Source organism: Sarcophilus harrisii, chromosome 1 (assembly GCF_902635505.1).
Source record: "Sarcophilus harrisii chromosome 1, mSarHar1.11, whole genome shotgun sequence".
NCBI lineage: Eukaryota > Metazoa > Chordata > Mammalia > Dasyuromorphia > Dasyuridae > Sarcophilus > Sarcophilus harrisii.
The window spans coordinates 101,081,855-101,153,943 of NC_045426.1; the positions used below are offsets into that span (position 1 = coordinate 101,081,855).

The window sequence follows — 72,089 nt, forward strand, 5'->3', positions numbered from 1 at the left end:
CCCAATACCCTTTCGAACTTTCCTGTATCTGTGAAGAAAATAGAATCAAACAGCAGAGTGGAACAGTGGGTAGAATGCCAGGCCTGAATTCAGAAAGATTTATTTTCATGAGTTCAAATCTGATCTCAAACACCTACCACCTGTGTGATCCTAGATAAGTGATTTAACTCTGTTTGCTTCAGCTTCTCATATGCAAAATGAACTAGAGAAGACAAAGGTAAACCAATCTTGTATCTTTGCCAAGAAAGCTCCAAATAGGGTAATGAAGAGTTGGATACAAGTAAACAATAACAATTTTTTATAAGTAAAAAATCCTTCTTAGTCATCCAGGTTCATGATCATGGTATGATTCTGATCTAATGATTTTCATTAATCCTCCATAACTCTTTAGATTATGATTTTTTGAAAACTAGGGCCACTTTTTTTTTACCTTTCTTTCTATCTCCAGGACTTCACTCAGTGCTTGGCACATAGTAAGCACTTAATACAATGCTAATCAACTGCTTGACATTTCCAATCAGTTGGAAAAAATTCATCTTCATAACTTTTCATATATATATATATATATATATATATATATATATATATATATATCCGTGTTTCTTTACTCACATAACCACCACTTTCATAAAGGTCCTCATGTCCTCTGAGCTATTATTACAACAACCTCATAATTGATTTCTCTTTTGCGAGTCTCTCCTCTCTCCAATACATCACTCATAAAGTGATTTTCCTAAAGCTCACATCTGACAATAGCACCCCATATTCCCTACTCTGTTCAATAAACCATAGTGGCTCCTTATTGACTTTTGGATAGAAAAATCATTTTATCATTTATTTCATCTTTTTTCCTTTTTATTTGGGTATAAATTTTATAATATACATAATTATTAGTATAATAGTATATTATATAATTTCAAGTAAGTAAAAATAGGTATTTTGGGAGCATATACTTAAATATTTTTTACTACTCATTCAGAAGAGAGTGAAGGGTCCTATTCCAGACCACATCCCTTCATAGCCAAATTAGTCCACTTGCTATACATCCCATATTCTATCTCTTTTCTTTTTTAAAAATCTACATTCCCAATGTCTAGCAGACTTTGTTTCCTTAGCTCCATCTCCTAGAATTCTTAGCTTCCTTCAAGGCTCAGCTCAAGTACTACTATTTACAAGAGGCTCTTCCTGATCACCACAATTGTCACTGTCCTTCCATCTCCCTGAAATTACTTTTGTATTATTTTTAAAACACATTTTGACATTGTTAAATTTGACATTAGTGTTCCTGTTTTTTTTTTCTCCCAAAGAAGAATCTAAGCTCTTGAGTATACAGACTATTTCCTATCTGTCTTTGTATCCCCAACAACTAGTACAGTGCCCAATAATAGTAGCTGTTAAATAAATACTTCTCACCTGAGCCAAATTAAAAGTCCACTGGTCATTATTATGACATGAAAAAAGAAAAAAATTCAAGGAAAACAAGATCCCTACTGAAATGGCCTTCTTAAGAGTCAAATCCAGGGGTGGCCCAATGCTGATTACAAAGGTATGGCATCTGATGTTCAAAGATAAAGTGTTGTTCTTTGCAAAGTTCAGTTCTAACTTAAGAGCTAGAAAATCTGTTGTCCTGTGAAAGAGATTGTAGGTCAGAGAGGTTGTTTCCTGACCATTAAAGGGCAATATAAATAAGCATTTGGCTAATGCCTCCTCAGCCCATGTAGCTATATGGAAAAGTGGAGAAAATGTTTAGGAAATGTGCTCATTTCATATGATAAAGTAGTGAGAGGAACCCTGTTGCTGAACCATTCAATTGTCATACTTCTGCCTGCCATTTGGAGACTTCTAACTAAAAAGAGTCAGAGCCCCGCTCACAGAGTAAATAAATGATAGCCAGGAAGGCAGAAAATTAGGTCAATTTGGAAGTATAAAAGGATCTTATAGAACTTCAAAATGAGCAAACTATAAATAGATGAAGGATCCTTGAGGAATGATTTCAGCTGAAACTACAAAATGAGGAGAGAAATTGAAGAAAAAGTACAAAGGTGTGATTTAAATGACAGAAACAAAACCACCAATCCCAAATTCCATTGGTTCTACTTATTCCCAAAAAGTAAAATGATACTTTGAAGCAACTGTTTAAAGCTAAGTGGTTGACTAAGGAAAAGTGATTGGAGGAAGAAAGAGGGAAAGTATGAAGAAAATATTGCATATACTCTAAACTTGGTTGTCCATTTCTAAATTTCTTCTGGGACAACACCATATTTGAACCCAGGTTGAAAATATTTATCATGAACTTACCCCCCAACAGCTTATATTAAGGAGAAGATCTTCAGACTCTTTTATAAACCTCTGGAAGGAAGGGGAGGGGGGGTTAACAACAAAAAATAATTAGGATTAATTGCAATCTATAATCTGAAGGGTTTATGGATTGTTTTGTTGTTTTTTGTTTTTTGTTTCTTTTTTGCAACAGACCTGTGTTTTAAATGAGCCCTTTCAGAGCCTTTAATCCCTTCTCTATAAGAGGATCTCCATCCCTTCCCTCCTCTTTGTCCTGCAGAGGTACCCTAAGGATCTCTAAGCCTTATTATCTTCCATGGGGATTCACCTTAAAAATGTCTCGATTTCAGGGCATCTAGATGGTGCGGTGGATGGAGCACTGGCCCTGGTCAGAAGATCTGAGTTCAAAAATGATCTCACTTAACTAGCTGTGTGACCCTGAGCACATCACTTAACTCTAATTGCTTTGTCAAAAAAAAAAAAAAAAAAAAAAAAAAAAAGAATGCTTAGATTTTACTGTCTGTCCTATCCCACCACTCTGTGGTTGAATCCTTTTCTAGGTGTTTCTCCTACTATTGGACTGTGAGTTCCTTAAGACCAGATATTATTGTTTTCTTTATACCCTGTAGTTGAATTCTATCCCATGTGTTTCTCCCACTATTGGACTATGAGCTCCTTAAGACCATATATTGCTTTTTCCTTTTGTGTATCCGGTGCTTAACATCATCTCTGGCACAAAGTAAACTCTTAAATATTTTTCTTTTATTTGTTCTTTTTCCCCCCACTAATTCACTTATTCATCATTATTTTCTGTAAACTTTCATCTTCCTTGCTTATTGATACCTACTTGCCTGTGACATCAGAGCTGGGAAACTAATCAGATACACATTAGTGAGACCTCATTCCTCTCTATAAAACATCTGGCCCTCTCTAAATCTCAAATTAGCCCCATCATATAAAAAAAGAGAAAGAAATTACCTTGTGTGTCTATTGTCAAACTAGAAGAAATAATGACTGTTTCTTATAACTTTAGTCCTCAATCCAGAGGAAATTACTCACATGATCATCAGTTCCCTTCTTCCTTCTTTCCTAGATTTAATTTCCTTGATTTATCTCCCAGAAGACCTATACCTTCTCCCTGGTTAAGTCACAGATATGCCCTGCGCCTCTTTAGGTTCAGTTGTATCTTTGTCTCTTAAGTAACTGGGATCCCTCTGTATATTTAACTCTTCTTCCATTCTCTGTCTCTTTATTAACACTTGGTGTTTCAAATTCAGTGTTTTTCCTCATATTTGGTAAAAAGCACAGACTATTTATTTTCTGGAAATCTCCAGGTCCCTCTAGAAGCAGTTATAGTAGCCTGAATAAGTCATTGAGGTCAAATAGCAAAGCATTATTGGTGTATGAATTTAAAAATACATAGGGAATACTGTTTGAATTTTTCCTACCTGACCCCCCCCTTAATCTGAGAACTGTGCTATGGGAAATGGGTGAAATGGATATAGGAATAGTTTGGGAGAAGACCAAAGTGACATTAATCAGTTGTTTCTCACTAAATCTAAGAACACAAGGTCACAGATAAAAATTATAGAAGATACCAGCCCATAAACAATCCAGGCAGAATGTTCTCTGAACAGAGACTATCAATGCTGCAGGACAAATTACTAATGGCAAAAACAGGAGTTTGCGGTAAATCAGGGATCACAGGGAGCCAGACAACCATTTGAGTAGGGAAGGAAAGAGGATGAACCCATGACAGAGGTTTCTTGGTGAAGTGAAGGTTAAATTGTGTTTTTTTTTTATTTAAAATAAGTATTTCTCCTTGAATCCAGAAGTCATTAATTCAAGGTCCAAATTAGACACCACTTTTTCCTTTCCTCCTTTAAGTAGCCTTTTCTGATCCTTTCCAGGTGAAAGATCCTTCTCCTAGTAACATGGTGATTTGTGTTTCTGTATTCTTTCCTGTTAGTTTTGTGCCATATCTATCTTTGTCTCTCTCTTCTCACCTCCCTAGCATAATATTCTGCACAGAGCAGGGTTTTAATACATGGGCTCATTGTGGTTGTTGTCACAAGGGGTGACCCATTGAGCTTTGGTCAATACCATGGTCACAAGCTGAACTCTCAAACATATACAAAATTCCCTTATATTCCTTTGGGAACTTTCTCACTATTTTGTGTTTCAATCTGAAGACCATTCTCCCCTGGGATTTTGTGTGTGCAAGGAAAGAATTTGCCCTTTTTATGGGTGTTTTTTAAAAATAACTTCAATCCTTGCAATTAAATGACCTTTCTAAATCTAAAGAAGTCTGTGTAATCATCAATGAAGGGCACAACAGTGATGACTCATGAGGAACAGTAGTAGTATCCCAAGGTTTTTAGGGTTACCCCTGAAACATTACAGAAATAATTATTCAATTGTCCTCTGAGGACTTAACCTTCATGTAAGTGGAGTAAAATTTGGGAAAATAGTCCTACAATGGGTGCAATACTTAAGTATATACCTGTTGCCTCTTCTAAAGCAATGAAAGTACCTTGTTGCATTTTTGTTTTTGTATCTCCAATGTTTAGCACAATCTTGGGGCATATTAGATGCTTGTTCATTGATTAATTGCTTAAGACCATGGTTCTATAAGAATAATGATGATGATGATGATGACATATTAATAATATATTTTTATAATTCTTAATCATTTATGAATCATTCTACATACTTTTTTCAATTGAACCTCACAACAGTCCTGTTAGGAAAGTCATGCAAATATTTTACATGGGAGGAAAGTATGTGCCCAATATAGTAAATACATGACTAATGCAATAAAGTATTTTTGAATACATATGTATAATGGGCATAGTGTATCTTGCCTTCTCAATGAGTCAGGAAGAGGATGGGGGAGAGAGAGAACTTGAAAATAAAAATAAAATTTTTAATTTAATTTTTTTAAACAGAGATAAGTGATTGGATCAAAGTCATGTAGGTATCAACAACAGAACTGAAGATTAAATCTAGTTAGGTCTTCTGATTTTATGTCCAACATCTTTTTTAGCAATATCATCTGAAGATGTCTTAGTCATCCTCCTTACAAGTTCACCAGAGCATTTCCCTAATTTCTTGACCACCAACTAAGCTTGCAATGTTAGTATCCACTATCCAAATGCTTTCCAATAAAATTCACTTGTTATAGCCACTATCTGATTATCCACACTAATGCTTCCTTCTTTAAAAGTTAAAATTAAAGAATTAACTATAGGTTATCTTTTATGATTGCAATCTATGTTTCCTGCATCTATTTAATCTAAATAGGGTTATATATTCTATTCTCTTGTTTTTATTTTCCTCTTGAATTATTTCCCAGCTTCTTTTCTAGAAGTAAGAAAAGGTTAAGTGAGTTCAGTGCTCAGAAGGGACCAGCTTCCTGTCACCCTTCCAGTCTAACATTATGTTCCTTCTCAGCTCACTTCCTAGAGTACTCTTCAGCCTTGGCTCCTCATAGCACCCAGCATTTAATCATTCATTTGATTTCCTCTCTCATCTCCCCTCTTTCCCTCTTCTTCCCTGCCCTGAATTCCATCTCTGCTTTCTCAGAGTGCTCTGGAAGGTTTCACCTCCAGAAGTTCCTTTTATATGTTAAATATCAGGCTCCATTTCTGAGCTGGATGAAACTTGGTTAAAAAACAAAAGGTTAAGCAGAGAGCAGCATTATTGATTAAACATCCATTTTCTTCCCTTTTGTTTTTGTAAGAGCCCTTGATGTTACCTCAGATTGACAGCCCCACCTGGGCACCTCTGGCCCTTATCCCCTCAGTAATGTCACTGAGAGATATAAGCATCTCTCCCACTCCACACAAGCTGCATTGCCTTCATGTTTAGCTTTCAAAGGGGAAAAAAAAAGAAAAAAAGCAAGGGGGGGGGGGGGTGGGAAATGTAGCCTCTCTTTCTTTATCTCTCCCTAGTCCTTGGACATATTTTTCTGACATTCCTGGTTGAATGAGGAGAAAGAAAAGAAGGAGAAGAAAGAGAATGCTTTAAGCAATGATCCCTCCCCTTTATTCGAATTTCTCAGGCTCTCAAGCCATTGAATACACTTTAGAGAAGGTGACAACCTTGTTAAATTAGCTTTTCCTTCCAGTGCAAATGACCTAAAGAATTCTTACTGCAGGACTAACTAAATTACACCCATTAAGGAGCTCAGCATGATAGACATCATACACTGGTGACTTTGCCCTGTTGTCTGATCATGATAATGACTACATCTACCGGCTTTGACTCTTCTCCACTCATCTCTACAAGTGTAATACTGGAAATAATAGGGAAAAGAATCACCATTATAGGACAGGATAAGCCTCTCAAGTATGTAAGCCAAATGTCCAGTTACTATTATGTAGCTGACAATAAATGAGGTCGAATAATTCCAGGAATTCACTCCCTTGAAGCTCTATTTACACAAGCAAGCAAAGCAAAATCCTCATTGCACTAGAGGCTGAGTAACGGACAATTGGGCCCAGTCCTTCCAAGAGTGGGCACAACTAGGCGGGTGGAGCAATGAAGAGGCCCTCCATTCATTTGGTGCCAATCTAAGGTTCCTTCTCTGTGTTTGCTTTGTCTGATGGCATGCAAGCAGCAGTGGAGCTTTTTGGGTACCAGGAAGAAATACTCAAACTGGATTATGTCTGGAGGAAGACAACAAGACTCAGGAACTCACTGGGAATTATACTTTTGAGGGTCTATTCAGAGAACTTAGTAATTGGAGACATGATCATTGCCTTCAACTTTCTAAAAATCTGTCCTGTGGGATTTAATTCAAATCAACTGACATTATAAAGGACCTTTGATACAAAGATAGAAATAGTCCTGCTCTCAGGGAGTTGATATTCTATTCAATAGAAGGAATAATCTTGTTCTAAAAAGAAAAAAAAGAGAAAGAGTTGTAATTGTCCAAATAATATCAAAGAAGATCTCAACTCAATTTAAGGAAAAATTAATTATTAAATTAATATTTATTATTATTATAATTATTGAATAATTATTATTAAATTAAATATATTAAATAAATAATTAAATAAATTAATTTAATAAAATTAAAAATAAAATTAACCTCCTGGTTATATAACAAATCCCCTTCATAAAGGTCTTTAGGTAGAGACTGAAGGAATTTTTGTTTGTATTGTTACCAAGGAAATTTCTTCAATGCTTAGGGTCGAGGATGAATTAGATGATAGAGCAACAGGCAATGGATAGAGTATTAGATGTGGGGTCAGAGTCCTCAGATTCAACTTCTGCTTCGTCTCACTTGGTGATTTCTTGGTAAACACTCACTTGGTAAACAATTTTTAAATTTTGTTGTTTCTAGCTTCATATCTCTCATATATAACCACTTTTCTCTATTCACACAGTCACCACAATATTTCTGGCCTTCATCACATTGGCATAACACATAGGGTAGTGGACCTAGATTCAGGAAAAATTGAGTTCAAATGCTGTTTCAAATAATTACTAGCTATATGACCCTAGGCAATTGACTTTATGTCTTCCTCAGCTCCCTCAACTGAAAAATTAAAATAATAATACACCCACATCACAGTATGGTTGTGAGGATCAAATGAGATATGCATAAAGAGTTTAGCAAAGTGCCTGGCACATAATAGGAGCTTAATAAATGCTTGGTATAGCATTTATAGTCATGGCAATAGCTTTTTAATTGGTCTTCCTACCTCATGTCTCTTCCTCCACTTAACTGTCAAAGTGAGTTCCCTAAAGTACAAGTTTGACCACACCACTACTGTATTCAATAAAGAACTGTAGGACCAATTATAAAGTGAATTGGGTTGACTTTAGAATATTGCAAAGCTACATTAAAGAATTAAAGCTATGTCTAAAATAAAGGCCCATCTTTTTAATATTACTATTTAATGATTTTACTGTATGTAAATGAGACATGAAATACAACATTTCCTAATGAACTGAAAATGAATAATAAAATAAAATGAATTAAATGGGCATGACCTATAGCATCATAACCAGTAGGAACCTTTGAAGAAGAAGAGAAGTAAAAGATTCCATCTTAAAAATGTATGTTAGAAGGAGGAATTGTGTTAGTTATGTAAGAACAAATACTGATCCATAAGTAGTCAAGTACTTTCAATTTCAGAATAACAAGAAATCCTCCAACATGTGGAATATAACATATACTATCTCTTTATAATGTATTCTATTCCTTTAAGGAAGCTGGAATATCTTAATGCTGAGACAAAGAAAAAATATTTTTGTATAAAGGAAAATAATTAACCATCTCTCATATTAAGCTATTGTCACTACAATGGATGAACATTTTAACACCAAAAAGGAAAAGTTAATTGTTTTAATATAAATTGTATGTATATACATATATGAAGAAACAAAGGTTTTAGCTCTGATTTGAGCAATTCTTGATGGAAAATGAACAATGATGTAAATAAAAGCTCAAATTGCTTTATGAACAATGTAGAATGATCCCTCATTTGTGTGGTAACAGTTTGATACTTTAAAAAAAACAGAGAAAAGATATTTTGTTTATTAATGAGTAGGGAAATGACTGTATAAGAAACCTGCTTCAAATACATTAAAGAATGAGAGGACCATGTCAAACAGTTTAGAATTGTAGGATATCATGATGCTTCATTTCGTTTGTTGGTAACTCTTCCATAACTAAAGATAAAACTTTAAAAATTAGCAATCATATAAACATTTGGAGATTAAGGTATGATTTGAAAAGAAAATTTTGAGAAGAAAAATGTTGTGAGTTATGTAAGTCTTTAATAGGTATGTCACTGAGAATCAGAAGTTCTCATTTAAGACATTTAAGACTCATTTAAGTGGTGTGATTAGAAATACTTGGTATGGGCATCTGGATAAACTTGCCTTCAGAATCTGAGAAGCCAAATTGATGGCACTGGTTGGAGGAGATGACAAGCCGCTCTATTGGACTTGCGGCATTTAAAAGCAGGCAGCTGACAGAAGGCTTCAGATAAAGCATTTTGGCTTGATGTGAGAGATTTTTGCTCCCTCATTTCATTAGCCAAAGGCTTCAGTAACAGCTATCACCCTTCAGCATCACCAGAATTTAGAAAAATGTGAAACTCTTATAAAAGCCTTTTACTCTATATACTATTAATTCTAAATCAGGAGCCTTTGCAGCTGCTTTGCATTCCAATTTGTTGACCAGCTTTGTTTGCCTCACTTAAAAGGGTCAACCTGAGTGAGCTATGTTGCTGGGATCTCTGATCTGATTGAACAATGCATTATTTGAATAAGTTAATAACTTGCTGGGTTGGTTTGTGTAGGACGGAGAGCACAGTTGGATGAGCTTTTTGCTTTTCTCTGGCTTGAAGGAGAAGAGGGAATGCAAGCTATTATCAAGCACCTACTATGTGCTAGGTACTATGCTAAACACTTCATACATTTTCTCTCATTTGATCTTCATAACAACCTTGGGTAATTATGAGTTCTAGATCTATAACCTTTTAATCCCAGATGAAATTCAGTTCTCTAATCCCAGATAGTCACTTTGGGTCACATAGTACCTAAAACCAATCTTAGGTCCAGGGATAGAAATTTACCATCCTTCTCTTAGTAGAGAAATCTAATGAATTGTAGGTGCTATATAAGGTATACATTACCAAATACGCCAAATATGTTTTTATATTTCATCTAAGAATTTTATTATGAGGGAGGACTCTGTCTGGACTGGGTGTGGTTATTTGGAAGTAGGAGTGATATTAAAAAAACAGACACTAACAAAGCATTTTTTTAAAAAATTTCAGTCACTGTGTTGATGCATTACAATATGTATTAAATTGCTTACAATATGTATTAAAAACAAATTCAAATATGTCATATTTTTAGATTGCAGCTGAAAAAAAAAGTAATATGATTGTCCAATTTTTCAATACAGTATTAAAGGGAATGGCTACTCACATTAAGAGATAACACATTATAAATATCCTTTTTAAAATAGATTGTCATACTATCATCTGGTAGAGAAAAAATGAGGAAACATCCACCTTAAGTGTGTTGAAGACCAACACTCAAGCAATGGGTAGAGAAGCAATTTTATGTAATACAAATGTCGCCAAATATGTTATATCAAAATATGTAATTCAAAATTTTGAGTTATACTTAGCATATGGATATTCCTCCCTAAGTGCTTTCTAATCCACTCCTCCCTACAAATACTAAGTGCTTTGGAGGGAGAGAGTGATCCCAGTTTATAAGTTTATGTATTTTATCATTTATGCAGTAACTTTAATATATTTGTATTTATGATTTTATTATTTCCCTTGCTTGACTTCTGAGTAAATATTTATGATTAAGACCTAAAATTGTCATTATTGTGAGTGGCTGGTAGCACTGGGGAGAGGCACAAAAGTTAAAGTAATAAGTAGGAAAAAGCATATTTCCCCTAAAACACAATTAATTCTAGGACAGTGACAGTGTTTGAATGTAACTGTGACCTGATCTATTTCTGGGTATCTAAATCTGCCTTGGTGAAGGCAGTTTGGAGTAAGTGAGCTTTGGGGAGAATTGTGGATATCACTATGCCCCATGCAGTTATATACTGTATTTCACATAGAAATGAATAGCAATGCACATCACAGCATTCACCCATTACTCATTACATTACTATACCCTGCATACCAGAATTACCATTATTGGTAGCAAACTTAAGATGGGATATCAACTAGGAACTCACCTGAAAGTCACTGAATGGAATATCCATGTCTGTACGATATGTTTGATGTAAATAACAATTCCATTTGAACATATGAATATTCATTTTGTTCTTTAAGATATTTATATACTAATAATAATATAAAAATTTATTGCACTGAGTATTAATGAATTTTTATATGAATGTATATATATCTATGTAGACTAAGGACTAAGTAAATTTATTTTCCAGCATTACTTCACAATTTCAGTGAATCTATAATTTCATCAGATGAGAGCATATTCATACTCCCACTAATGATACAGTTCACAACCCATCCACAACTTCTAAACCAATGTTTTCTGATTCACTTGCTCCCATAAATGCTACACAAAGAATTTATCATAACAGCTAGGGACTGTCATCTAGGTTGTAATGGTGAAACTCCTAGGCTATTCCTCTGTTGACGCTCATTCCCACTTCATGACCAGCCTACCTTCTTTTCTTGTACCATATTTTTATAATACCATAACTTATTTATGATCACCATAATTTTCTTGATTTCCCTTTGTGTATCTTGAACCATAGATGCCATATTATTCTATGATTTTTAATCATATAACACCATCAGAAAATGCTCGTGTTAAAAAGAGAATTTTCAGATTCACTTAGCCAAAACTATCCATTGGGTCAAGCTCTGTCATTCTTTATAAATAATTAGAACATTTTAAACAGTCATACAAAATTATCAAAGGTCCTCAGAACTTCTGACTTTCTCCTTGCCCTCCAGTAACTCAAAGTTCATACTAATTTTAGCTTAAAGAGAGATGTTTCTGCAGAGTCACTTTATGACATCCACAGGCCTACTTGATTCCAGATAACCAACATCTTCAGAGGTACAGGAACAAAAGAAGACTATTCCAACTCAGCTGCATAAGGAGGAAAAGAAAGAAATAAGGAAGCCCAATCATTCACACTCAGGAGACCAATCAACCAAGTAGTTTAAGAGGGACATTGCTTTATTAAGAATTATATCCTTTATTTGTTAATGAAAACCTTTGTAACAATTACCTTAGGTTCCTGTTGCCAATTAGCTTTGTAGAGACAACATAGAATGGTGGGAAAAAAGGATTTGTAATCAGAAAACATGGAGTTTAACTGGGCAAGTCATTCAACTTCTTTGAGCCTCAGATATTTATATATAAAATAAAGGGGCTGGATTACATGATTATTGGTGATCCCTTCTAACTGTATGATTCTTTAATCTTATAAATGTAATTCAAAGTGTTCCCTGACTGGCATTTAAGGTCACTCATGCCGTCCTCTTCCTAGGAGAGACATGGCAGACTACTTGTGTGAAAAAAGGCATACATTGTCATATATGGTTAATTATATTTCTTCATTATAAAGGAGGGTTCTATCTTGACTGGTAGAAGGTTATTGGGAAATAAGATATTTTTAAAAGGCACACTTTTTATGTGCTTTTTAAACAAAGCATTTATTTTTTAACAATTGCATTTGCTATGTTGGTATACATGGATTGTTTACAATATGTGTTGAAAACCAATTGGATTTTGTAATGTGCTTTATTTTCCAGCATATAACCTGGGAAAAAATGAGAGCAAAGTGATTATCCAAATAAAAAAAAACAACAATATCACAAATTATAATATAGACACTTTCTAATAGAACTAATACAACCTTAACTCACCATCATGTCAAGCCTTACAGGTGAACTGAATTAAAATGAGTCCTCTTAGTGACAAAATAAGAAAGTTGTGGGTGATGATAGCATTCCATGTGGCATTTGGATTTCAAGTGACATAAAATGAAACACATGATTAGGAGCACTCTTTAAGTAGGGAAACAGGTCCCTAGTATTCTACAATTTAGAGGGGGAGGTTAGGATTCAGCCCCAAGGCACATGTGGTAGTAATAGGGAAGAAGCAATTTTTCTTGGCCCCCTTTCAAACTCTATTTTGATAATTTGGGCGTATTTTTTCTTACTTTGAAAACTTCTCCCAGGACTGGACTGATTCTAAGATGAGTATGAGTCCTAAACTGTGCCAACAGGAAAAAAAAACCCTGGCTGGGTCTGACATTCATTTCCTTTAGCTGTGTGTGTGTAGCAGTTGCTAAGGACAGATCTGCTCCCTCCCAATCAACTCTTCTTTCTCAGGGAACAAGCTTAGCATTCTACCATGCAGGAGGTTAAATCATTCCTTTGCAGGATGAAGAATCTAAAAAGATCTTTTCAAATGAAATGAGTGATCTTTTGTCAGTGTGCCAAGTAAAATAATGGTAGTGATCTTACCATTTTAATAATCATCTGAATGTGTCTGATGCTTCACACAATGAATGTTAAATAATGTCCATTTCTGCTTTCTAACAATAAATCTGGATACCTTGGTCTCTATGTTCTATTACCATGGGCAGAGTAAATTTAAGGAATTTTTTAAAATCCTGATTAAATCTGCTAAGATGACACCATCACACACTCAAGGATAATTCAGTTGAACCATTTTACTCTGTGCCTTTGGAAAAGTCATTTCCCTATATGCAGTATATATTTCATTCTTTCTGAGAATTCCTAGCCTCCTTCAAGACTAAATTCATAGTCTCATCTCCTACAAAAAGTTTTTCTTGATCTTTGTATTTCTTAAGTGCTTCCTCCTCAATTTATCAAATTCATACCTGTGGGCTTAAATATTCTTCATTGTCCTTCACTATCCCTGAAGAATGAACAGTTTTGCACTGTGTCTCCATATCTGCAGTCCTTGGCACAGTGTCTTATACAAAATAAATATTTATTGAATACTTATTGTCCTATAGTAGTTTGGACTGAATTACAATCAACTGGATTTACAATAGAAGTGGTTGAAAAGGAATATGAAAGAATGCCAAGATAGTAAAGGAAGCACTACAGCCAAGTTCTACCAGCGTTTCCCTCCAAAAGACTTTAAAATAACACCTAAATCAAATTCTGGAGCAGCAGAACCAACAAAAGTTCAGAATAAGACATTCTTCCAAACCAAGGTAATTTAGAAGGTCAGAAGGAAGGATCTGTGACACAGAAATAGAAGATGGCTCATAGCCCACATTGATGTAACACCAAGGGTGGGACTTGGTTGTGGTAACAGCAGCAGCAACAGCAGGAATTTCAGGAGATCAGGAGATTACCAGAGATGGTAAGGAAATTAGATAATTTGTCAGAAAGAGAGTACAGGGGATGCTTGTGATGGTACTGAGTCTCAGACTGGATGCTGTTTGGTGACTCCATTACCAATACCCACTTCTAGGGCACAATTTAAGGTCACAGAGAAGCACTTTTGGTCACAAGGACTCAAGGAATCTGAGATGAGAAAAATCTCACAAACAACACAAAAAAAGAACCTGGTCATAAAAAGCTACTATGGTGACAGGAAAAATCAAAACACAAACTCAGAAAAGGACAATGCTATCAAAACAACTATAAACAGTGTCTCAAAGGGAAAGAAAATGTAGATTGGACACCATTACAACAAGAATTTCTGAAAGAGCTAAAAATGGTTTTCAAAATCAAATAAAAATAATAAAGGAAAATTGGGAAAAGAAATGAGACAGAAGGAAAAAATCATGAAAAGACAATTAATAGTTTGCTAAAAGAAGAATAAAAATGCTAAAGAAAATAACCTAAAAGTGGATATAGATAGAATATGGGATAGTAATTAGTCATTAATTTCTGTTAAAATGAAATCAAGTTTATATTTTTTCTGATTTTATTTTTTGCTTACAACATTTGGGGTGTTTCAACTCCCTTCTTGAAAGCATTTTTGGTATACATGCATGAAATTTTAATGCAATCTTAAAGTCTCTAGCCCCTTTTGTTCCTTGACCCTGAGGCATGTTTTCCAGCATATTTTTTGCCATCCTTCTAAACTCTCATCTTTCCATTTACATTACTACTATGAAAAACTATACCTTGATTTAATATGGATGATTTTGTTCATGTCTTCATAGAATTCTTCTGTTTCCTCACCTTCTGCAACAGACATTGGTAGAAAGTTGTAATTATCTTCGCTGTGGTCTTTTTGCTTGTATTCATCTTCATACTGCAAAACAAGATGACCAAATGTGCCACAAAATAACGTTTCTTACTGTAACTAGAAGCATGAAAAAACCTATTTTAGCAACTCTTCTATTTGCCTTTGCAAGGATATGACCTATCTTTAAAATTTAGCTGAAATTTCCTTATATCTTCTGGTTTCATTTATAGCAAGAATGTTAATACTGCTGTGATTCCATTTCTTCAACAATATGTTATCTCATTGGTTACTGAAAAATGATCTTATAATCACAGTGCCAACACTTAACATTCATGAATGGTCTAGAAACTTAATGACAACTGAAGAATTTGAAGGGGACCACACAGAACTGAGTAGATTCTTTGAATAGTTTGCTAGAATTACAGTGAGGAAAATTTGAATTCAAATCTGAACTCAACTTTTCACTAGCTATGTTTGTTACCTTGGGCAAGATACTTAACTGCTATTTGATTCAATTTCCTCAATTATAAAATAAAGATAATGATAGATCCCACTTTTCAGAGTTATTATAAGGGTCAAAGGAGATGCTATTTATAAATAACTTAACTCAGTGCCTTGTTCAAAATAAGTTTAATAAATGATCATTCCTTCCTTTCCCCCTATTTGTTTCTTGCATTACTGTGACCAAAGAGAGCAATTAATAGTCAATCATAGCAATAACACCTTACATTTTTATAATATTTTATGATGTAAATCACTTTTACATGTATCATCTAATTTAATCTTTGTTCTAACATTCTAATGAGGTCAGATACTCCTATCCCCATTTTACAGATGAGCAAGTTGAGGCTTGATTGCACTGAGAGAAGAAAAGTAAAAGGGATGGCATGTTAGTAAAGGGAGCAGGAGGAAAACAGGGGAAATGGGAAAAATAAACAATTTGGTCAAAGTCACACAGATAATACATGACAAAGCAAGAACTAAAATCCAAGTTCTTTCCAAATTACCAGTGTAATGATTAAAATTTACTTATTTTCTTATACATTTTCTACACTTATTTTCTTATAAACTTCTTGTCAGTGTTTTTGTAAATCCTTTCATTAAACTTGGATTCAAGAAAATCTTCATTTTAATCTCACTTTAGATACGTATTAGCTGTGTGACCTGGGACAAATAATTTAATCTCTGTATCTCATTTTTCCCATAGATTCAATGTTCTGTAAGTCACATCTAGCTCTAAATCTATAATTCTATGATTCTATGGTTCCTTGATCTATCCCCAGTGCTCTAGGCTTTCTCATGATTTTTTTAACATGTGACACCAAGATAATACATTGGGTTGCCCATTAATTGTGTCTCATTTTACCCTTTTTTTCTACCACTTTTCAACGATGTTTTTTATACTACCTTGTTCTCAAAAGGCATCACTGGTGCTATTATGCAACTTCTTTACACTCCTAATACCCTTTTGTGAGTATAGTAGATGAAATTATTTGGATGTGACTAGACACGAATATCTATAATGAATTAATTTATCAGTATAATAACTGCCTTAAGTTTAGGAAATACTTGGAACAGCAAGACTAGGAGATTCAGTGGATTAATTTTGTATTAATTTCCTCATTACCAAGCCATAGGCAGATAAATTAAACTAAATGTCTGTACCAGCTTTCCTGAACTTAAAAAAAAACCTAGAAAACAAGAAGAGTCTCAAAGGAGACATGAATGAGTCACTTCGCAAGGTAGTTTGTAACATGCCATTTGTTACTTTTCCCTGTCTATACCAACTGAAACTATGTAAAATGGAGTGAGGCAAAAAGCCAACATATATAAAGGACCCTTTGTCTCATAATCTGCACTTTATCATTTGAGATCAGAACAAGCCCTGGAATTCCCTTAGCCAATATCCTCTCAAGGGTATAGGGGATAATTTGGGGGATAAATCAAAGTCTGACCATTTCAATAAAGTAACCCTGATGCTCAGGTGGAATGAGCCCCTCTAATCAAGAGCTGACTAGAATTGATCTAATCTCTCCCAATACTTTGAAGATTAAACCAAGAGTGACTCCAAACCAAAATTAACCCTCTGCTTACTTCAAGATCCAAAGCCCAATGGGTAGGGAATAGAAATTGACCAATCTCCAAGAGCAAGAACATCAGGACACCACAGAGTGAACAACCATCTACCTTATTACATTATCTTCACTGTCAGATTTCCTGCAGATGTCAACCTGAAGATCAAATATTTTTTAGTGTAATATAAATGTTCATGAGAATATCATGATGGAAATTCGATAAGCATGATATAATAGAATTAGGAAAGAGAGTACATATTTTTAAACTTGGTTCTTGTCATATCAGTAACTTTGTAATTTTAGGATAATTATTTATCCTAATTTATCCTATTTATCTTCTCTGAGATACTGTTTCCTTATCAGTAAGAATAGCATAAACCCATGCCCTATTCTGCTTATTTCACTGGACTGCTACCAAAATCCAATCAAATAAGTCAAACAGATATTTATTGAGAACCTCTGTGCCAGATGCTAGGGAAACAAAAGCAAAATAATTCCCACACTCAGTGAGTATGTGATCAGGTGACCAACAAAATTAAATAAAATGTTCATGTATGCAATTTTTTTGTAGAAATGAAAAGTTTTATGATAATGATTCAGAATTAGGTAATTGTCACCCAAAATTACTGATTCTCTTTTAAAGAGCCTTGGTGTATTCATTTGTATATATATATATATATATATATATATATATATATATATACATATATATATATAATAAAGTAGTAGAAACTATGAAACAAAGCCTTGTAGTTTGCAAAAATTTAGCATGTATCAGATACTTAGAAATATATTATGAGATAAGAATACCAATGACCCCTCCATATATAGACATTACAATTTTATTTTTATCTTCCTGATACAATACATTCATAACTTCTCTTTCTTTCTCTCTCTCTTTCACACACACACACACACACACACTTACACTTGTTCAGTTGTGTCCAACTCCTTGTGACCCCATATGGCGTTTTCTTGACAAAGAAACCAGAGTGAGTTACCATTTCCCTCTCCAGTGGATTTAGGTAAACAGGTTAAGCAGCTTTCCTAGAGTCATACAACTAGTGTCTGAGGTCAGATTTTAAATCAGTTCTTTCTACCTCTAGGTCCAATGCAGTATTCACTAAGTCACCTAGCTGCCTCTAATGAATTATTTTTTGTGCTTACACATACATACACACACACACACACACACACACACACACAAAACAAGCAAACAATAAATACAAAATACAAAAAAAAATAAATTGGCTGAGGAGCAAATAATTATGCCAAAATAGTCCTGGGAGAATAATATACAACTCCTAATTGATGTAGACAATTATTGAGCCAATTGTCAGAAAGCACAATAATCTCATACTACCCACACAAGAATTGATTCAGTTCTGTACTCATGGTTTATTATTCACGGCAAATATTTGATTCAGTCAGTCAACAAGAATTTAATAAGCATTTATTATGTGTCAGGCACTATACTGAACACTGGAAAAGAAAGAATATGAAGACAGTTCTTGTCTTCAAGAAGCTTAGTATAAAAACATTAAAGCATGATAGATCTACATGAAAATTTGTCTATTTTTAAAATTCCACCAACATAGTGATGACAAAAGCAATGTATATAAAACATTGCATCTTTGGGAAAGATAATTTGAGCACCTTATTATTCAGTCAAGCCTTAAACCTATGATCAGCTTGGAAGTATGCCTTCCACGTATAAAAAGAAGTAATACTAAAACATCATATTAATAACTTATTATACGCAGATGACATTAAATTATATGACTCCACTGAAAAAAATCCTTATTAGGAATTATTATTATCATCTTTTTAATAATATCAATATGTCATTTGGACTTGATCATTTTGAGATTATAATGCACAATGGGAAAAGAATTAGAGTCCGAACCTTCAGCATAAATTTGGAAATCAAATAGAAAAAGGTTTGAAGTGATACTAACAAGAACTTGGGGGGGGGGAGGTTGATCAAACATGATAAAAATAAAAAAGCTGAGCTCTTTCAACTTTCCCCTCTAACTTTAAAATAATTCATCAAATCAAATTCTGGAATGGCAGAGCCACAAAAGTTCTCAATAAGACTTTCTTCCAGTCCAAAACAACATCAGAGGTCAAAGAGATATATAACATAAGGAAGGAAGCAGACCACGAGTCCATGTACATGAAACACCAGTGGTGGGACTAGACAGAAGCAGCAGCAGCTTCAGGAACTCTCAAATCAAAGATGGTAAGGGTACCCAACAAATAGTTATAAAATATAGTAGCCCTGTACTGGCACTGGAAATATGATTAAACTACTGTTGAATAACTTTTTGAACACAGTTCAAAGGCATAAAGGAGCATTTTTTAATGAAAAGGGAGTGGGAAAAATAAGGGGCAACTATTTGGCAATTCCATTCCCTATATCCACTACTAGGTTATAGTTTAAAGGTGAAAAGGTGCATTTTCAGTCAAGAGGGAGTGGAAGCTCTGAAAAGAAGCAATATTGTTAGCCCCAAGAGATAAGTAACTCTGAAGAAGAATATAATCTCCAGTCCCAAAGGATGAGGGATCTTGAGATGTATTAAATGCAACGTGAAGGGATCAGAGACCTTTGCTGGGTAAGGACCAGAGAGCCATAGTCAAGTTCACACAAGATCTAGTAGCTACCACAATAAAGGGCATGTTATATTATATTCTGGAAGGGAAAAGAGCTGTGATTACAACCAAGAATAGCCAATTCAATAAAACTGATCATCTTCCAAGTGAAAAATGGATATTTGATAAAATAAAGGATTTTCAAGCATTCCCAGTAAACAAAACAGAGCTGAATTAATATTTTGATTTTCCTATTTGAAAGTTGAGAAGACTTGAGTCTTCTATTTAAGACTCAAGAGAAACACAAAAATGTTAACATTATAAAGAAATCATGACTCAATATTAAATTAAATAATATAGCACTCAGAAAGATTCTACATAGAAGAGGATAGAAGAAGGTGTGAAGTGACTCAATTATGTTGGGATAATATTTTAAAAATTTGATAGGTGCAGCAATATGGTACTGATACTTATATTGAGTAGCTAAAAAGAAAAAAATATATAGACCAATTTCCCTTATGAATGAATATTGAAGCAAAATTTTAAAATAAAACAATAGCTAGGAGATTATAACAATATATCATATCTTACAATGATGTGGGGTTTATACCAAGGATGAGGGACTGGTTCAATAATAGGAAAACCATCAGTCTAATTGACTATATCAATACAAAACTATCATAAATTATATAACTATCTCAATAAATAGTGAAAAAGCCTTTGACAAAATACGGTACTCCATCCTATTAAGAACACCAGAGAGCATACAAATAAATAATAAGTAATATTTATCTAAAAACCATAAGCAAACATTATCTGTAATGGAAATTAGCTAGAAGCTTCCTAATAAAATCAGGCATGAAGCAAGAATTTCCATTATTGCCACTATTATTCAATATTGTGTTAGAAATGCTAGCTATAGCAATAAGAGAAGAAAAAGAAATTGAAGGAACTCAAATAGACAGTGAAGAAATAAAACCTACATTCTTTGTGGATGATATGATGATATACATAGGGAATCCTAGAAAATCAAGTAAAAATTAGTTGAAATAAGTAATAACTTTAACAAAGGTTAAATACAATATGCAGGATATAAAATACAACCACACAAATTATCATTATTTCTATATATTAGCAATAAAATCCAGTGGCAAAACCAGCAATTCTATGAACATAATTATAAAACAATTTTGACACAAATAAAGTCAGATCTAAACAATTTGGAAAATATTAACTGCTCATAGATAGGTTGAGTCATTATAATAAAATGACAAATCTACCCAAATTAATCTACTTATTCAGTATCACCCCAATCAAATTACCAAAAAAATAATATTTTATAGAACTACAAAAAATAGTAACAGCAATATTGTAATGATTATCAACTATGAGAAACAACTCCTCTGATCAACAGAATGATTCAAGACAATGCCAATGCCATGCATAATGAAAACTACTATCTACTTCCAGAAAGAGAACTGATAAACTCTGAATACAGAGTGAAGCATACTTTCTTTGTTTTTCTTTTTTTAATTTATTTGTGTTTTCTTTTGTAACACAGCTAATATGGAAATATGTTTTGCATGACTTCACGAGTATAATCAACTTCAAATTGATCCCCTTCTCTAGAAGGGGAAAGGAATGAGAGGGGAAGGAGAGAATCCGGAGCTTCAAATTATATTAAATGATCAACAATTTTTACATATAATTTCAAAATAGTTAAAAAATAAACAAAATCAATAAAGTGATATTAACATATTTCTTGGTCTATTCAAGACAAGACACTTTGAGATTCAAGTTAATAAGGAGAAAGATGCATCCATATTTGGCACGAGATTTTTGTCATTCTGAAATCAAAGCTAAACAAAAAGGAAACATTTAAAACAATTTACCCTTACACAGCACCTTCTTAACATACACTTTAGGAGATATTAAATGGGATATAAATGATTTTGAAAGGATTTTACCAAAAAATCCAATGATATTAAAAAGAAATAAACAGAGCTATAAATCTAACACAATAGAAAAATCAGAGTTTCTTCATCAAAAAGAAGGAAAAGAATGGATAGAAACTTTCAAAATATACTATTAAAACATTATAATTTTACAGAATTACTTTTGGAATGAGTAGAAACACTCCACTAAGCATTAATTAAAATTGACAGTAGTTCTTCAACATTACATAGTTCAAATGTAACCAAAAATTCTTTACCTCTGAATCAGACATATGAAATAGCAAAGATGCTGGAGTGGTGACATCCATATGAACTCAACCAAAAATATCCACCATGAAGTATCAAACAAAAGCCTGAGTCATGCAGATCACTTTATGTGGTCCAAGCATAACTGCAATCAACGTATAACCAACATGACAGTTAACCTCCCTTCTTTCTCACTGCTCTGGCTCACTTATCCATAATGCTGACCTGGAATTTTTCCTAAACCTGGTACTGATGTGGCAGAAGTACAATGTGGTTATGGCCATAAACATCTAACCACTACTCACTTCTCTAATTCTAGGGGTAGTCCTGGTGTAGGGAGAAATACTCCTACTACTAGCCCCTGTGACTCCTAAGTCCTCAGCAGTATGCTTCTGAGTCATAATATCAATGACTCTTAAAGAAAACATATTTTATTACTATTTTGATTTTACATTATGATTGCTATTTTGGTTTTACATCATCTACATTATCTCACTGTACTACATCACTCTTCTCTCAAAAAATCTTACCTTATAACAAAGAATTTCTTTTTTCCAAAAAAAAAAGAATAGGAGAAGAAATATTCAAAACCAATTGATATATTTTATTGACATTTTATTCAATGTTCCATGCAACCTATGCAACTCTACCCCTATAAAGAGATTCAGGGATGCAACTTCTCATGTCTCTTCCTTGGAGCCAACCTTAGTCATTTTAATTTTCTAACATTCAGTTTCTACTTCGTTGTTCTTTTCATTTCCATTATTATAGTCATATACATTTTTCCTAACTCTGCTTTTTAACTTCTTATGATTCATATACATCTTAATTTTTTTCTATATTCACATTCATCATTTTTGCTGCCCAGTAATATTCCATTATATCTATATATCTGTTTGATTATCCCTAATTGGTGAACATCAACTTGGTTTCCAGTCCCCGCTACCACAAAAAAAAATCCTGCCATAAGTATTATGGTTTATATGGAGCTTTATTTTTGTCATTGATCTCTTTTAATTCTACATGCTTGGATATTTTGATTGTCTACACAATATTCATGTCTGCACAGAATCTATCTTGCTAGAATTCTTCCAACATTGACCACTCCCAATTTTGTTATCTTTACCAATTTGCTGAGTTTTTGGTTTTACTTTATAATTTTTAATCATAATTATGATCTTAAGTCATTCTTATTTTGAGAATTTTATTCATATCATTTGACCATTTATCTCTTGGGGATTCGCTCTTGGTCTATATATATATATATATATATATATTAGTTTTATGTATTTCTGTAGGTTTCTTTATATGCATATATATGTGGGTATATGAGATTTTCATGAAACATTTACTGAACAAATATTCAAAAGTAATAATCATACAATTTATAGAACAGATGACAATCAATATTTAGATATATGCATACATGTCTATCTGTTTGTATGTGTGTGTGTGTGTGTGTTTTATGTGTATATATCTGTAGTGGGAAAACCATGTGTCCCCAGCAACTCACAATTCTGGATGGCAGGTGTTGGTTTCTTTAGAGAATAATCTATATCACATGTGGTTAGTGAAAAACCACTGCTCTGCCATTGTCTTCTCTTCTGATGTTCACAACTTTCCTGCTAAGAAAATCATTTTTTGATACTTTTGAGCCACAGAAGCTGTGTCAAGATCTTTTAGCACCCAACTATCTTTGACAGGATATATATGCACCTGCCCTGAGTAAAACAGCTACAAAATCTTTTCCCATCGATGGAAATATTACACCCTTTTAGCAAACAATATATCTAGATAGATAAATAGGTAGATCTCTCTCTTTCTCTTTCTCTCTTTCACACATACATACACACACATTCTCCCTAAAAACATATGAGTCTTTTTGAGTAAAATAGATCTTTTTCCATCTCCTTCCTTTTCTTTTAAGCTATAGGAATCAGAAAAGATCCCTCTTCAACATCACTCCTCCTCTGACAATTCTTGTAAGAGATTTCCCTTCTCTCAGGCTATAAATGGCAATAATAAGCAATAAATCTAGATTGATCTTCATGGGGCAAAAGGCTATTTCTGTGTTCAATTAGATTTCAGAATCTAGAGCATTTTCCTCCAATCAGACATCTTCTCTCATGAGCTGCAGAACCTGCCTGTCAGTTTGTATTCAGCCTTCTCAAGACAGCTTTCTGTCACCTAGAATAGATATGTTCTCCTCCTTATTTCTTCTGACTCCTCTAGCACTCATCTTCTGCCCTTCACCTGTCTTCTTCTGATCATCTCTTGAGCTTCAACTACCTCAAAATCCAGGCATCCTTAGACCTAGTGTCTATTCTGATGGACATGGTTCTTTTTAATAATGAGATGATTCAGGCCAATTTATAATGTGGAAACTCACAAAAACACACCTTTATGTTAGATATGACCCCAGTAGTCCTTTTGTGATCATGCCATAATCCCTAAGCAGTTATCTGACTGATCATTTCCCAGTTTTAACCTGAGTACTATGAAAATAGTCATATGTAATAGGCTTAATGGTCCACAATGAGTTGTAACCATCCTAACCTCAGTCATTGTTCTGCTTTCAAAACGGTCTTCTCAGAATGTTTATCTGAAGAACAGTTTCTCTATCATCCTCAGAACATTCTCTTTTTGTTTTCAAGCATTTTGTTTCCTCCTTAGCTGATTTTATCAATGTTCTTCCAATAATTAAAATGTCCACATTACAAAGGAATATTACTATATATTTATAGAATAAGAATGGTTTATGAAGTCATCTCAGTACAAAATCATTGCCACCAAAAATTAGAGAAATTATCTTTAAGAATCCTTATTTTTAAAATAAATAAACATTTTTCAAAGAAAGTTAAAATTATGCAATATATCACCACAAGAAACAAAAACATTTAGTTAAGTACTGAGTACCTAGGAAGATATGATTAGAGAGCTAAAATTATACATCAGAAGCTATTTATCTTTCAGAAACTAACATATTACAAATCCTCATGCTGCAAACATAAATATTGAAATATCCTTGAGATTCAACAAAGTGTATTAGAATCAGACAATCATACACAAGCACATTTTTAAAAATTTTTATTGACTTTTTTTTTATTTTCAAAACATATACAAGGATAATTTTTCGCCATTGACCCTTGCAAAACCTTGTGTCCAATTTCTTTCCCTACTCCCTACCCCCTCCCATAGATGGTAAATAATCCAATCCATGTTGAACATAGTAAATATATATTTAAATCCAATATATGCATACATATTCATACAATTATCTTGCTGCACAAGAAAAATCAGATCAAAAAGGAAAAAAATAAGAAAGAAAATAAAATTCAAGCAAACAACAAAAGAAGTGAAAATGCTATGTTATGATCTATGCTCAGTTCCCACAATCCTCTCTCTGGGTACAGATGGCTCTCTTCATCACAAGATCATTGGAATTGGCCTGAATCGTCTTATTATTAAGAAGAACCATGTCCATCAGAATTGATCAGCATATAATGTTGCTGTTGCTGTATACACGGAGCATTGTTGCCCCAATCACTCTTAACATAACACTGATCTATAAAACTTTAAGAACATTTCTTAATAGATGTCATTATACCAAATATTGATAATCTCCAAGCCCCAAAGGATGGAAATCTGAATATAAAGAATTAGCAGAAGAAATCAAAATTATGTGGGAAAAGAATAAAGAGCATATCACTCTTGTCTTTCTGTCTGTTATTGGAGGATAGCAACTTCTCCCATAACAATTCCTTTGTAATTTCAGTGAAAAAGATAAAAATGAAAGTAATGATGATAATTACTATTAATATTTATGTAAGGATAGAGATAATAAGGAGAGGCCTATGTACTCCAATCTCTTCAAGTTAATTATAAGATTCATCCATCATTTGATCAGGAGGTCCTCTGATCAACTCCTTTTATAAATGCAACTTTTAGATTGCCAAAGCACTTTATATGCATTATCTCCATAACCCTATAAGGTAGATAATATTATTATCTCTGTTTTTCACACTAGAGAAACAGAGATTCAGAAAGGTAAGTAACTTGCCCTAGTATCACATAAGTAGCAAATGTCAGAGGCAAAATTCAAACTCAGGTCTTTTTGAATTTTTGGTTCTTTTCTTTATCCACTATATCAAGTTAGCTTCATATTAAAAAAGCATCAAGAAAGTTTGCCAGAGGCTAAAAGTAAGGCAATCAGATTTGTTATAAAGGTAAAAAAAATTAAATACAAATAAAATGTTTTTGCTCTAACTATGATAAATAACTTCCTTCCTTATTTCAAAAGACTGAGTTGTAAGACCATTCTATTTGTATTTGCAATGCACTGTATCCAACTGTATCCAGGGTCAGTCAAATGTCCTATTCTCCTATGTGGATGAATGGTGTGTTTATGAGCAGTTAAACCATCCTCATGGTGCTCTTCACAGATGATTGCATTACTGGGAAAGATGGATAAAGCTCTAAATTCCAGTTGGACAGGAAGGAGTCTGAAGAATCAGTTTGTAAAAGCATGTGCTTTCATTTCCAACCTTTTTCTCCTTCAGAGTTCCTTCTCACTTGATTTAGAAATTTATTTGAAATAAAATCAAAAAATTAATTTCTAAAATATTGTAACAGGGAGGGAATTATTAGAATATTCTGTGACATCTCAGAAATAGAATATAGATAGCCCAGTCACTAACATAATAGGAATAAATATAGAAGTCCTTATTCCAAAGAGGAAAACCTTGAAAACATATAAGAATATTTCCAAACATGAATTCAGGCCATGCTCACTCTTGCTTGTGTAAGTATGATTTTTGTAGATACATATATGTTAGGTTTTGTACCCACTCTTATGATAAATCATTGACTGCCTTCCCAGTAGGTTTATAATCTAAAATCCTAGTGAGTTTTTTATTTTTTGTTTTTTTTTGTTTTGTTTTGGTGAGGCATTTGGGGTTAAGTGACTTGACCATGGTCACCCAACTCAAGTGTTAAGTGTCTACGACTGGATTTGAACTCAGGCCCTCCTCCTGACTAGGACCAGTCTATCTAGCTGTGGTTAGTGAGTTCTTTCTGCAGAGCATCCTTCCATTCAAATTTTAAGCTATTTTTTCTTATTATCAAATAACCAGAACTCAATGTAAAATGGGTTCAAATCCTGCAACTACCATTCACTAGTTGTATGATATTAAGCAAATCCCTTTCCTTCCCTAGGCTTTAATTTCATAATCTATAAAATAAATGGTTAAGACTACATACTTCCTTAGATCTTGTTCAATTCTTACATTCCATGTCAGCTTAGGTAGCACAAATTGTCACCTCTGAATAATAATGCCAGAATTTTGAGTGTCAGGCCAGGCCAAAGTTCAAAAAACTGAGACAATCCTCAACACCTTTGCACAGTAGGAAGAAATACAGGCAGGACAAGTATAACCAGGTGCAAGAATTTGTCCTTTTTTTTTTCCTAATCCTTCCTTATTTTTCCTATCTCAGCAGCCTCCTTTGGTTGGAGTAGATATAGCAGTATTCATCACTGAGTTATGAGGAGGGCTATCAAAGAAACATTGGAGCTCAGCTCTTGCTCATTTTGAACACTGGGTCAGGTGAATTACCTCAAATATGTGTGAGTCCCTTCTGTTGCCATGGCAACTGCTCTTGGAACCGTAACAACGTCAATCACAGCAACGGTGAAATCATAACTTGAACCCATATTGCTGACAAAGACATCATGAAAAGTCGCCACTGTTAAATATCAGAGCTCTATCTCCTCTTTGGGTGAATAAAGGATTGTTCTGTCTTTTGCTTCCAATTAGATACGGTTTTATGTTAAATGATGTTTAGATATTGTCCTGCTTCATTGACCCTCCTTATATCCACGCAGAAAGATTTTCCTCATCATATTTTGTTGGTATGCTCGTAACTCATTATCTCAGCTTGCAACTAGGGAAGACACAATTGACTTCCTAAAATCTCTTTTGTTCTGCACAGGTGTTTCCCAATAAGTACCTGAAAGAAAAAAAATATTGATTTTTATGTTTGTGATATTTTAAAATGACTTGTCTTTTTAATTATATTGCACCAGTTATTTTAATTTCTTCCTGCCTTACTTGGAGACAGATAGCTAAAGATGAAATTTTAATCCTGGGGCCATGAGAAAAAGAAGAAAAAACCAGGATCCAGTTGCTTTTGACTGCCCTGAGAAACAGAGGGAGTAGGAAATGACTTAGCTGATAGAATTTTGCAGCAAAATATGGAATACGAAGGCAACACTCACTTCCTTCTTCCCTGTTAATTCAAAGACTATATTCTGGCCTCCAAAATGACCTTCCATCCAAATGGAACTGTACCTTCACAGTGCCTAGAGCCTATATGATAATTTGCACCAACAAGGTACTACAAAAAGATTTGTACCACATTTTTGCCTTTCTTTTTCAAAGTGGAGAGACACAAGGTTTATTTCATTTTTTTTAAATGTAAATTGCAGAAGGACGTTACTAGATAATATTTTTTAATACTCTAAGGAACTTTTAAGCAAGAACACTTTTGTGAGTTTATTAGAATCTTCAGTTTGGGTACTGAATTGTTACAAAACCAATATTTTTTTTTACATTTTTCTTCTTAATAACATTCTTTGACCCAGAGAGAACTGGAAAATAAGCTATTTGATGTCTAAAATTACAGAGATAAACTGACATTGTGTTCTGAAGGTGTCTTTTCATGAGAAAAATAGAATTTTTTAAAAAATGTAATCAAGTTATACACAGCCTCTCACCCCCAGGTCATCAGTTCAAATTTGTCTGAGGTTGGAAGTTACAAAAAGTTTTTTTTCAATCAAGGAGCTTTTTAGTGTCTTCTGGGAAATGAGCTGGTGGTCTCCAGTGAGATTCAGCTTTATTCTGATGAAAATATAAACTGATAGATAGCTCTGATGATGGTCACAGAAAGAAGTTTACACCTCTGGCTTAGAAACCATTTTAGAACCAAAAAATACCTCAAAAATCATTTTGGAAGGAAAAGAGACCATTTTTTAGAATTAAATAAAAGATACTTCAAGATGTGTCAGTTAGATTTCTGATCTTGTTAATGTGGGTTCTTCCTTCAAGAATGGAGATGACAAGCCATCCATGCCTGGTTATTCTGTGTAATATGGAAGAAATTTAAAATGACAATGAATAACGGCAGTACATGATTCATGCTAAGATAGTAGTGGTTATCACAATAATAGTAGTGGGATAGCAATAATAATGATGATGATGATGATTAAGAAAGAGGAGTAAAGTAGAAAAAAAGCATAAAATTGGCAGCAAAGAATGAGAATACTTCTGTACTTTTTGCATCAAATGTAGTAGTTTTCTGAGCAAAAGACTTCTGTTTGTTATGTGATCAAATGTCACTTAATTACTTTTAGATGATTAACCAATTCACTAAAAAAAAAAAAGCATTTAGGTGGCACAATGGTTAGAATACTAATTCTGGAGTCAGGAAGACTCATCTTCCTGAGTTCAAGTCTAGCCTCAAACACTTAACTAAATGTGTAACCCTGGACAACTCACTTAACCTGTTTGTTTCAATTTCCTCACTTACAAAATGAACTGGAGAAGGAAATAGCAAGCCAATGTGGTATTTTTACCAAGAAAATCCTTAATGGGTCACAGAGTCAGACACAACTAAATAACAATTCATTTAAAAAAAAGGTTAATTTTATATATAAGTACAGAAAAAAGTAATGCAACATAATATAAAAATAAATCACATTCTAAAGCAAAAAAAAGTCATTGCAATTGGTTCTTATCTTCTTTCCATCTCTGGTTTTCTTTCCCTTGTGCAAAATACTTCTTATCCTCATAATGGAACAGTACAAGGACTCATGCCTTGATTCATTGAAGAGTGAGATTTATTCCAAGAAATATCACATCACTATAGTGAGGTTGCCTCTCTTTCTCTGGTTACCAAATGACATCTCCACAAACAATACTTCAAGTTTAGAAACAGAAGTCCAGAAAAGGATTTTGGAGTTTGGTTTGGTTTGATTTGGTTATTTTGTTTGTCTTCTATGATGTATCTTCACCCTGTGGTTAATTTGAGTGAATCATTCTGGGGAAAAATGCTTTCATTACATCTTTCAGTTGTGTAGAAAATGCTTATAGAAATTATATCATTAGCCTTTAGCCTGAAAATAGGCCACAAAATAACTGTAATAAAATTAGAAATGCCATACAAGAAAAACTAACAGATGCACCAAGCAACATCTGTGGGACAGCATGAGGATTTCTCTTCAGAGTTTTAGCTTGAAAAAATGAAAATGTTCATTGAAATATCTATAAGTTCCCTTTAAAATGTGAATCTATCATCTACAAACATAGCTAAACTTTTTTGGAAACCATTTTTATTTTCTATCTATACAACTTCTCAAAGTGTATACACATATGCACATATGTGTAGAAATACACACATAAATATGTACTATATATTATAACAATATAGTGTAGTAGTATATAGTATGTATTACTATATTATATAGTATATACATTATGTGTTACATTATAGTATACTGTATTATAAAATATAAGTAACATATACTATACAGCATGTTTATATAATGTAATATACTCTATTACAGTAATACATATGTATTTATATGCATGTGCCTACACATACATAGGTGTGTATTATAGTAATACATAATGCATTTGCTGCAATCAAAATGTTGATATTATCCTTATTGAATTTGGCATCAAGAAATAAAACAATAAGAGGTCAATAACCTTATAACTCCAAAGAATGTCAATATATGCCTTAGAGAATAAAAAGTCTTGGTATTACACTGAAAGGTAGTTATTAACAAAGATCATACTAAAAACTGTAACTAAGACAGAGCAACTTAGGAGATCCTGACAGTACTTTTAGTACTTCAGAGGCAAAGAAACAATTAAGCTTACTACCTAATAAGCAAGAATAATTAGTTAAAATAAAAACTAACCATATAGCACTACTTCTTTCCCAGAAGCTGTTCTTTAGCTTTTCGTAAACCCTATTCCACCATATCCCCCTTACAGTGATTTTGTAGTAGTGTTTTAGGGTCTCTATCACCCTTCCCTCAATTGAACTGGAGATATATTTTATACTGCTTGTCCTGGGCACAAAAATATTTCCATTTACATGTTAGCCATATATATATATATATATATATATATATATATATATATATATATATAAAACTATACCATTTCCTTTTTCAATCATATATATATTGAATGATTTACATTTCTATAGTGAATAGTTTTTGCATATTAGCTTTTTTAAGCTATGAATAGTATATGCTTAGGTAGATAGATGACATTTTAAACTGAATAGTGTGAAATAAGGGTTTATAGTCTGCTTCTCTGGGGAAAGATTGGAGGGAAAGAAGTGAGAAAAGAGAAAAGGACTTAAATCAAACAAAAAGTAGAAAGAAATTATGCAGGCAACTTTAAACTAATCAAATAGGTCAAACAGAAAAAGATAATGATGAATATTGGAGAGGATATGGGAAAACTGGGACACTAATACAACAGATCCAACCATTCTGGAGAGCAATTTGGAATTGTGTTCAAAAAGTTATCAAACTGTACCTACCCTTTGACCCAGCAGTATTTCTACTGGACTGTAGTAACAAGAAACTGAAAATTGAATGGATGCCAATCGATTGGAGAATGGCTTAATAAGTTGTGGTATATGAATGTTAATGGAATATTATTGTTCTGTAAGAAATGAGCAGCAGGATGATTTCAGAGAGGCTTGGAGAGACTTATATGGACTGATGCTGAATGAAATGAGCAGAACCAGGAGATCATTATACACGGCAATAACAAGACTATATGATGATCACTTCTGATAGATGTGGCTCTCTTCAACACTGAGATGATTCAAACCAGTTCCAATTGTTTAGTGATGAAGAGAGCCATCTACACCCAGAGAGAGGATGTGGGAACTCAATGTGGATCACAGCATAGCATTTTCACTCTTTTTTTGTTGTTTGCTTGCATTTTATTTTGCTTCTCTTTTTTCTGGTTTGATTTGATTTTTCTTGTGAGGCAAGATAATTGTATAAATATGTATGTGTCTATTGAATTTAACATATATTTCTACCATGTTTAACATATATTGGATTACTTCCCATCTAGGGGAGGGGATGGAAGAAGGGGGGGAATTGGAATACATGGTTTTGCAAGGGCTAATATTGAAGAATGGTCTATGCATATGGTTTGAAAAATAAAAAGTTTTAATAAAAATAATTAATTAAAAGAAATAGGTCAAAGATTGAATGTCAGAAGGAGAATTCAATGAAATATTAAAGATAATAAGAAAAATAAAGGAAAATAATTTCTGAAGTCAAGATGGCATTTCAGATTGCACTTTCTGATTGAAAAAGACTCAAAATATATACAATTAAGGGAATTATAAAAGGATGAAGAAGAATCTGAAAGGGAAGTATAGTTGTCAAATAAAAGTATGCAATTTAAAACAACTTTTAGGCATCATCCCATACCTATTAGATTGCTAAAATGATAAAAATGTGGAATGATAAATATTGGAGAGAGCATGGAAAATTTGGAACACATACACTGTCAGTGGAATTATAAACTGAACCAACCATTTTGAAGAGCAATGTGGAATTATGCCCAAAGAATTATTAAATTGCAAATATTCTTTAGCCCAAAGATTAGATCTGTTTTCTCTGGGGATCAGGGGGAAAGAGAAGAACATACATGTTAAGAAATATTTATAGAAGCTCTTTTTTAGGCTGCAAAAAAATTGGAAATTGAGTGGTTGACCATTAATTGAAGAATAGCTGAGCAAGTTGTAGTATATGATCATGAAGGAATACTCTGCTATAAGAAATGAAAGGCTGGTTTATTAAAAAAAAAAAAAACATGGAAAGAATTACATGCAATAATGAAGAGTGATATAAACAGAATCAAGAGAACACTGTACACTGTATAAGCAATATTGTTTAAAGAACAACTATGAGTAACTAAATTATATTGAGTATTATAAATGTTCAAATCAACTACAAAAAAACTATGGAGAAAGATGCTATCCACCTCCAAAAAAAGAACTAGTAATAGAAGTATAGTATGGTTTTTACATATATACTTACATAATGTGTCTAATGGTGGCCTTCTCTGCTGTGGGGTGGAAAGTAAGAGAAGGAAAGAAAGTGTACAGCAAAGTACAAAAAAAAAATTTCAGTAGGAAGCACAGAAGAGCAGTATAGCTTTAAAAATGATGTGCAATATTTATTATATTTTTTTCAAAATAAGTAAACTGTGAAATGAAGGTTCATAGTTTCATTTTGAGTCTTGTTTTTGTGCCATGCTATGTACATGGAAATGGTTGGGATTTTTGTCTTTTTGTATTTAAGTTCAAAATTAATTTTAAATTTTTTTAAAGAAAAATAAGAAAAGATTAAACTGAACAATTAGAGTTGATAGGACAGATTGGTCTGTGGGACAAATTTTTGAAACTCAGGAGGTTGGTGTGTAACTGGGGAGTTATTATTTCTACTAAAGGAAGGGAGCATTATCAAATTATTAAGAGCTGATAATTTTCTGTAAATATTTTAACCATTTAGGCTTGAGGTATATATAACACAGCTACAAGTAGTTTAAAGAAAAATAAAAAGGTTGAAAATTGTAAACAATATGGAAAGCAGGGTAAATCCTGCTGTTCTGACTTGCATTTACAGTGTTTGTTAACTATTTCAAGGACAAGGGATTAAAATACAAATGAACAAAACACTCCCTACTTTCAAGTAGTTCATGTTCTAATTATCTAAGAATGCATAAAAGAGCTGGAAGTAGGGGAAAGGGGCACATATATGACTATCCCTGAAGCCCTTTTATCTACCACTGCTGAATCATCTAAACAAGGACAAGGCTTCTAGCAAGATAATAAAATCTATGAGTGAGTTGAGTCGGGTGGTGGGGGAGGAAGAAGAAAAGGACAGCTGTTAATTTTAGCTTAAGAATAGATTTGGGGCTCTTTCTCAGAAGGAAAAAGAAGTTGATTATCTTCCAAAGAATAATATAGTAATAATCTATCATAATAGTACATATAGTTCTTTAATGTTAGCAAAATACATGTATTATTTCAGTTGTTCCCCATCACAAATTTTTGAAGGACAGCTGCTTTTATTATCTCAATTTTACACGCAAAATACGGAGGCTGAGAGATTAAATAACTGAAGGAAATGGCAAACAACTCCAATATCTTTGCCAAGAAAACTCCAAATGGGGAGACACAGGATTATAGGTAACTTTGAACAACAATAGGATTGTAAGTATCTAAGGCTGGATTTGAACTCAGGGTTTCTTTCTTCTAAATCCTATGCTCTATTGACTACTTTACATAATTCTTTCAAATAGTAGAGCCATATAAGAGCAGATAAGAGATCGCTCAGTAATGCTCAAAAGGAAAAAAAGACAGTAGTTTGTGATTTCTTAGTCAAAAACACTAGAACAGCTATTTAGTGATGTAGTTACAGTAGTAATGTCTATTGAATTCCAAGGGCATGTGTTCAAGTCATAATAAATAACTTCCAAAGACTTATCAAAACAGACAACACCTATTTCTGGTGATTCACCAAAAGGAACTTCAAAATATTGTCAATTGTTATAAAGTTTTGCACAAGAAACTGAAGGCCATAAGTGCATAGGTTGTGGTTTTTCTCCCTGTTGTCCTTTGAAATCAAAGGATAAAATGGAGAAAAATTAATTCAGAAAGGGATATTAGTATCTAAGAATGAGGTTAGACTTCTGGGCCAATAAATGAATGAATATCAATGAAGGCATGAGGAAGCATTTCTTTAATGTTTACTATGAGGGTGCCTGGCACTCTGCTAAGATCTGAGGATAAAACCATAAGCAAGTCAAATAATGTCTGTCCTGAAGAAGCTTACACTTTAAAAAGTCAAAACAACATATAAACAAGAGTTAGGAAGTAGAAATAGGGGAGGGATAGATCACACAAATGACTGGAAACTTATGTGGAAGCCTAATTCTAGGCAAGACAATGTGACTCTCACCTATCAGAGTCCCAGACCCAGGACAGTGTCCAGGATGAGATAGGAGGGGCATGAGGAAAATTATCAGAGTCTAGACATCATGGTTAGGAAATGGCTGAAAAGTTCTGTGAAAGCTTGATTCCGAGAAAAATAATGTGATTACCTATCAGAGTTCAGGTTCCTTCAGCAGATTCAAGGAAGGATGAGGAAGATAAGAAAGGTGGTATGCTGTAGAAAAGGCTAAAAAAATTGAAATTAACTGGTTAAAAGCTAGAGGTAGCTTTTTCTTAGCTAAGAAAAGTTGAGTATCTTTCAGATACCCAAGGAGAGGGACTACCTAACAATATCCCCAGTTAGTTATGGCAGAGAGTAGCTTTAACAAAGGAAGAAGAATCATTGAAATACCTAGAAATTCTTGGGAGGAGAATTCCAAGAAAGGTGGAGATAAACACTGGTGCACAAAGCTTAGGCATCAAACAAGAAGAAATAAAGATTTTGAGGCAAAAGGCAAAATTGACCTTTCAGGTATCATCAAAACTCAGTGAAATGAAATCCATGACTTGTCATGAGTTTGGATAGATATTCTTCACTTAAAAGTAAAAAGCATAGGCAAACATGAGAGCTAAAGTAGTGATTTATAAAAAGAACGTACACTCACTTAACAAAATTCAGGAAGCCGAGGGGACAAGCATGACAGAGAATATTTGGCAAAGGTCAATGGAGGGAGAAACCAAAGTAATTTTGTTTGTAATTTTAAAATACTATAGACCACCTAGACAAAAAGAAGAAATAGATGAGGACTTTGGTAAACAGATCACAAGCTTGCTCACAGGCTTTTTCAAGTAATGATAGGAGACTTTAATTATTTAGACCTCTGCTGGAGCTTTCTCTCTGTCAAAAGCATAGCAGCTGATAACTTTTTAACATGTCAGTGATACCTTTATCTTCAAAAGGTGGAGAAATCAACAAGGGAAAATTCTATTTTGAATCTGAATCATACCAGCAAAGAATAAGTGGTTGCTGGTATGGACATGGGGGAAATATAGGGTAAAGTGACCATTCTCTTCTAGGATTTGACAGAAAAGAAGGGAAATCTGAACACACTCTAATGCAGAGCTTTTTAAAAACTTTTTCCACTTGCTTATAACCTGAGAAATGTTTACATGATCTGAGTAGACAGACAGACAGACAGGTAGATAGATAGATATTATACAGATAGATATAATAGATATACAAATCAAACATTTATTGACAATAAATTATAATTTCACAACACCCATACTCAGTTATAAGATTCCATATAGGGTCGCAAACCACAGTTTAAGACGCTGCAGTCTTATATATGCCTGGTAACTACCAAAAGCAAATTTTACAAAGTTCAGAGGAAATATAGTTAGGATCACATTGATTAAAATGCTTCAGGCAAAATCAACCCATAAGAGATGAGAGATGCTCAAGGATAAAATTATGAAGACAAAAAGAGAAATTCCAATGAGAAAGAGAAATTAAATTTGTTTGAAATAACTACTCTAGTTGCACAGTGACTTTACTTACCAGCATATATTTAAAAGCAAGGTGGAAACAAAGCCAGAAAACAAAAGATGAATTTAAGAATAGATTCCAATCTTATTTTTTCAAATGCTGCCAGTTATTCCAATATCCCAAAATGAACTAAACTGACTAAGCTAATTAAAGAGAACTGAATAAGGTCCTGGTTTTGTTTAGATTTTTAAAAAATCTGTATTGGCATAAAAAGGAGGGTCAAAAAAAATAGTGTAATTGGTTAGAGTTTTATGGGATGGTGATAACTGACAACAAAGAAAAGGTAGAAGTTTTCCCTTGTTATGTTGCCTCTTATTCTCTCAGCCAAAAAAAAACAAAAGACCTTTTCTTGGAATATAGGGGAACAAAGCTATCAGGAAGTTAATACTCAAGATAAGTAAAGAAATGGAGAGAGCACCTCAATGATTCAAAGTCCTGGTCCATATGAAGTATATTCTCAGGTGTTGTAACAATGGCAGGTGTCATAGCTAAGTCACTTCCAGTGATTTTTGAAAGGTCATGGTAAATGAGAGATGCATCACAATATTGGAGGATGAAAAGAGTCTCTATTTTCAAAAAAAGAGTAGGACACAATGTACAAACTCTAGATCATTAAGCTTGGCTTTGATTTCTGGAAAAATTTGGATATAGCAAGGCTGAATCAGCCTATTAGGCCAACTCTAAGAACAAGCATCCATAGTTCAACAAGAAATGTTCAGAGAGTCCAAGGATTTGTTTGGACAATCTAAAATGATGAACTTTCTGGATGCTTCTAAATTGGATCCACTTCTGAAATGACTTTTGGATTCTTTAGAACAGGGATGGGGAACTTTTTTTCTGTCAAGGGCCATTTGGCTATTTATAACCATTCACGGGCTTTACAAAATTTATCAACTTAAAAACTCAACAAAGGGAGGTTGTTTTTCCTATCTTTCAGCTCATCATCACCTGCAGATCTTTTGGCAGGACCAGACCAAATGATTTTGTGGGACTTTTATGGCCTGTGGGTTCCCCACCCCTGCTTTAGAATGATAGACAAATATTGAGCATTGATCATTCTATACCCCATTCCCAACATCATCACAAAGGAGAATGCCGAATCTGATCAAATGATTGGCAGCCCTCTTTGACTCCAACTTCTCAGATATCAAGATGTTTTTCTGGTGAAAGATTTGGAGATTCAAGGTCTTTCTCTATCCCAAGGTAGAAGTGATTAACACATGCCATGTAGGACATGGGGGCTTAACCAAATGAGCCTGCATAGGATCCCCAGACTGCCTTTATCTTTTTCTTTTCCCTAAGAGGGCTGTGGTATCAGCACTAATAGGAGCAGGATAGCACCAAAGATAGTAGTTACCCAAGTGGTTCCAGTTTCTGCAGCTCTGGAGACAGACTAGTGACAAAGGAAGAATCGACATTAAAAAGAATAAGAGGACAAGATAACATAGATTCCCACTTAGATCCCACTTGGAGTTTGATTATGTTGTGCTCAGTGGAGGTGAAGTATAAACTAGCTAACTGAAAGTCTTACAAAAACCATTAGTGTACCTCTAAGACGTGAATACTAGCCTCTCTGTGGCTGTATTTTATACTTGTAGTGATAAGTTAATCATTCTCTAATACGACCCATAATTCCTTTATGTTTAACAATCCACTTTCTGAATATGATTCATATTTATACATTAAGTACACTTTTCATTTGATTCTCCTTTCTTTTTCTTTGAGGAAGCCTTAGACTAGAACCAAAGGTGATAAAACTATAATTACTTATGAACTTTACTCATTAACCCAAGGTGGGGGCAATAAGCTTAATGAATTACAAGAAATGGGGAACAATCTCATCCATTGAGAAGTCAGGCTTTTCTCCAGAGCCAACCCTGAGCAAGACTTGATGACAGCTAAAGGATAAAACCTGGCATGGGTCAACAGCTCTGTGGCTTCAGCTGAGTTTTGTCTATCTCACAACTGTATGAGATCAGAATGGATTATTAAAGATTTGGTTGATGTACATCTAAATATAGAAGTGGTGATTAGTTGTTAATGAATCAATGTCAATAAGGCAAGTCTCCTGCAGAGTACTTTAGAGATCCATGCTTGATCCTGTGCTATTTAACATTTCTAGTAATGATTTGGATAAAGGCAAAGATAGCATATTTGTCAGATTTTAAAATGACACAAATCCAAGAAGATCAGCTAACACATTGGATGACAGAATGATCTAAATGGATCTTAGCAGGCTAGAGTATTGAACAAAACACAGTAAGATAAAAAAATAATAGAGATAAAAGTAAAGTCATACTCTTGGGTACAAAAAACATCTTTGCTGGGACAAGATGAGGAGACATGATTAGACAGTTATTCAGTTATTCAGAAAAAGACTTGGGGGGGGGGTTAATAAATTGAAAGTTCAATATGCATCAGCATGTCTGGGGGTAGCCTATCCTACCTCCCAAAATGCTGATATAGTCTTAGGCTGCATAGAAAAACATAGTTTTCAGGAGTAGAAAAGTGAGAGATCTTTGTACTCTGCCCTCAGCAGACCTCATTTGAAATATTTTGTTCAATTCTGGGAATCCAGTTCAAGGGAGCCATTGACAAGGCTGAGAATGTCCAGAGAAAGACAATCAGATTAGTGAAGGACTTTGAATCCATTTCATATAAAATCAAGTGAAGGAACTGAAAGTCTTTAGCCTAAAGAAAAGAGGGTAATGTACATGATGTCTGCATTTAAGTATTGGAAGGACTATCATGTGGAAGAAATATTAGATTTACTCTTCCTGGCCCCAGAGGACAGAAAATGGAACAATGTAAAAAAAAAAAAAAAAAAAAATTTTAGGGTAGATGTCATGGGGCAGGACAGGGGGAAGACATCCAACAATTTAAGCTGTCCAAAAGTAAAATAGACTGTTTAAAGATATGATGAGTTCTCCCTCCTTGGAGATGTTCAAATAGAAACTAGGTTATCACTTGTCAGGCATAATGCGGTAGGGATTCTTTTCATGTGTGTGTTGGATTAAATAGACACTAAGGTCCCTACCAAATATTATGTTGTAGAATTCTTTGACTAAGAATAACTGTACAATCTCTTTATCCACCTTTAAGTAGTGCTGTGTCAGTTTCATGATGGCATAGTTGCGTGTGTTCTGAATAATGGATGATGCTTTTGTGTTTTCCCACTTACCAGTGGAATGAAGCAGGGATGTGTGCTTCCTCCCATGCTTTTTAGCATGGTGTTTTCAGCACTGTTGTCAAATATTTTCAATGAGGGCAGAAAAAGCATCAAGATCAGCAACCACTCTAACAATTAATTTTTTAACTTGAAAGAGCTATAAGCCAAGACTAAGACAGAGGGAAAGTTGATGCATGGCTTTTTGTTCTCAGATGATAGTGTACTCTATACTGCTTCTAAGGCTTAAATGCTGTAAAGTATGAATCAATTCTGTGGGGTTTTTTTTTGTTTTTTGGGTTTTTTTGCTAATTTTGGCCTAACAATTAATACCCAGAAAAGAAACACCAGCCAATACCACACCATCCATAAATGGAGCCATCAGGTACTGTGAATGGAGAGGTTTTGAATATTGTAAATAATTTCACTTATCTTGGCAGCATACTTACCAGGGATGCGTATAGATAAGGTTGACACATAAGTTGCCAGAGCTAGCTCAGTGTTGGAGAGCCACTGAAGAAAAGTGTGGGAGAGAAGAGATACGAAACTGAAAGTGTACAGAGCTGAACAGTCTACTAGTATCATTCCAAGAAACTGAATCACTTTCATATGAATTGTCTTAGGAAGATTCTGCCAGTTACCTGCAAAATAAGATACTGGACACTGAGATCCTTTCTTGAGTTGAATTGCCAAGCATTCAAATACTACAGAGAGTACAACTTCAATGAATTAGCCATATAGTTTGAATGCCAAAAGTATGTGTGCTTAAAAGACAATTTTATGGATAACTCAAGGCAAGTACTCACTTGGAGGTCAAAAGAAGTGCTACAAGGATACTCTCAAAGTTTCTCTGAAGAACTTTGGAATTGATTATGAGACATTAGAGATACTAGCTAAAGACCATCAAGCTTGACCTACATCAAAAAAGACACTGTATTCTGAGCAAAACAGAATTAGAAGATGGCTGAGGTCATCGATCTATTAAGCTCAAAAGAAAAGTGAGATGAGGACATTTAGAGAAATGTCCACACCCTATGTTCATACAGGCTATTTGTACCTAAACCAAGGTAGAGCTTTTTGAACTCAAATTGGTCTAATCAGTCACAGTTGAACACACCATACCTTGACCTCAAAATATTGATGTCATTTTGGTCTTCTTGGAGAATAAAGTATAACAACTAACCAAAAGTGCTGTAACTATGAAATATATAGTTCTCTTCTTCTGAAAAGAGGTTGAGATTATATGTGTGTATATATGTGTATATATATATATATATATATATATATATATATATATATATATCATAGAGTAGGACATAGTGGAAAGGTACATGAGTTTCTTGAGACTTTAATCCCATAAAATTAATTCATCCATTCATTCAAAAGATAATAAGAACTTAATGAATATACATTTCCAAATAGTGAGAAGTGTCTAAGCAGAGCTAATTAATTTAAATGGTAAATACACTAGAATTATAAAATTATAAGATTTGGTAGGAACAATAAAAGTTGTCAGGCACAAACCCTTACTTTGAAACATAAAAGAGTTCTAAATAAGTGCAAAATAATATTAGCAAGTTCATAATGAGTAAAATTGTTACTATTAAAGATATACACTTAAGCAATTTGAATGCTTGAAACATGCAAGAATTATGGTTAAATATACTTGTGTCTTCCTTTAAGAAAACTCAACAAAAAAACCCAAACTTTCAAATCATAAATTCACATTGTAAAAGGAGTCTTTATTTTATAAAATGATCCCCTAGCATTTGCTTTAAAAGAGTGATCTTCCCAAGCCAATTTTAAATTCTTTGATTTACATGTAACCCTTCCAAAATCCATTATTACATCAAATGGGGGATATCCCCATACTCAGAATGAGACTGAAAAATTGCCTTGAAATCCACTATCAAATTACCCAGAGACTGTGTTTAAGACAAGAGTCTTCTAACACAGGAGTTTCTCCTTTTCTGAGTTTTCTGTATTGCTGCAGTGTCCTGTCTAGAGGAAAAGATGCAAAGATTAGTAGATGGATGACCTTGGCCAACTTCTAAAGTGCCAACATATCTCCCTTAGCTAAGAGAAGACAGTATTTGTGATTCAACATTCAGGAAACAAAGGAAAACAATCTGAAGGCTATTCAGATGATAACTGGTACCTTTAATTAGAATTATCTAAAGTTGTATGGTGCATTGAGATGAGGCTCCTCTTTTCTTTTGTTTAGAGAAATGATAGGTAACTGAGAATTCTCATTGTGTTTTTCCTAGAAGAATAGCTCTGCAAGACTGCACATCTCCTGGAGGACTGTTGGCTGCTCCTCAACCAAGTCAGGCAATTAAGCATGCTGGAACTTGATGGTTCTACTCCTTACAGGTAAGTATTCAGGATAAGGTCACCTTGTCTTAGATTCTGTTTCCAAAGGGGTTCAAGTAACTAAATTATCCAAAGGATTATGTTACAACACATCTACACATAAAGGACAAAACAAAACTCATCTAGTGCCTCTCTTCATGGGAGAATTTTCTTAAACTTTTAAAGAGCAGTTATTACTCACATGTAAAAACTTTTTCTCAAAAATTAAGAAAGAATCCTATCAGAATCTTTTTATGAGACAAATGTCCTAATATCTATATCAAGGAAAGACAAACTAGTTTATTTTTTAAAAACTATAGGTCAGTATTAATAAGATTTGACTTAAAATGCTTCAACAAAATGTTATTAAAATGGTTCAGCCACCACCTATTTCTAAGCAGGATTTACCAAGTTTTCCCACACAAACTTCTTTCCCCCACTTTGTAAAATTATCCATATAAAAATATGCAATAATATCCTTTAGCAGTTTGTTAACCAAAGTTCATCAGACAGTAGTTCAGATGTTTCTTGTTTATCAGTTCTCAAAGGAAATTTAAAAAATCTATTCCTTACTATTCATTATTGACAAAATGAAGGAACTTTCAGATCAATTGCTTAGCATTTCATTATTTCTGCCTATTTATTTTAGAAGTTCTTTCAAATGAGTTGACCAGTTCTGATAAAATTGTGACTCTATCCTTTTATTGGCCAGGATAAGAGGTGCTGAGGGTGAAGAAATATCCAGATCCATGATTTCCTCACATAAGGAGTTTCCTCTACCAAGGGAAGTAAGCAACCCATTAGTTCTGACTTATACAAGTTAGATTTCACTCAGAAATATATGCAGATCTTTCTGACTTCAATATTTGTCCCTTCTCTCCAACATCATGCTGTCTTTTTAGAACCTGGAAAAAAATTAAAATAATCAGAGTATGTTGAGTTACCTGCAAGCTTTGTCTTATAAAATTTATAGAAAATGATGATATGCTGGTAAATATTTAACAACCAGCTTTCAAAAAATGCATAGGAAACACTTTTAAATTCAATCGATATATTAACTTTCTCCATCACTTTCTTAAGCTATAATAATCAATCAAGTCATGATTATAGCATTTGCCAACTTCTAAGGGGGGTAAATGCTCACACTGAAATTTTAACAATCAGTTCAGTTAAAGTGATTCCTGCACATTCCAACCTAAAACTCAACTTTGCTTCTCTGTTGGACATCATAGAATGAGGTGTACATCAACTGAAATTTTTCAAACCAGTATAATATCTATAATTTGTAATCAACTTTTAGCAAAATTTGGTATGAACAGAGAAATTTCAGAAATTCATTTCAGTCCTACAAACATGTATTAAACACTCACAATGTATAAGATATTATGTTAAAGAATAGAGAAACAATGATCAGCCATGATACAGTCCTCACTTTTGTGGGGCTTATATTCTTATAAGAAGATGGACTAAAAAAATAAATTTCACACAAAGGGGGTTTAATTTAAGCTCATTTCTCCTCACTCTACAGATGTGAAGAGCAGATTATTTTAGAACAAGAGCCCCAGGCAAAGCTATTTCACTTTTAAATTATATGACCTTAGGCAGGTAACTACATCTCACTTGTCTAAATCTTAGTTCCCTCATTTCTCAAATGTAAAATGCTTAAATGAGGAGTCATAGTACTGTACCCCAATATGATAACAAAATGGCAGTTCTGGGACAAATGAGGGGGTTATACTCATTTATCTCTAAATCCCCTTCCAAGTCTAATAGCAATCCATAGCTACAAAGACATTCTATTAGTTCATAAAATCATAAAATTTTTAAGTTGGAAGGGAACTTGGCAATTATCAAGTTCATCCTATACTTGAAAAATAAAGCCCCATTATAACATCCCCAAGAAGGAGTCACAAAATTTCTTATTAAAGACGTCCCCGACTCTTTTAGATTTCTCTAATCATTATCCAATTTATTTGTTTAATACAAGTTTAAATTTTCCTCTATGCAACTTCCATCAACCATCATTATTTCAGTCCTGCCCTCTGGGGCCCTTCAATAAGACAGTCCCTCATACAGTTCTATACAGCTATCATGCTTCTCCTTAGACTTCTTCCCTCCTAACTAACCCAGTTCTACTTCAATCACTACCTAGCCTTAATTACTTGAATGAGTGCAGCCTCAGTCAAACTGAGCCTATTGAAGACATTAGCTTAAAAAGGCCAGTGCCTCCCATTTCATCCAGAGTTATGTCCAGTCATCTTGATCTATATATGCTCATTGGACCCAGATGGTTCAAGAGGGGAAAAGGAGGCAGGTGACTTTGCACAGTCCTCCCTCACTTAAATCTACCTCATTTGCATGTCATGGCATCATCTTTCTGAAATCATGGTACTCTTCAAGAATGAAGGACAAACAACAATCTCTGTGAGTAAAGCTGGCCTACAAACTGGAATTGGTAAGCTGAAAGATTCCTTCATTCCTTTTTTCTTCTTCCCTCCCTCCGTCTCTTTTTTCCTTCCTTTTTTCTTCCTTCCTTGCTTCCTTCCTTCCTTGCTTCCTTCCTTCCTTCCTTCCTTCTTTCCTTCCTTCCTTCCTTTATTCCTTTATTCCTTCCCTCCTTATTTTCCTCCTCTCTTTCCTTCCTTCTTTCCCTCCTCTTCTTCCCTTTCCTTCCTCTGTTCACAGAGGGTATGATACCCTGCCTACAGATGCTCTTTAAAAAATGTTTCTTCTTTTCTTTTGTACTTCTGAAGCATTCCAAGATAACTTGAGGTTTACTAGTTAGATTTCTTTCAAAACAACCATGCCTTAAACCAAAACCAACATGATTCTCATTGACCACCAATAGATTCTAGACCAAGTCCTATTTGGTCATTATTTGGGTCTTGATTGACTCAGATTGAATGTAAATAGCAATCATTTCCACTTAGGCAAGAAACCTTGAGAGTGTTCCCCTCCCAAATTCATTTATTTGTTTATTTAGATTTTTTTGGACTAGGTGAAAGAGAAGACTCTTTGCTTCAATTGCCACCTAGCTTTAATGGTAAAGCCTCAGTCAAATTCAGACAATTGAAGACCTTAGCTTTAAAAGCCAAGGTCTCCCAATGCACCCAGGGCTATCTCCAGTCTTCTTGATTTTTATCTTGACACTGAACCCACATGGCTCTCGGCAGAGAAGTGAGGCACAGCCTTCCTTCACTTAAATCCAATTAAATCCAAATCATGGTGTCACTTCCCTGATGTCATGGTCGTCTTCAAGAACAGACAAACATCATCAATCCCAGTTCCTTTAGTTAATACCCATAAGACTTGGACTCAAGCCTCTTTCAAGTTCTGATTGTCCTCCTCTGGCCCAGTTGTCTTTTTAAACAATTTCCTTTTCAGAACAACCCTAAAAGCTGATAGTCCAAGTTTTATTATCCCTGTTGTAGAGATGATAAAAGTAAGGCTCAGACCAAAGGACTTGCTTAGCATTGCACAGCTAAGACATGGCAGAGTCAGGACTCCATCCAAGACTAGTAGTCTTTATTCCCACGTGCCTTAATCTTTCTTGTGTCTTTTCAGAGTTTCTGTCCAAGAATAGGGGCAGTTAAATTATTGCTTGACTTGAGCAAAACTGAAGAATGTTCTCAGTTCATCATCAGGTACCCATCCCTACCTCAGCCCAACCCAAGGTAAAAACCCCGGGTGGATGCAGCTGGTAGCAATCAGGGATGTCTCTTGTCATTCTTTTTGTGCCTGTAATTCTCTTTCCCAACTTCTGCCAGGCCATGTTTGTTGCTATTGAGAGCTGGCTTTCTTGGCATCTTTTCCCACTTTCTCCCTTTGCTCAGTTAGCACTCATCCCTCACAGTCTTTTCTGGGAGCTTTTCATGTGCCCGGGAGGGCATTCTGTGTTGGATGTATGCTTCTCTCCCACTTGTCGTCAACACATTTTTCAAATTAGCGCTTGGTAGCTTTTAGGGAAACCCAGACATTGTTGGGAAGAGAGTGAGAGGCCAACTCAAAAAGAGGTCTGTTTTTTTCTCAGCTTGTTATAAATTTGCAATACAAGCAAAGAAAAATAAACACCCAGATTCTGCAACTGATATAAAAGTTCCATGACTTGATATGGTACCAATTTTGGTCTTCCCCCAGATTCTCTGTTATTTACAAGCAGGGAGCTGTTTCTCATTCTGAGGAATGCATGGCATAGTCAGGCAACTCGACCCTCCCCTCCCCTGCCTCTTATTAAATTATTACAGTATTTCCCAGGATGCAAGACACATAGCATATAAAACACAGAGACTCCTAGTTCCTTGGCATAGGATGAGAAGGCACTTTCACTCCGGAAGATGCCTTCCTTGACCCTGGCAAATGGAACCACAAGGGAGAATACAGCTGATTTTCATTTGCATGTGAGAAGATCAGGGCTCTTGCCAGAGAGTCTTTCGTGGCCCCTTCTCTGCCCTTTGTGTTGGCGATGCAATGAGGACTTGGGAAGAGGAACTGGGAGAAGGAAAAGAACAAGACCAAAGCCCTCTGGGAAAAAAAGTTTGGGATGACTACAACAGAAGCTCATGTTTTCAGATTCAGGGATAAAGCTAGCATCTGGAAGCCATGATGATCCCTGCAATACAATCCTAATAATTGACATAATTCTATTGGAAGCTTATTTTTTATGACCTGGAATGCCCTCTCTCCCTCTCTTCACCTAATGAATTCCTTTAATGTCCAAAGTAAAAACCACCTCTTCCAAGAAGCCTTCTTTAATTCAAATTCAGACTTATCATAACTCCTTGCCTTTCCCTCTCCCTAATCCCTGATATAGGCAAACAGAATTCTGGAACCAGGCTCAGGAATTTATTTGCTTCCAACTCTTCAGCAGGCAGACTGCCCTAATTCATTCCAAGGTTAGATCTGTCTGTGGCCCTAGTGATGAGTCAACATGGTTTTTCTTAGATTATTTGTGTCTGCATTTCCTCTTCATGATTGCCACCTGGCCATCTTTGTAACATGTAATATAGGATGTGTCACAGTGATCTGTGTTTATGCCTTATAGCTCAACTATGGAGTAGTCGATATGGATATAGAGTATATAAAGGTATAGCCCTAAACTCTTTCCCCCAAAGCTAAATAAAGTATTTTGCAAACAGTAGGCATTTAATATGTATTGAATGCAAGACTGACTCTTTCTTCCAAATTCTATATGGCACTAACTCCCTTCCAAATGTCAAATAAATATTTGCTGCCTAGCAAATATTTTGCTAGTATTTTGTACTTCTTTACTAACATGTTCTCCCTATTTTCCATCTACACAAATATATCCTTCATATCTGGAATGTCCTTCCTCCCCTCTGCTGCACCTTATAATCCCTAACTTCTTTTAAGGCACTGATCAAATGCCACCCACTTATTATGAGGTCTTCCCTGCTTCTCCAAGTTATTAGTTCTTTTTCTCTATTGAAATTATCATACATTACTTTGGATATTTTGTATTTATTAGTCTATGTGTTGTATTCCCTCTCCACCCCTACACTATAATATAAGCTTCTTGAGAACAGAAAAATATTTAATTTTTTGGCTTTGTATCCCTAACCCAACATAGAGCCTAGCTCATAAAAGATCCTTAATATATGTTGACTAAATTTAATTAAAATTCAATTTTAAAAGCTATTTCTGTACTTCGTGTGAGGGTTTGGTTTATAGTATAAAGTAATCTTTATTTATACTTGTCTATTGGATTATAAATTCATGAGGGCTGAAAACTTGTGTTGGTCATCTCTGTTTCCTCCATGACACCATCCACCACTATTCTTGATCAATATTTGTTAGTTGAATGACTGAATGACTGAATGTAACTTCTTTTACAGCACTTGATAAATTATGCTTCATATTAATAATGTTATACATGTTTTATCCAAATGATTGCTATTCCCTCATTTCAAAATTCATTTATACCACTCATATCTCCCCATTAAACTGTAAGTTGTTTGTGGGCAGAAATTGGTTTTTATATCTATTAACATCCTCTCTAAACAACTGGCCCAGTGCTTTATACATAAAAGGCCCTCAGTAAATGTTTGTTGAATTAAAAGGTGGATGAATGACTGAATTTACTAATCAATGCCTTTGGCCCAGCTTCCTTAACTAGTGGCAGTCTGAGTTATTTAATTCAGTTCCCATTGATGACATCAAAGCCAAAATATAGAATGCACATATTTAGTCTAGCCAACTCATATTATTAATAAGAACATCATAGTGACTTGCACAAAAATCACATAGGTAACTTGCAGCAAAGAGAAGAAAATAATCAGATTTAGTTTCTGCTGTACACTTAATTTTTCTTGCCTGAGCCCTAATTCCTCTTCTCTTTATCTCTTCATTTATTCTAGCCTGATATAACAATATCTTGTAATTTTACCATACATGGTCTCTCTACATGATGATATAATACAAACAAAATAGGTGAATGTAACCCCTGTCCTCATGAAGCTTACATAGTCTAGGTAAAACATGTATGTAATAAAAAGAGCATTGGACCAGAAATAAAGAGAGACCTGGATTATAATCATACTCCTAGCATTTACTAGCTAGGTGACCATGGGAAAATCCCTTAATCTCATAATGAAATGAAAAGAGCACTAACTCTGGGAGACAGTGTTTTGCTTCAGTTTCCACTTTCAACAGGAAGTCTTCCTCAAACTAATCCCCCCTAAATCCACTGCCTTCTCTCTTAATTATTTCCTACTTATCCTATATATGGCTTACTTTTTATATATTTACAAGTTGTCTCACTTAGTAGATTATAATATAAAGTAGGTTTTATTTTATTTTTTTATATCCTTAGCATGCATGGTACCTGGCATGTAATAGTTGCTTAATAAATGTTTATTAATTGATTTAAGTTACTTAATATCAGGAATTTTTTAGGCCTTGTTTTCGCATCTGTAAAATAAGGGTATGAGAGTCTAAATGATGAGTCTTTTTTAGATTTAAATCTATGAAGCTCTCTGAAACATGATCTCTAAAATGGTGAAAGAGGGAGAAGAATTAATACCTCATATATCCAACTCATAGGGTTGTTTTGAAAATCAAAATAACATAATGTATTAGAGGTTTTGTAAATCTTACAAGTGCTATAGAAATGTTAGTCTTGGTTATAATCAATTCATTAATGGTGGTGGTGAGGTTCATGATAGAAACCTAAATCTTGACTAGTGAGATACCTTCCACTCAGTTCTGACCTTATAAGTAGACACAGTTTTAAACAATTATCATCCTTCCTTACCTTCTAGGGATTCTTGTACAGAGTGTGTGGCCTTTTAGGGAATCTTGTATAGATAGGATACCTTTTTTCTTGTGGGCAGTGTTCCTTTTCCTTTTCAACCTATCTCCATCCAGAACTGTGTCTGTTAATACACACTGGTACAGAGACAGACAGTATTTACACATGGTAGTCTGAACTTCCTTTCATTCCTTTCCTCTATTCCTATCTACACCACCACCACCTTCTTTTCTATACTCCTTCATATTTATTACAGAGCTTTGTCTCAGCACTTAGGCTTCACCCCAGGGACACATTTGATCCATATGCAGGGAAATCTGTCAGATGAAATAAGCCAGAAGCACAGTTTGCCCTCACAACCTCCCATGTCAATGGGGCTGTGCTCTCTTTGAAATCTTCCAGGGCTATGAAGTAGCTGGGTGACATAAAGGTGGAAGAGAAAGCCTTTGCCTGCATGAACCTTAATGAAATTTGTTCATGTGGAATATGAGGCAAGCAGAGACCTTTCTGGCTAGACCTCACTCTCATGATCCTGTTTTTTATGGAAAGAAAGAGAGGCAGAGAGAGACATAGATAGAGACATAGAGAGAAAGGGAGAGACAGAGAGAAACAGAGAGAGAGATAGAAAGAGAGAGAGAGAGAGAGAGAGAGAGAGAGAGAGAGAGAGAGAGAGAGAGAGAGAGAGAGAGAACTCCTTCAAGGTGCTGTTTTCTATACAAGGAACTCAACACAGATTTGTACATGACGGTGTCTCTTTTGAAAGGCAATGTGTTTGATCCCAAAGTGATTAGACATCAGCATTGACCACTTAAGTTCATTTAATATTTGGAGCTGGTCTTTGTTTTGTTTTGTTTTGGACATATTTGTTTTGCTTTGTTTTTAAGCCTGATCTTTTTATATCACAAAACAAATACTGACCTGAATGTTAGGAGATTCCATTTGAAAAATTCTTTTCCTATCATCCCTATTGCTTTGGCCTTCAGTAGGCCATGTGGCATCTCAGATTTTACAATATGTTCATCATCCAACAACACTCCATAAGTAGATCCTGATATCTGGTTGTGGTTCATAACAGAAGGTCTGCAATCATAAGTATAGAAATAAACAATAGGAATTACAAAATGTGAGTTGGTTAATTTAATCTAATTACTGAAGATATATATGGTTGTATATCTAGATTGCTCAAAGCCATCTCAGGTAAGAATTCTTCCACTTGGACCATTAGCAGTCAAATCAGCAAGCATTTTTATAAAATGCCTGCTATGCAGCAGGTACTGAGTTAAGCACTAGGAAATTTAAGGCAAAACACAATTCCTGCTCACAAGTCTAAAAGAAACAACATGCAAATAACTTTGTACAAACAAGATATTCAGGATAAATTAGACAGAATCTCAGAGAGAATGCACTGGCATTAAGGAGGCTAAGGAAAGGCTATTTGCAGGATATGGGATTTTTAACTAAGCCCTGAAGGAAGCCAGGAAAGCTTTGAGGTACAGATGAAAAGGGGAAAAAATTCAAGTATGGAGGAGAATCAGAGAGAGAGTCAATGTACCTCTGTCAACCAACAAAAGTTATTAAGTTCCTACTATGTGTCTGCGCGTACAACACACACACACACACACACACACACACCCCTCAGTGGAACATCTAGTCCAACCCATACACCTAAAATAATCCCCATACAATATGTTTAAAAAGTAAACATCTAGTCTTTTTTTGAAGGTCTATAATAATAAGACACCCACTATTTTCTAAGGCAACATAGTCCACATTCAGAAAGCTAGAATTGTTAGGAAGTTTTTCCTTACTTCAAGCCTAAATTTATCTCTTCGCAACTTCTACCAAAACACTGGTCATAACTCTTTCAACTGTGCCCCATTAAAGATCATAAGATCACTGATTTAGAGATATAAATAACCTTGAAGGCTGCTGGGTCTAAACTTCTCATTTTGCAGACAGTAAGCCGAGGCACAGAGAAGTTAAGTGAATCAGGCAGAATCACACAACCAGTAAGAATCTGAGGCAAAATTGGACCTCAGGTCATCTGACTCTCAGTCCAGTGCAATATCCACTGTGCCAGCTCTCAATTAGATTCAACCTCCTTATCACAAGAAGGACATACTGGCTCAGAAACACAAGCACTGAGGGTAAGGATGCAACAAGGAGTTAATGGTCAACTTTAGACTGTCTGTCACCCAGATCTCCTAATTTCTAGTCTGGACCATTTCCTCACCACCACCACACAGGTCACCAATACTTTAGAAAGGCTAAGTAAAGAGTCAAGGTTGTGTGGTTTCCTCTAAACACTTCCTCAACCTTGGAATGCCTGACATGCAAATGCAGCTGTACACACAGCATCACCGGCCAACAGCCTTTCTTTCCTTGGCACAGGGCACGAGCTGTGCCACTTTCTTACTGTGACATTTTAATGCAAACCCAAACTCTGGAAAACCCTGCATGACCTTCCCAAAGTCAGCAACCTCTCATTCATTTGAACCTCTTCCAAGACTAGTACGCCAGTTTCAACACTGCAAGAACTGGAAGAGGGCAGGCTGAGAATTGCATTTTCCAGAGAAATAGAAGACAGTAGACTGTTCAGGTCCCTTTTCAGATGGGGCGGTCCTTTGGCACAGAATATTCACAAGTGGAGAATACTGGAGCCTGTAATATCTTGTCCTAATCCTCCTAGGAGAGAGATGATGTATGCTTTAGAAAAGAGTTGGATCAGGTGACCTCTAAGCCTCTAAGGTTCTCCCAGCCTGGAATCTAATCTGAAAAAAAAAAAAAAGAAAGAAAAGAAAAATGTTATGTTCAAGCACCTATCTTCAGCCGGCATCATGAAGAGATGGATCCTATTATAATTAGCAATATTTACTGTGTCCTTACAAGATGGCACTATGCCAGATACCATATCACACATGGTCTCTGCCTTAGAGGACTTTAAATACTTGGTACTTGAATAGAAATGTTTATCTCAAGATTTTTAAAAATGTAATTCTACCCAGGTGACCAATCCAAGCATATAAACAAACACATCCTCACAGCACCCCCTAGTGTAAGAGGAGGATACAAAGTGGCCAGTTAGTTCTTCATTGTACCAACATATAAGGAAGAGAGCCCCCATGTCACACTTTTGAAACAGTATCAAGACTTTTAATATTGAACTATTAAACTATTGTGTCTTATTGAGCCACCAATTTTCTAAATACTGAATTATACTTTCCCCCTTAAAATAAATGATTCTACTTTATTTTAGATTATTTTACTTTGCAAAGGAATTTCAAAACAAAAACCCATGGAATCCGAGGATTTAGAATTGGGAAGGACATTAGAGGCCGAATCTACTAGTCAGTACACAGGGAGGTCCCAGAATTGACTTTGCCCAAGATCTCTGATGAAATAAGTAACAAAGACAAGATTCTAACCTAGGTCTTCAGGCTCCAAACTCAATGTTCTTTCCACTACACCAAATGGGTGCTTTCATAAATTTAACTGAGCCATGAAAAATAATGAGAGTTAGCTTGAAAAATAAACAAATAACCTTTTTCCTGACTCACAATGTAGGAAAGAAACAAGGAAATGCTGAATAACTGAGAGGCAATAAACTTCAGAGAAATAAAAGGGGGAAGAGCTCTTTATAGTAGTTCTATTCAACCTATGGAATTCACTGGCATGAGGCATTATTGAGGTAAATAAATAGTCTAAAAAGATTTTTTAAAAAGGCACAGGATAATTTTATGACCATATATAACATCTGAAGCACTCAAGCAGACTAGCAGGCCTGGTAATCAAACATCTGACTTAGAAGGTAATCTGATCCTGCACTGGATATAGGCAGAGAAATGTTCCTCCTCATGTTAAGATCTTCCATAATTAGCTAAGTGAAGTATCAGGTGGTAGATACTGCTGGAGGGAACTCTCTGAAAGAGGTTTACCAAGGTTTGTCCTAATGCTCTGATGGAACAGCTATGGAATTTTCAAAGAGAGAAAGAGAAGGGGGAGGTGAGGGGAAACTAACTGAAAAGGAAGCATACCATTCTGTTTTCTTGGCCTCCCTGAATCTCAGGGAGATAAACTACAACTGAAACTGTGTTACTTGGATGGCTTCTATCCCTTTATAATAGATCAAAGAATTCTTTCCATCTGCATAGCCTGTTGGTTAAACAAAAACTACAGGTCTAGGCGCAGATAGTAGAAAAAGTGGGCCCTTTTTGACATAAGAAAAGCTAATTATCAGATAATTACTACACTGAGTCATTCACAAAATTTGCTTCTTCTGGGTAAGAAAGCCTATTATGGCCCTTCTCCCACTTCTTCTAATTTCTAAGTAGAAACTCAGTGCTTGGGGGAATCCTGATTCAGCTCCCCACAGATAGCTACTAACTTATTACTGACTTGGTTAGAATTCCCTTTATCCTTAAGGGTTATTATCTTCTCTAGTAATGGATTCAAAACGGAACAATCCCTGTCATCACTTCTTTTTTTAAATTTTCATTCTTGCTCCTTGAAATATTACTATCCTCCCCATTCTTCTCCTAAATGCCTGATAAGATTTGTCCTTGGTACCACTCATCCCTTCCTTGATTACAATCAAAGATACATTCCATCACCAACCATGCTACCATTCAATGTGTATGACTTGAAGCAATGGAAGGTGTTGCTTTAGCAAAACATTGAAAGATGGGCAATCCTATCTACTTTCTTGAATACAAAAATACAGGTGAAGGGATAGGGTTGCAAAATAGTGAATAATTAAATCTGTTCAATGTTGTGAGTTTTTTTTTAATACCCAGTTGAATCAGCTCAATGCTCTCAAGTCCTAGGTCATTTTCCCATTCCTCCTGTCATATTCATTGTTTTTAGTTTTAAAGATTCTCATTCAGAGTCAAGAATTTTGCAACATATTTTAGTTCTATTCAACCCAAACTTTTGTTCTTGTGTATCCCTAGTTATCTCTCAGTGGGAATCAATAACATTCATTCAATAACCATTTATTGAGCTTCTACTATATATAAAATGTTGTGTTTGACCATGATGTAGATCATAAAAAAGTCTCAGAGGTAACTGAGTTTTAGCATGTGTCTGCATAAGCTTTGGAGAAAATCCATATGATTCCATTCTCAGAGTATATGAAAGTGACCTATCCATAATGAAAAGTTGGTGTTGAAGGAAAGCATACTGTATTTATAGTAATTTGCTCAGTTGAGTAAGGAAGCATATTGGAAAAGGAAAACTATGTATGGCTTGTGGTACTAAGCACATTTGAACAAAATAGAATACTCTGGTAATGATGAATAAATTACTAGAGTAAGCATTTAGCATGATTCTTATGGCTTATCCAGCCAGAGATTATTAAGGTGCATGTGATTGCCACTGTTACTACTACCATCCAGTCATAAGTTGCACAGTAGTTATGTTAATGTATTTTAGAGCTTAAGAGGGAAGTATAAATTGTATTCTGGGTTCACTCCCGCTCTGACAAGTAAGAAGGTAATAAAGCATCATTATCTGCATGCTATGCTATGCATCCCAGGGGATTCTCATGTAGCACCAAGCAGCTGGAGCTGCTCGGATGGGAAGGCAGGTTCTATCAGCCATAGCAGAAGGGCAGATACCAAATGGCCAGGCACTCCCTTTTCTACAGGGACCTGTGAATCCCCCTCTGGGAGAGCTCTTCTGGGGAATCCTTGAAAGATAAAGAGGGGGTAGGGGCGGGAAGTGATAACTGCTAATTCCTAGAAATAAGACTTACTTTGGGACTTAACACTCCTGGGAACCTTCAATTCAATTCAACAAATAATTATTAAGAATCTATCCTGTGCTAGGGACTGGAGATACAAAGGGGGAAACAATCTCTGTCCTCCAGGAGGACATCCTCTTGGAATGATGGAGCATGCAAACAATAATAATAGCTCAGATTTATATAGCATTCACTATGTGCCATGCACTGTGCTAAGCATTTTAAAATTATTTCATTTGCTCCTCACAAAAAATCCTGTGAGGTAGATGATATTATCTCTATTTTGTAGATAAGAAACTGAGGCAAACAGAGATTAAGAGACTTGCCCAGACTGCCCCAGTTAACAAGTTTCTGAAGCCAGATTTGAGCCTAGGTCTTCTTGATTATAGATCCCCATGATCTATCTACTGAATCACTTAACTATCCCATGTCACATATAAAAGTAACTGAATACAAATGACATGTAAATTTAAAAAGCAGTTGAGAGAGAAGGCTTAAATAATGAGGGGGATAGAGGATCATGTAGACAGTAATACCCTTGCAGTGTTTTAAAGGAATGGAACTTTTTGAGATTCCAGAAATGCAGAATCACTTACACAGATGGGAGATATATAGGAACTACCTAGAAGATCAATTTGACCAGAACAGAGATTGAATAGAAGGCTGTGATATATGATGATATGACATCACCAGCAAAGTTGTGAGGACTACATCTTTCCTTTGAGTAGGATATGGCCTGTGAATGATCTCCATCCTTGAGGCAGTTGGGGGAAAAGTATAGAGTGATGCTGCTACTATGAAGCAGGGACAAGATTAGCCTTATGGAAATCATGTGCCCAAAAGCAGGCCAGATGCATTCCATGAACTTACTCACATTCTTTCAGGTTTCACGTGGGAAGAAGGAGCTAAAGCCCATGCACTCTGGTTCCCTGACCTCACAGGTCAACTCCCAAAAGTCTAACTGACATTTAGCTAAGCTGATCAGGTAATAAGTACTTCAGGGGTAGAAGACACTTCACCATGAAAATGTGTCTCTCCTTCATGATGAATCCCTTCCATCTCTTCCAGAGACAGTGGGGTTGAATTTCCAACAGAATTTCTGAAGTTCAACATTTTTTCCTACCCAACCATCTTCTGCAGATATTGTAACTCTGGTGACAAATTCACCTTCAGGGACTTATTCCACACAGGTCAAAGCATAGGAAAGATGGGCTTTGCTATGAACAGTAGCCACAGAATACAAGAATATCAAATGTAACACAATTACAGTGGAGTTTCTCTTTTTAATAGTAATACGGTTAATAAATAATGCAGTTAACAAGAGTTAATTTCTCTTGTTAATAATAATAAATACACTTAATTTTATACTCTTCAGTGTGTTTTCACTTTGAAATCATTTAAAGAGGGGCAAATTTTAGGTAAATATAGGGAAATATTTCCTAATAATCAGAGCTGATTCAAAGAATAGTTTACCTTCAGAAAGAATGAGTTCTGTCATTTCTCCAATTTATAAATAGTCAAAGATATGAATAGGGAGCTTGCAGATGAAGAAATCAAAGCTATCTGTAGTCATATCCTTAAAATTATTGAAATCATTATTTATTAGAGAAGTGCAAATTAAAATAACCCTATCATATTGGCTAAGATGAAAGAAAAAGGAAATTGGCAAACGTTGGAGGGAATGTGGGAAAATTGGGATAGTGATGCACTGTTGGTAGAGTTGTGAGATAATTTATCCTTTCTGAAGAGCAATTTGGAACTATGCTCCAAGGGCTATAAAATTCTTTGCAGACCTTTTGAGCTAGCAATATAATTTCAGTATTCTGAAAAGATTAAAAACAAAAAGGAAAAGACCTAAATGTACAAAAATATTGATAGCAGTTCTTTTTTTGTGGAGGCAAACAATTAGAAATTGAGGGGATACCCATCAATTAGGGAATGGCAGAAAAAGTTGTGGTGAATGATTTTGATGGAATACTATTGTGTTAAAAGGAATGATGAGCTGGAGGTTCTCAAAAAAAAAAAAAAAACCTAGAAGGATTTACATGAACTGATGAGAAATGAAATGAGTAGAACTAGAAAAATATTGTACACAGTAATATCACAATAATATCATAAGGATGATCAACTATGACAAACTTAGCTATTCTCAGCAAAACAATGATCCCATACAATTCTTAAAGACTTATGATGAAAAATGCTGCCCATCTCTAGAGAATAACTTTTATTGTTAGAATCTGAATATAGATCAGAGCATACTTTTTCTTCCTTTGCTTTTCTTAGGTTTTTTGTCTGTGTTTTATTTTATATCATGACTAATGGAAATGTGTTTTACATACTGCACAAATATAATCTATATCAAATTATTTACCTTCTCAATAAGAGGAAAAGGGATAGAAGGAGGGAGTGAATCTGAAGTTTTTAAAATGAAGTTTTTAAAAACTGTTTTACATGTAATTGGGAAAAAAATAAAAAAGAAAGCATGAATTCTCCATCATGTTGATCTCCAAGTGAACAGAGAAGGAATTCCTGAAAAGGTATGAGTTGAAGATCCCTTCTAACTCTAAGATAAAATGGCTCTTGACAATATTTGTCCATTCATCTTAGTACTCATTGTTTTTTTTTTTTTTTCAAAGGGTCTGGATAATAAGGGTTTTTTTTGAAGATCAGATCATTGCCAAGCTTCATAGAGAGTCCCTGGTAAAAGACTATTTAAATCCTGCCACTTCCAGCCAATGGATTTCTGTTCAATTTACCAAAAGGGGTGGAATCAATTCAAATTCCAGTTAAAGCAATTAACTTTGTGGCCTTTGTGATCTAGCTCTGCCCCACTTGATGTCCGGACCGTTGTTTTAAATAGACATCTCAACCTTGGAATTCCCTAATTCCAATTTATATGTCTGGTTTTGATCATGAGCTTCTTAAACCACTGACTTCCTATAGGGTAATGAGTTTGACTTTGATTATCCAAAACTTCTGGAATTGTAGTTTCTGAATGGAAGGTCTAGAAAAAAAAAATGTCTATCTTGATGAATCCATAATCAAAATAAAGTTCTGCATAATATCCCTTTACTGGTAGATCAGAAAAATACTGGGAAAAGAGTTTACCTAGATTTCAGCAAAGGTTGGTAAATGTCATGCTGTCCTTCTGGATAATATAGATGAGAGCATGATATAGATGATAGAACAATTAAGAACATTCAGAACTAAGTGAATGTTTGGATCCAAAGAATAGTCACTAATGATTCTATGTCAATTTGGAAGGAAGTCTGGTGAAATGTCCTAAAAGCCAATGCTTGGTCAATTGAAATTTAACATTTCTCTCAGTGACTAAGGTAAAGTCAATTTACAAATGAATGCAGTGGGAATTGAAGGACTCTTCTACACAAACCATGACTTTTGTGACCTTGTATCATTCCTCTTCTGGTTCTCTTCCAGCCTAACAAGTTTTCCATCTTTTTAAGTATGGGATTCCACAAAGCTCTAACTCAGATAGTCTTTCTTTTTTTTCTCCTAAATTCTCTTCCTTAACAATATCATCTAATTCTCTGGTTTCTACTATTTCTGTATAAATAAATGGATCTTTCATTAGTACTTCAAATTCAGCACATCAAAAATGGAACATATCCAAATTCACTCTTCTTCCAAATTTTCTCATTTCTATTGAGATCATTCACATTTTCCAAGTCACTCAGAATTGTTTTTATTTTCTGTACCTCAGTTTCCATACCTAATTGACTGGAAAGTTCTGTCTGTTCTACTTTCATATCTCTTGCATCTGTCTAGTCTTTCTACTCATATGAGCACCAATCTGGTTCTCTTCCTATCTAGATTAATATAACAGCTCTCGTTTTTTTCTTCCTGTTATTTACTTCACACAGCTACAAAATACTTTTCATAATGCATAAGACTATGCACACTACTCTCCTCAAAAACTTCCTGTGTCTTTCTATTTCCATTAGGATAATCAACAAATTCCTCCATGTGGCAATTCAGATTTTTCCCAATATGGCTCCAACACATCATTACAGATTTATTTTCTTTTTAAATATATACATATTTTTATGTTAAACATGGTAGAAATGTATGTTAAATCCAATATATGTGTGTGTATATATATATATATATATATATTTATACAAATATTGTGCTGCACAAGAAAAACCAAATCCAACCATTTAAAAAAAAAAGAAGCAGAATAAAATGCAAGCAGGCAACAATAAAAAGAGAGAAAATGCTATGTTGTGAACTACTTTCATTTACCACTGTCTTCTCTCTGGGTGCAGATGATTGTCTTAATCACTGAACAATTGGAACTGGTTTGAATCATCTCATTGTTGAAGAGAGGCACCAAAATTGATCATTGTCTCATCTTGATGTTGCCATGTATAATGATCTCTTGGTTCTGCTCATTTCACTTAGCATCAGTTCATGTAAGTCTTTCCAAGCCTCTCTGAAATCATCTTGCTGGTTGTTTCTTACAGAACAATAATATTCCATAGCATTCATATACCATAATTTATTCAACCATTGTCAATTGATGAGCATCCATTCAGTTTCCAGTTTCTTTCCACTACAAAAAGGGCCACCACAAACATTTTTGTACATGTGGATCTCTTCTGGGTCTCTTTCCTTCCTTTAAGATCTCTTTGAAATATAATCCCAGTAGAAACACTGCTCTGTCAAAGGGTATGCAGAGTTTAAACATAGTTCCAAATTGCTCTCCAGAATCGTTGGATCCATTCACAGTTCCACCAACAATGTATCAGTGTCCCAGTTTTCCCACATTCCTTCCAACATTCTTCATTATCTTTTCCTGTCATTTTAGCCACTCTGGTATCTCAGAGATGGCTCAATTTGCATTTCTCTGATCAATAGTGATTTAGAGAAACTTTTCATATGACTAGGAATAGTTTACATTTCTTCATCTGAAAATTGCTCATATCCTTTGACAAGTTATGAATTGGAGAATGCTTGAATTCTTGTAAATTTGAGTCAATTCTCTATATATTTTAGAAATGAGGTCTTTATTAGAACCTCTGAATATAAAAAATGTTTTCCCAGTTTATTGCTTTCCTTCTAATCTTGTTTGAATTAGTTTTGTTTATAAAAAAAAAAAACTTTTTAACTTAATATAATCAAAATTATCTATTTTGTGATCAGTAATGATTTCTAGTTCTTCTTTGGTCAAAAATGTCTTCTTCCTCCACAGATCTGAGAGGAAAATTAAGCTATGTTCTTCTAATTTAGTTATAATCTCATTCTTTATGTCTAGATCATGAACCCATTTTGATCTTATCTTGGTATATGGTATTAGATTTGGGTCAATGCCCAGTTTCTGCCATACTAGTTTCCAATTTTCCCAGCAATTTTATCAAATGGTGAATTTTTATCCCAAAAGCTAGGGTCTTTGGGTTTTTCAAATACTAGATTATTATGGTCATAAACTATTTTGTCCTGTGAACCTAACCTATTCCACTGATCAACTATTCTATTCCTTAACCAGTACCAAATGGTTTTGATGACCACTGCTTTATAATATACTTTTAGATCTGGTACAGCTAGGCCACCTTCATTTGATTTTTTTTTTTATTAGTTCCCTTGAAATTCTTGACTTTTTGTTCTTCCAGATGAATTTTGTTGTTTTTTTTTCTAGGTCAGTAAAATTGTTTCTTGGGAGTTTGATTGTTATAGCACTAAATAAATAGATTAGTTTAGGTAATATTGTCATTTTTTTAATATTCGCTTGACCTATCCAAGAGCCCTTGATATTTTTCCAGTTGCTTAGATATGACTTTATTTGTGTAGAAAGTGTTTTGTAGTTTTGCTTATATAGTTCCTGACTTTCCCTTGGCAGATAGATTCCTAAATATTTTACACTATCAACAGTTATTTTAAATGGAATTTCTCTTTGTATTTCTTTTGGTATCTCCTTTTGGATTTTGTTAGTGATGTATAAAAATGCTGATGATTCATTTTGTATCCTGCAACTTTGCTAAAGTTGTGGATTATTTCTAATAGTTTTTTAGTTGATTCTCTAGGGTTTTCTAAGTGTACCATCATATCATCTGCAAAGAGTGATAATTTGGTTTCTTCATTACCTATTCTAATTCCTTTAATCTTTTTTTCTTCTCTTATTGCCAAATCTAGCATTTCTAATACAATATTGAATAGCAATGGTGATAGTGGGCAACCTTATTTCACCCCTGATCTTATTGATAATGGTTCCAGTTTATCCTCATTACATATGATGCTTGCTGATAGTTTTAAATAAATGCTACTGACTATTTTAAGGAAAAGTACATTTCTTCCTATACTCTCTAGTGTTTTTGATAGGAATGGATGTTAGATTTTATCAAATGCTTTTTCTGCATCTATTGAGAGATACAGATAATCATATGGTTTTTGTTAATTTGGTTATTGATATACTCAATTATGCTAGTAGTTTTTCTATTATTGAACCAGACTATTTCCTGGTATAAATTTTACTTGGTCATGGTGTAATATCTTGAGGATGACTTTCTGTAATCTCTTTGCTAATATTTTATTTAAAATTTTTGCATCAATATTAATTAGGGAGATTGGTCTATAATTTTCTTTCTGTTTCATCCTACCTACACTGTTTAGGTATCAGTATCATGTCTGTGTCATAAAAGGAATTTGGTAGAAATCTCTCTTCCCCTATTTTTCAAATAGTTTATATAGTATTGGAGTTAATTGTTCTTTAAATTTTTGGTAGAATTCACATGTAAATCCATCTAGTCCTGGAGATTTTTTCTTAGGGGGTTGATTAATAGCTTGTTCTATTTCTTTTTCTAAAATGGGACTATTTAAGTAATTTATTTCCTCTTTTGGTAATCTGGGCAATATATATTTTTGTAGATATTCCTCCATTTCATTTAAGTTATCAAATTTATTGGCATAAAGTTGGATGAAGTAACTCCTAATTACTGCTCTAATTTCCTCTTCATTGGTAGAAAGTTCTCCCTTTTCATTTTTTGGACTAACAATTTGATTTCCTCTTGCCTCTTTCTAATCAAATTAACTAAAGGTTTATCTATTTTGTTGATTTTTTTCATAAAACCAACTCTTAGTTTTATTTATTAATTCAATAGTTTTTTTTACTTTAAATTTTATTAATCTCTACTTTTATTTTTAGAATTTCAAGTTTAGTGTTTGATTGGGGAGGGGCGTTAATTTGTTCTTTTTCTAGCTTTTTTAATTGCAACCCCAATTCATTGATCTCTTTCTCTATTTTATGCAAGTAAGCACCTAAAGATATAAAATTTCCCCTTATTACCACTTTGGCTGTATCCCACAAATTTTGGTATGTTGTTTCATTATTGTCATTCTCTTGAATGAAATTATTAGTTGTGTCTATGATTTGCTGTTCCACCCATTCATTCTTTAAAATGAGATTATTTTGTTTCCAATTACTTTTTGGTCTATTTTCCCCTGACCTTTTATTGAATGCAATTATTATTGCATTGTGAAAAATGCATTTACTATTTCTCCTTTCTGCATTTGATTTTGAGTTCTTTAGGTCCTAATATATGGTCAGTTTTTGTATAGGTTCCATGAACTGCTGAGAAGAAAGTTTACTCTTTTCTGTCTTCATTCAATTTTCTCCACAGATCTATCATCTGTGGATATCTATCATGCCTAACTTTTCTACTATTTTATTTACCTCTTTAACTTCTTTCTTATTTATTTTATTGTTTGATTTATCTAGTTCTGAGAGAGCAAGGTTGTGACCTCCCACTCCTAGTTTTGCTATTTCTTCTTGCAGCTCTCTTAACTTCTCCTTTAGGAATTTCCATGCTATACCACTTGATGCATATATGTTTAGTATTGATATTGCTTCATTATTTATGGTACCTTTTAGCAAGATATAGGTTCCTTCCTTATCTCTTTTAATTAGATCAATTTTTGCTTTATTTGATCTGAGATCAGGATGCTATCCCTGCTTTTTTTATATAACTTTACTAGATGCATAATAGATTCTGTTCCAGACTTTTACCTTTACTCTATAAGTATCACTCTGCTTTAAATGTATTTCTTGTAAACAACATATTGTAGGATTCAGGCTTTCAATCCAGTCTCCTATCCACTTCCACTTTATGGGAGAGTTCACCCCATTCACATTTATGGTTAAGACTATTTCCTGCCATCTTATTAATCCCAAATTATATGTTTCTCTTTCCTTTTCCCCTTTCCCTCCTGCACAGCATTTTACTTAAGATCACCACTTGCCTGAAGCAGCCCTCCCCTTTAGAGTCCCTCCCCCTTTCTTATACCATTTCCCCATTATTTCTGTTTTCCCTTCTATTTAGCCTACCTTTTCCCTTTCTCCCTTTCCCCTTCCCACTTTTCTATAAGGTGAGAGAAGTTTCTCTATGAAACCAAATATGTCTAATATTTTCTCTTCAAGCCAAATCTGATGAGAGTAAGATTACACAATGTTCATCTCTTTCCCTTCTTTCCTTCAAATATAATAGGTTTCCTTTGCCTCTTCATGAGATGTAATTTCCCTCATTTTACCTCCACTTTCCCCCTTTTCTAGTACAATCCCATTTCTACCTCTAGTTTCTTTTTTATATTATAACTGTAAAATCAAATTGTACATACATTCTCTATGTATATCCATAACAGAAATACAGTTCTCAAGAGTTCTTTTCTTTTTCCTTTTTTATGCTTCTCTTGAGTTCTATATTTGAAGGTCAACTTTTTTTGTTTGGCTCTGATCTTTTCATCAGAAATAAATGGAATTCACCTGTTTCATTGAATGTCCATCTTTTTCCCTCAAAGAAAATGTTCAGTTTAGTGGGGTAGTTTATTCTTGGCTGCATTCCAAGTTCCTTTGCCTTTTGGAATATCAGATTCCAGGCTCTTTGATCCTTTAGGTTGGAAGCTGTTAGGTCTTGGGTAATCCTTATTTTGGCTCCACAGTATCTGAATTGTCTTTTTCTGGCTGCTTGTAATATTTTTTCCTTGGTCAGATAGTTCTGAAATTTAGCCCTGATATTTCTTGGAGTTTTAATTTTGGGATCTCTTTCAGGAGGTGTTTGGTGAATTCTTTCAATGGCTATTTTAACTTCTGATGCTATGTCATCTGGGCAGTTCTCTTTGATGATTTCCTGAAAAAATAGTGTCTAAGCTCTTTGTTTTATCATGGTTTTCAGGAAGTCCAATAATCCTTAGATTGTCTCTCCTAGATCTATTTTCCAGGTCAGTTGTTTTCCCAAGTAGATATTTTACATTTTTTCTACTTTGTTTTGTTTTGTTTGATTCTTGATGTCTCATTGAGTCACTCATTTCCATTTGTTTAGTTCTGATTTTTTAGTGAATTATTTTCTTCATTTCTTTTTTTACTTCTTTTTGTATTTGTCCAATTGAATTTTTAAATGAGTTGTTTGGCCTATGGATTTTTTTTCCATTTCACAAATTCTATTTTTAAGGAATTATTTCCTTTTCTATTTCACAAATTCTGTTTTTAAGGAAATTGTTTTCTTTTTCCATTTTGCCAACTTTATTTTTTAAGGAGTTATATGCTTTCATTTCACTGAGTCTATTTTGTAGTGAATTTTCTTCAGATAATTTCTGTGCTTTCTTTTCCAAACCCTCTTGTAAAGTTCTCACTTCCTTTCCCATTTTTCTTCCATCTTTTTTAAGATCTTTTATAATTTCTTCTAGGAGAGCCCTGTGTGATGGGGACCCATTTAGATCATCCTTAGAGGCTTCATCTGGAGACAATCTGCTTTTAATCTCCTCAGAGTCTGAAATCTATTTTTCTCTTTCATCATAAAAATTATCTATGGTCAGAATTCTTTTTTGCTTTTTTATTCATTTTTTTAAGTTGAGATGTGTTTATAGGGCAAGGGAATTTGTCCAAGCTTCCTCAACAAGCAACAGCAGCTGTGCTGGGTCAGTGTTTACTGACTTCTGGTGCTGGGTGGGCATGGTCAGGTCAGGTCCCATGAGATTCTGGCATTTCTGAGTTCACTCTTTACCTTTTGTGTTTGTGTTGGATGTTTTATAACTTCTCTGCTGATTTACTGGCTTGCAACCAGGGCAGAGTAGCCAACACTGCTGTAGATTCTTCCCCATAGATTCTCTGTACAGAGTCCTCATCATTCCGGGTTTGTGCTGCCTGCTCTGACATCTGTGCTTGGCCTGCTTGCACTTGGCCTGTCTCCTCTGTTCCTGACTAAAACACCTTTTCTGGCACTCTTTGAAATTATCTTGTTACACTCCCAATATTCATGGATTCTGCTGGTCCAGAGCTAATTCAGAGTCTGGATTTGGTAATTAATGTGAGAGTAATGGGAGGAGGTCAAAAAGAAATGTGTGTCCTCTCCACCACCTTAGCTCTGCCCCAAAAATATTTATTTACCTTCACATACCCTATGTTCTAACCAAAACTACTGGGTTCTACCTAAAATTATTACCTATTCTCTGAACTTCACATTTAAACACCTATCTCAGAGCTTCACATAAGCTGTCTCTGTAAGGTAGCCAGGCTTGGAGTCAAGAAGAACTGAGGTTAAATCTGGCCTCAGACACCTACTAGTTGTGTGACATTGAGCAAGTCACTTAACTTCTGCCTCAGTTTCTTCAACTGTAAAAATAGCAATAATATTGTACCAACTTTCCACCATTATTGTGATCATAGATCAAACAAGATAATATTTGGTAAAGTGCTTAGTAAAGTGTCTAGCGTAGTTAGGTGGATTAAGGGACCAGGCCTAGCATCAGAAAAATTCATCTTCCTGAGTCCAAATCTGGCCTCTTTCTTACTATGTGATCCTAAGCAAATCACTTAACCTTATTTGCCTCAGTTTCCTCATCTGTAAAATATGTTGGAGAAGAAAATGGCAAACCACTCCAGTATCTCCACCAAGAAAATTCCAAATGGAGTCACAGAGTCACAAAATAATATCAAAGTGCCTGGCATATATATTAATGATAACTCCCTCTCTTCCCACCCCCAGACCCAGAAATGCATTTTTCATCTCCTTAGAGAATTCTTATATTCCTTTAAATCTAATATCAGATGCCACCTCCTCCCTAAATTATTACTCAATCCTCCCAGTTGAAAGTGATTTAGATTTCCCAGATTTCCTTAAATGACTCTCTCTTAACCTCTTCTTTGCTCATTTCACATTTTTCTTTGTATGATGTTCATTCATATGTATGACATTGACCCTTTAGTTGGTTTGAAGTTCCATGAGGGCAGGAATAAATTTTTATCTTTATATCATCTTTACATCTCCAGCAGTGCCCTGAACCTATTTTTAAGCTTAGTACAAGATTAATAAATATTTTAATTAACTTGAACCATGGAGAGGCATTAGGTGTTATGGAAGACTGGAGGATGCAAAGGTGAACCAGAGGAAAGACATAGGAAAGTTTCAGGAAGGAGATAGCTTTGAAGAATGGACTTTGAAAAATAAGCAGCAGGGAGAGTGGTGATTCAATGTTGGCTGAATAGCACTGGAAGCAAAATAAAGTTGAGTCTCCCATTTCCCTTTTGATTGAAGGATAAGAAAAAAAGAGTAGGAATTGACCCAATAACCTTGACTGAGAGGCCCTACTGAGTGTTTAGTTGAATTGTCCACAGAATAAATCTATTCCTCTTTATCTATGGCATTAGGAATGCTAAAAGAATAAATTCACCTTGAATATAGCATGAGAAGGTAAAATATATGTGTTGAAGTTTATAGCTCATTAGTTTCAATAGTAACAGGTTCTTAAGCTGGAGACTGGTGGAGTTTGGAGAATAGAAAGGCAGGCCAGTTGGAATTCCTGAGGGGGTCAATCTCTACATATGACTCATACCCCTTCATCTCTGATTTACCTTCTTCCAAAAGAACATCTATTTCTCTGTTGGTCATTTGTTAAAAAATTTGTTTTAAAAATTTGTTAAAATGCACTTGAAATACATGAGATGTTGCCCACTCTGACAGTGTAACCATAAGGTTTCTCTGTAGTAAATAACTGGGAGAAGAGCAAAGTTATAATACTTTAGAGGCCTTATAAAGTATGTTAGACTTGCAGTCAGGATGGTCTCAGTCTAAATACTAACTTTGATATTAGCTATGTAACCTAGATAGGACCAATTATTTAACCTCTCTTAATATCTGAATTTCTCAGTCAGTCAACAAACATATATTAAGTACTTATCATGTGCCAGATAATGTGATAAGTGCTGGGGACAAAAAAGGTAAAGGGAAAAAATACTATTCCTAACCTCAAGAGCCTTACATTCTAATATGGAAGATATCATGTAAATAACTAGATACATAGAAAATATATAAGAAGGAAAGAAAAAACATTTATGAAACTTTATTTGCTAGAAATTTATTCTATTTATTTATTATGTGCCAGACACTGTGATCATTGCTAAGGATTCAACACAAACAAAACTATAGCTACTACTATAAAGGTGATGACATTCTAATAAGAGGAGACAATATACAAAAGGAAACTGAATAGTAGGGGAAGAGAGAAGAGGGAAGATATATGTACAAAGCATGATGTCAAATTTCAGCAAGCCAAAACAAAAGCATCAAAGATGGCAGAGAAGAAGATCTACTTAACTGAATTCTCCCTCAAAACAACTTTAAAATACAAATTCTAGAGAGACAGAATAAAAAAAAATTAAATAAAGTCAAATTGAAACACTTTTTTTCTAGCCCAAGTTAGCAAGAAGGTCTGTGACACTGCTGTAGGGATTGGTCTAGCTCTTAGAGCACCAGAAGTAAAAGCAGCTTCCAGAGCTCTTAGTCCAAGGCTGTTGGGCAACTGGTCAGGAAGAGTTTACAGGGGATCCTTTGCCAGGTACAAGATGCATTGCATTGCTGTTCTGGGTTACAGGTACAGGGTGAAGAGGAGCACTAGTGATTTCAGCTGCTGAAGAATCAGAGACCTGGTCATAGTTCCAGGTCCAAAAGAAGTGTTAGCATTTGCGGTTACAGGGAAGTAAGGTACCTTCCTGGAAAAAGACCAGAGCAAAGGCAAGAGAAGTTATTACACTTCTCTTTGGAACGTGCCCATTCAGAAACTTTCAGATCCTCCCTCCCAGAACTAGGTCTGAAAACAGTAGGGCAGAAAGCCTGAATCTTGAGATAGTGCCTCCTTACTCTAGGGGCAGAGCCAAACTTTAACTTATATATAAAAGTCAAGAAATAAGCTAGAAAAATCAGAAAACAATAAAAACAACTAAGTAACCTGACCATAAAAAGCTACCATGGGAAGATCAAGACAAACTCAAAGGAAGACATTAAAGTCAAAAAAGCTTAAGCAAAGACTCAAAAAAAAATTTAAATTAGATACAAATTCAGCAAAAAAAACCTAAGAGCTCAAAAATTATTTTAAAAATTAAATAAGAGAGAGGAAAAAATGAGGAAAGAAAAAAGAGTGATACACAAAAAACATAAATCAGAGTCAATAGCTTGGTTTAAAAAAATTACTTTATCAAAATCTTGGTAAAAACTACTGAAGAAGATAAGATTTTTTAAAAAGAGAGTTAGCCAACTGTAAAAGAGAAATAAAATTCATGGGAGAAAACCTCATTTAAAAATATAATTGGCTAAATGGAAAAAGAAATAAAAAATGCTCACTGAAAAAAATAATTCTTTAAAACTTGGAATTGGGTATGTGGAATCTAATGACACTACAAGATTTTAAGAAATAATAAAACAAAGTCAAAAGAATGAAAAATAGTAAAAAAATATATATATATGAAATAATTTCTCAGGAAAAAAAAAAACAACTGATCTGAAATATAGAATAAGGAGAGAGAATTTAGGAATTATTACACTACCTGAAAGCCATGATCAAAAAAAGAGCTCACACATTATATTTCAGAAATGAATAAGGAAAACTACCCTGATATTTTAGAACCAGAGAGTAACATAGAAATTGAAAGAATTCAACAATCACTTTCTTAAAGAGAGCCCAAAATGAAAACTCCCCAGACTATGATAGCCAGATTCCAGAATTCCCAAGTCAAAAAGAAAATACTTCAAGTAATCTGTAAGCAACTAAATTCTAATCTCTCTCTTGAACCTCTACTTCAACCTCAAAGTCCTATAATCCTCAAACTCAATATGTCCAAGACAAATTAAGTATCTCTTTCCAAAAAACTTCTTTTCTAGATTTCCCTTTTTCTATTAAGAATATCATCATCCTTCAAGACACTCAAGTTTCCAGTTTTATGGTAATCTTTGAATATTTAGCCTCTTTCCAACCCATCCTCCATATGACCCCTAAAGTGAATTTCCTTAAGCACAATCTAACCCCATATCACTAGAATTTGATCTTTTCCATAATCTCTGTGATCCAGCTATGTGATTTTCTTCCTCCTCCTCATAAAAAATACTCCATCACCTTATCTGTGTCTTTAAAGACAGATTATCCCCAATATCTGGAATAAAATCCCTCTTCACCTTCATCTCAAGCAGAGAAACTTAGGACTGGTATAAAAAAAGTTATCTTAATTTTTAGAGCTATCCAAAAGTATAATGGGCTAACTTTGAAAATACTGTGTTCCTCTTTCCTAGAGTTCTTCAAGCAAAGACTGAGTAACCACTGTCATTTCTATTCTAGAAGAGTTTCTTTTTCAGAATAAATGGCCATGGAGACCACTGCCATGAAATCTAAAGATTCCATGATTCTTACACACTTTGGACTTATAAATCATTCACCACCATCTTTTTTTTTTTTTTTTTTTTTTTGAAGATCTCACAAATTGGAAGTACAGTATCCACTCATAGCTCAGTGCCATTGCTGATAAGTGTGGAAGTTATGACCTGCTCCCTTTCTGACCTGCCCCCTTTAAACAACCTAGGGGTACTCTGTTGTTTTTTTGTTGTTTTTTGGGTTTTTTTTTTTTTAAGGGAAATTTTCTTTTTTTTTTTTAATTTTTTTTTTTAAATTTAATAGCCTTTTATTTACAGGATATATGGATGGGTAACTTTACAGCATTAACAATTGCCAAACCTCTTGTTCCAATTTTTCACCTCTTATCCCCCCACCCCCTCCCCTAGATGGCAGGATGACCAGTAGATGTTAAATATATTAAAATATAAATTAGATACACAATAAGTATACATGACCAAAACGTTATTTTGCTGGGGGTACTCTGTTTTTCAGAGGCATCAGCTTCAACACAGCTCGGAACTCTGAAATCTAAGAGATTTCATCAGCCTCAACCTCCCCAGGAATAGAGATTATAGCAGGTGCCACCAAGCCCAGTCACAATGTATTTTAAACCAAGTGATAAGCATTGACAATGATCATACATGGAACAAAGAGGACTTTAGTAATGAGGACTGAACAATGTCATGTGCATTAAGAATCTAAATAATGGTTATCTGTGGAATATCAATAGTTCATCAGTAGTAAATTTTTATAACCATCAATAATGAAATTTTTTAAGAGGGAAAAAAAAATATGGCAAACTAGGAAAGCCCTTTGAATGAAAGCATGTGTTTTATGAAGATAATATTATTACTCTGTTTTATTAACCCAGGACTCCATACTTAGACTTCAGAGAGGTATGCATGTGAAGGGACAGGTTGGATCTAAGTGTAGTCAAGAGAATCAAAGAGCATTGATGGTGTTTTTAAAGGCTTTCTTTAGCTGTTTTCTTTTACTTTATTTTTTGCCAACTAGAACAGAAGGAAAGATTATAAGGGAGGGAAAAGGAGGGAGAAGGAGACAATGCAAGAGAGACAGACTGACAGAGAAAAAGAGAGAGACAGAGACAGAGAAGGAGACAAAAAGAGAGAGAGAGAGAAAGAGAGAGACACAGAGAGAAACAGATATAGAGAATCTGAGAAAGAGGGAGGGATAGACAGAAATTGAAAATTTTTGGCAAAATTATGTCAATCTTTTCTAAAAATTTTGGAAAGCATTTTGTAATGGTCCCTGTTTTGTTTTTAAATATCCAAGTACATAAATTTGTTGTTCTTTGGAAAGAGCTCCAGCCCTGGGTTCAAATTTCAACTCTGCCACATCACAACTGTTTCATTATTGGGTGATTTGACTTTTCTAAAACTGAATTTCTTACTCTATAAAAGCCAATGTTGTGGAAATAAGCTGCTCTGTAAAATTAGAAATATTGGTTGCCCTTACCAGTAAATATAGGAGAAGAAGATAGATATGAAGCTGTGCAAGAAAATATAAGATTGAGTAGAGACAAATTCATGAAGAGAGTGTACCTCCCAAAGATATGGCAGATTAGCTAACCTGTTACTTCCAGTGACCTTAACTATTCCACAAACAACATGGTAGCTCACCAGGTCATCTTCCTCTCACTGGAACTTAATGGGGACTTAGCTTTTGGTGACCAATATAAATCCAAGTCAATTAGACATAAGGAAATCACGCAAAATATTAATGTTGGCTCTGTCTCTAGCGACAGAAGAGAGTTAATTTTACAGACAAGGAAACTAAGGCTCAGGAAAAGTTGACTGATTTGCCCAAGATCATTCAGGAAGTAAGAGTGAAATGCAGTATTTGACTCCAGATCCTCTGATTCTATATCCAATACTCTTTTCACTCTTACATGATGCTTCCCTTCATTTCCCAAGATGACCAAGTCTCTCTTGCTCAGTTTTCCCCAACCGTAAAATATAGATCATTGACATTTATTAATAATTTCTCAGAAAAGTTCATTCAATCAAATTGGAATGATTAGGAATTCTATCTTCTACATGTTTAGCTGTTAAGTGTTGTAAGAATCTTTTCTGTTTGTCTCTCTTACTAGGCTTCTATCACTGGCTCATCAGCAAAAGCACCAAAGCCAGTTAACTACAATGAAAGAGACAGAGAGGGTAAGAGGGAGGGAAAGATTAGTTCCCTTTAATTAACATTAGCAACAAAAGACAATGGAATTATGGTTAGCTGGGGATAAGAAAGAAAAGCATAAAACATAATTCTTTGTATTAAGAGAAACAAGCTTTGGAGCATTAAAGAATTTGAGAACTGAAAGTGTTCTTAGAAATCACCAGCACATTATGCTATAAAGAATAATAGAATAAGGATTTTGGAGACTTATAGTCCATTTGTGCATATGCCATTCAATAGCAGTATAATTTGAAGCAAATCACTTTA

The 72,089-nt window shown here is 34.5% G+C and overlaps 1 long non-coding RNA gene across 2 annotated transcripts; it reads right to left on the bottom strand.

Annotated features, from left to right (window-relative positions):
* Positions 1–6,876: 6,876 nt before the first annotated feature.
* Positions 6,877–36,889, bottom strand: LOC116422582. Of its 2 annotated transcripts, none has more exons than XR_004233242.1 (4): positions 36,862–36,889; positions 27,469–27,862; positions 14,924–15,054; positions 6,877–7,177 (listed from the first exon to the last, which is right to left on the bottom strand). It is a non-coding gene; the product is annotated as an uncharacterized LOC116422582 (long non-coding RNA). The 2 variants fall into 2 exon arrangements; XR_004233243.1 differs by lacking the exon at positions 36,862–36,889 and adding an exon at positions 36,456–36,845.
* Positions 36,890–72,089: the final 35,200 nt, after the last annotated feature.